We start from the raw sequence: 72,089 nt of genomic DNA on the forward strand, positions 1-72,089 counted from the left end.
CTCTTAAGACAGTGGAGATGGTTGTGGACTTCAGGAGGAACACAGCCCCACTCACCCCCATCACCCTGTGTGACTCCCCAGTCAACACTGTGGAGTCCTTCCGCTTCCTGGGCACTATCCTCTCCCAGGACCTCAAGGGGGAACTGAACATCAGCTCCCTCATCAAGAAAGCACAACAGAGGATGTACTTCCTTCGGCAGCTGAAGAAGTTCAACCTGCCAAAGACAATGATGGTGCACTTCTACTCAGCCATCATTGAGTCCATCCTCACCTCCTCCATCACCGTCTGGTACGCTGCTGCCACTGCCAAGGACAAGAGCAGACTGCAGCGTATCATCCGTACTGCTGAGAAGGTGATTGGCTGCAATCTGCCTACCCTCGAGGACCTGCACACCTCGAGGACCCTGAGGCGAGCGAGGAAGATTGTGGCCGACTCCTCCCACCCTGGACACTCCCTGTTTCAGTCACTCCCCTCCGGCAGAAGGCTGCGGTCTATCAGGACCAATACCTCACGCCACAAAAACAGTTTCTTCCCCTCTGCTGTTGGCTTCTTCAACAAGGCCAAGGGACCACACTGACTCAAATGACTTATTGCTTAAAACACTCTGCTTTTGCACTGCACCACAACATGGTATCTTGTACATTTGTATTTTTTGTAATATTTGTATTTTTATATTGTAATTTACGGCAACTTATATTTATTCCACTTAGTACTGCTAGTCTATGTACCCTTAGTATAGTTAGTCCACATATTTAAATTTTAGGTATATGTTTATTGTATGCACCTTCCTGCCAAAGCAAATTCCTTGTCTGTGCAAACTTTCATGGCGAATAAATCCCATTCTGATTCTGAAATGACATCTATGCTAAGCTTAAATAAGTAAACCTCCTAAATATACAGATAAATATAAAAATACAATATACTAAACCTTAAATACACATAATAACCTATTGCTAACCCTATAAACCTATTCTAAACTAAGTGAAGTACAATAGTGCAATATTACTGATAGTGCAACCAGTAGCTGAAGTGACAGTGTGTAAAGTGACTAGTATGAAGTGAATCAATGTCCATTCAGAAGCCTGATGGCCCTTGGATAGAAACTGTTGTCCAGTCTGCGTGTGCGCGACCGAATGCTGCGGTAACGCCTGCCAGAAGGAAACGGGGTAAAGCGACTGAAGTATGGGTGGTAACAGTCTCTTAGAATCCTGCCAGCTTTCCTGAGGCAATGTGTGTGGTAGGTGTCCTGTAGGGCTGGGAGCTTCCTGCCGATGATGAACTCAGCAGAACGGACCACACTACATAGGACCTTGCGGTCCCTGTCTGTGCAGCATACCACACTGTAATCAACCAGTCAGGATGCTCTCTATCGTGCATCTGTAAAAGTTAGTGAGGATGACTGAGTCCATGCCGAACTTCTTCAGTCTCCTCAGGAAGAATAGGCATTTACGGGCCGCTTTGACCACCTTGTCCATGTGAACAGACCAGGGGAGATCATTGCTGGTGTTCACCTCGAGGAACTTTAAGCAGCTGACCTTCTCCACTTCAGATCCGTTGATGTGTAGGGGTGCATGCTCCTCCTCCTGCCGCCTCCTATAATCCACAGTCATCTCCTTGGTCTTGCTGACGTTGAGAGAGAGGTTATTGTCCTGACACCATGATGAACTACTTTGCAAATATGTGTGCCACCTGTATGGCCACTCATCTGCCAAAACCGTGAATGATGCAAGATACAAAGTATTCTGCGTGGCATCGTCAGCTTTGCCAGAACTATCCATGCCCCCGACAAGTGACGCCCTGTATCAACACTGCAAAAGGGCAAACTATCAAGCAGCCATGATGAGACATTCTCTGATGGGTATAATGTGTGCCCCTTCACCAATTGGCAATGGATGGCACCTTGAGGATGGGGAGTTAGCAGTCACCTGGTGGACTCAAGAAAGCTGTCAGGATTCTAAGAGACTGTTACCACCAATCATTCAGTCTTTTTACCCTGTTGCCTTCTGGCAGGCGATACCGTAGCATTTGGTCTCACACACGTAGACTGGACAACAGTCTTTCCAAGGGCCATCAGGCTTCTGAATGAACATTGATATGGAGACCGATATACTTCTCATTAGTCACTTTACACACTGCCACTTTCAGCTACTGGTTGCACTATCAGCAATATTGCACTATTGTACTTCACTTGTCTTAGGTTAGTTTAGGTTTATAAAGTTAGTATAGGTTATTATGTGTATTGTGTATTTAGAGGTGTACTATACTGTATTGAATATTGTATATTAGGTTTATTATATTTTTGCTTATCATAGATGTAATCTATGTTCTGTGTACTTATATGTTATGTTATGCCAGGTGGCTTTGCGTTGTCTTGTCCTAAGAATTTCAGTGACCAGTCTGACCTTGTGTTGTTCTGTGCATCTGACAATAAAATACTTTAAAAAAAACTTGACTCGAAATCGTGCCCCTGAAAGTGTGTTGCAGGTAGTCCAATGCAGTTGCAAGCAAGGCAAATGTGAGTCTGCAAGACTTTCTTGTACTGATTTGTCAGTGCCAAAATTGTGCAAATGTTACCCAGGAAACAGAGGAAAGGGCTACATGGGATGACAGCTCTGACTATAGGGATGATACTGATGCTTAGGGATGATACTGATGAGTAAAGATGTTACTGATGATTAGGAATGATACTGATGAGGAAAGATGATACTGATGAGTAGGGATGATACTGATGAGTAAAGATGTTACTGATGATTAGGAATGATACTGATGAGTAAAGATGTTACTGATGATTAGGGATGATACTGATGAGTAGGGATGATACTGATGATTAGGGATGATGCTGATGAGTAGGGATGATACTGATGAGTAGGGATGATACTGATGAGTAGGGATGATACTGATGATTAGGGATGATGCTGATGAGTAAGGATGATGCTAATGATACTGATGAGTAAAGATGTTACTGATGATTAGGGATGATTCTGATGAATAGGGATGATACTGATGAGTAAAGGTGATTCTGATGAGTAAAGGTGATTCTGATGAGTAAAGGTGATTCTGATGAGTAGGGATGATACTGATGAGTAGGGATGATACTGACGAGTAGGGATAATACTGATGAGTAAAGATGCGCTGTGTTGTATTTTAGGTTGATTTTTAGCTGTAATAAATCTATTGTAGAATTGTCAAATTTTTGGCATTATTCAGAATTAAGAGGGACGGGGTAGCATTTTGAGTCATTTCAGCCAACTTGGGCCAGTGTGCTTCTTTCTTTTTATCTTTCTGTGATTACACTGTGCCTATTGAACATTTTGATGTATAAAACATCACATTTTTGCTAAATTTACAATGTGTATGTTTAATTTTGCTTAGTGCCAATCCGTAAAGTATAAGCATATTTTCTACAGATTTACCATATTTCATGGTCTACATTCACACTTGAGTATACTAATGCACCAATACCTGTCTCAAATGTTTAGGTACATGTATAAATGTTTGAGAGCTATTTTGTGTTGCTAAAATGAATAAAAATAAAGTTACAAGCAAAACCAGCAGCATAAGAATTTCGTTTTTTGAAATTTACAATTATTTACATCTACATTTATGCATTTAGCAGACGCTTTTATCCAAAGCGACTTCCAAGAGAGAGCTTTACAAAAGAGCATAGGTCACTGATCATAACAACGAGATAGCCCCAAACATTGCGAGCAGCCAAAACATGAAGCATATATTGTGGAAAACCAAATAAGTGCCAAAAGGAAGAACCATAAGAGCATGCAGTTAAACAAGTTACAATTCAAATCAAATTTATTTGTATAGCCCTTTTTACACGCAAGCATGTCACAGAGGGATTCACATATGCCCATTGAACAACATGAAACTCCCCACAAGAGTGCAAGAGTGTCCCTGTAGAAAAAACTATCAACAGTAAAATATTTCACAGCGAGTACAAGAATTTGAAACCGTTACAACTAACCAACAAGAGCAACAAGTCTCTCAATACGAGTCATTGTGATCCTGGAGGAAACTAACATCAGGTCTAGCCAAGCATTCCTAAGTGCCGTTCTACTCCCGGAACAAGTGCGTCTTGAGCCTTTTCTTGAAAGTGGGGAGACAGTCAGTGTCCCTGATGGAGGTGGGGAGTTTATTCCACCATTGGGGGGCCAGACAGGAGAAGAGCTTGTGTTGGGACCGGGCGCTCTTGAGCGGTGGGACCACCAGACGGTTTTCAGAAGAAGACCGTAGGTGGCGGGTGCAGTCCCATTCACCGCTCGGAAGGTCAGTACCAGAGTTTTGAATCTGATACGGGCCGTGATGGGAAGCCAGTGGAGGGAGATGAGGAGCGGGGTAACATGGGAGCGTCTGGGAAGATTGAAGACCAGACGGGCCGCCGCGTTCTGAATCCTCTGGAGAGGGCGGGTTGCTGGCAGAGGATGAAGGGGTCACCGTCGCCGATCCCAGGGTGATTGAGAGATCGTGGGAGATGGAGGGTTTGGCCGGGATGATGAGGAGTTCTGTTTTGGCAAGGTTCATTTGGAGGTTGTGCTCGGTCATCCAGGCGGAGATGTCTGTGAGGCAGGTCTCGATCCTAGCTGAGAAGCCATGGGAGATGATGATTGGTCCAAGCGAGGTGGTGTAAAGGGAGAAGAGGAGGGGTCCAAGGACGGCGCCCTGTGGGACCCCAGTGGAGAGCTGGCGGGGGCCTGACACTTTGCCTCCCCAGGAGACCTGGTAGGATCTTCCCGACAGGTAGGATGAGATCCACTGAAGTGCAGTGCCAGTGATGCCCATCTCAGAAAGTCTGGCCTGCAGGATTTGATGGTTAACCGTATCAAACGCTGCAGAAAGGTCCAGCAGAATGATGACGGATGACCTCAAAGCCGCTCTGGCAGACTGGAGGGCAGTGGTGACTGACAGGAGGGCAGTTTTTGTGGAGTGGCCAGTCTTGAAGCCCGATTGGTTGGGGTCAAGCAGGTTGTTCTGAGAGAGGAAGTTTGACAGTTGGTTAGATACAGCGCATTCAATGGTTTTAGAAAAGAAGGGTAGTAGTGATACCGGTCTGTAGTTCTGGAGGACGGCTGGAGGGCTCAATTATATACATTTATGGCTCGTGACAAAAAACTGCAGGATATTTTGCGGAGAACTTTTAACATAAAGTCCATAAGGGTGTTGTCTATGCAAAAATGCATTTAAAAAGTAGTGCCCAGGTGTGGGAACGAAAATCACTTTCTAGCCACTTTTTCCTAGTTCACCTTATGGCCTATTGCGCCCTCGACACGAAAGTAGATAAACTGCTTCTTTTTAGTAAAAAGTAATATTGCAAATCAGCAATATTGGTATTGGCAGGGGCACCGTATGGCCCTATATTTACTCCTTGGTATGGGATCAATGCCACATTTTGCAGTATCGCACACCCCTAGCAGCTGCAGTGAGGCGATAGAGGATCCCTCTAGAGCTTGATCGACTGGTTGAGCCTGCCTGGTGTGTAATACTGTTCATTCACCAATCAGAGGCTTAAACCCGCCCCCTGACTTGGTGACGCAGATGACGGATTTATTTTGCTGCAGCAAGTTACACCGTGGATAAATGTAAGGATAAATAAATAAATGTAAGTATAAATAAATGTGAACACATTAAAACATATATATATATATTTACTTTGTCATTTATAGATTTTGTATGTCAATTAGGCATTTCATTATATAATTAGTCATTTAAGCTTTGTGTTATATAATTATTTATTTATCCAAGTATTTATTTATTTAGTTTTGGCCCCTATAATCCTCCATAGTTTAAGGAGAGCCTGCCCACTCCCTATTAAGCCTCATTGTACCGAATTTTGTTGCAGTTCCACAAGAGTTCCACTGGGAGTTATCGCGGTCGAGTGCAAAATGAATGGGAGTCTATGGAGCTAAACGGCTAAATTTGTCTTTCACCTGATTTTCGTTGAGAAATCTCAGATTTCATTGTAGTTTTTGCATGTTCAACATGGATTATAGGTCAAAAGTTGAATGAACGAGTATTTATGTCCTTTCGATTTCTTACAGGGAGTCAGGTGGCTGAGCGGTTATGAAATTGGGCTAGTATTTAGAAGGTTGCCGGTTCGATTCTCCAACAGCAGTCTTATGAGGACTAACTATATTCTTCCACTTAACATTTAACCTTCGACTGTTGAAGTAAATGGGACTTTTTATTCATCAGCCCACTTACAACTTACCACATATACAACACTTTTTTTATTTGTAGTACTTGATGCAAGTTGAATCTAACCATTATCACCAGCAACTGCTCAATTTAAGACAAGAAAGGAGTTTGGTAAATAGAACAGAATAAACAAGGCAACCAACTGCATTCAATACAACATTTTATTGTACCATATGTCCAGTGTTCTTCCACTCCTTTTGTTTGTGGTGATCTTCTGGCTATGATACATGTAGGCCTACAGCTAGCTAGAGTAAAAGTGTTGCTTACGTAGACCTACAGTCTAGCTCCAACTGCATTTAGAATCTAACAAGTTTACGATAAACTTTAACTAAAGCTGGCTATATAAAATACTACTAATAACAATTGATATGTGGTGGTCGAAATATGAAAAAATGCAGGATTTTCGTGAATTTACCAGCTAACTTACTTCGGACCCCTTAATCTGATATTCATTGTTGCTAGCGCTACTAACTAGGCTAATAAGACCTATATATATATATATATATATATAGAAGACTTACTTTGTATGACTTACTTTGCCAACGAACACCAATAATTAGAACTAATTTGACAGACTATAAGCCAACTGACTTCTGGTTATGATACACGTGCTCTCTAGCTAGCTTCAGTAAAAGTGTTACTTATGTTAGATACTAGCTAGACCTACAGTCTAGCTCTAACTCCGTTTCGAATCAAACAAGCTATAATCTTACGATAAACATTATCTAAAGCTAGCTATATGAAATACTAATAATAACAATTTATATGTGGTGGTGAAAAAATGAAGGATTTTCATCAATTTACCAGCTAACTTGCTTCGGAGACACTGAAAATGAATGGGGTTGAACGGTGGAAAATGCAATGTTTGGAACTACAGGTCGCATGTGACACGCTTTACTTCCGCATTCCTCGATAACAATGGGAGTCTATGGAAGTGTCGCAACTCTCTTTTTCTATGGCTCTGGGGGGAATGTCCCTGTACTTACTGTAAGTTACGGTGACCGACGTGTGCAAACGCGCTGCAAATTAAGAAAACACATGCAAATAGACAAAACACGCGCTGCAAATACATAAACGCGTTGCAAAAACGAAAGCACGCAAACCAAAAACGCTGCAAATGCAAAAACGGAGCGAGAGAGAGAACATATGAGATCAGGACATCAGGACATCCAGCCAGCCAACTCCGCTTCACTTAAAGAGCAGGCCCTGGTTGTAGCTTTGTCCCCCGTCACTGGCCTGCTGCTGGATTTGTAAATCATGTCGGTCCGACATCCTTTCTCCTCTTTTTTTCTTCCAGCGAATGTCTTGTGAAAGTTTTTTTTAGTAAATCAATGACAGAATTTGGTTTGACGCACCGCCACTGATTCACAAAACCAAAGTTTCTGCTAGCTATTCAGCTCTCGTAGATGCTTGTTCTGGGTTGCTCGTTGCAACCACTGAAGCAGTTCAGGCACACATCAACCCCAGCTGGCCAGTAGGTCTGTAGACTCCACAACAGTACCAAGCCCTGATCAACCACCCTCAACCAGTTTAGGGACAGATACACAGCAGAGAACCACAACCTCTGAATAGGTGTTACATTGTGATGCTGCTATCGTGTTATTGGTATTGAGGTTTGGTAATAAAAAGTTAAACTGGCAAAAACAAACCTTTTTTTCTTGGGGTGGGGGTGGGCATCATAAAGGAATTTATGCTTAGGGCACCAAAATATCTAGCAGCGGCACTGATCTCAGACACTAGTTTAGCTGCGCGGTGCGCACTGCTGTGTAGCCTACTTCAATGGGAATTACAATCCACCAGTTTTGAAAACCTTGGACAATTTAAAGAAGGATTTGCTAAGCCGCTGTTGCTGAAAAGAGGTGCTGTTCCGACTGTATTCACAACCGCAAGCTGTAAGTATGATTTTGTCGCTAACAGTTATTACGTATCCTGTATCTAGCATAGGTAGGAATGTGTGATGATTTAGTTTATTGGCATGGGGCTTACGTTATTTAATGTTCCTGACTGTTTCATTCGAATAAATAACCTGTGTTTTTATGTAAATCTACAATTCATGATGCATGTTTGTCCAGATCTTTGTCAGGTTGGCAGGTTATTTTCTATTTTATTTTTCAGCAAGATAGCTATAACTAGAGCTAACTGAAGGTGAGTTGAATCACGATAGTTTGTTTTCTAAGCTGTAACGTTACCCACCTAAATCGATCCCGTTTGCTTCGACAACAGAAGTGGAAACAACTATCATTTCAAATGATATCTAGTCAATCTGTTGAAAACAGTGTCGTGTAGACACAATAGATTTATTAGTACGTTTTTATTTCAAGTCTACACCTTCGATGTTTCAGTGAGTGCTGTTGGCCATGTTGCGTCTTTGCGCGTAGCTTCACTTATTGTAAACCAACCAATCAGCGCGCAGCTCATCTACATTACTGTGCAAAAGTCTTAGGCACAATAAAAATAAAAAAGGTTAAGGAAAAATGCTTTAAGAAATAATGATATTAAAAATTTAACAAAAAGTTGAGCAAAATTGCACTTTTATACTGCTGCACAAATAAACAAATTATATTACATATATTTCTTTGATTAAACGTTGCATTAAAATCTGATACACTTAAACGAAAAAATGCAGCACCATTAAATTTAGATTTACTGTAATTCTAATTTATTTTTACTACAAATGGGTACGGTACAAAACTTTCTGCATCACTATTAGTATCCTCATCTTCCTCCTCACCGACGAGACACCAGAGATGTCGCCTACTAATTAATAAACTGCTTTGCGCAATTCCTGTGTTGTTCTTAATTACGAATTTAATAATAATAATAATAAAAGCTGCCCTCATGTACACACTGCCCTCATCGAAACATGTAATTCCAGAAAAGCTGTAGCATTTCATTGAAGAAATACAGTATAAGACATTATTTGTGTAAAAAATCTTGGGTGCCCAAGACTTATGCACAGTACTGTATATATTCATGAGCATACCATAAAAGGGAGAAAACCTATCGTTTTATTCCAGGGCTATTTCACAGGGTGCAGTAGGGCACATAGAACAGCACCAGGGCCATTTTCAGCCCAACCAATGTTACATACCCTATTCGGAGACCTTAAGGAACAGTGTGAAATAGCCTACCCTATAAAATCAGTAAATGACCCCTTTAACGTTTGCATTTTTTCATTTGTGCTATTCAATGCTGTAAAATAGTCTTGTGTTTTCTGTATTGCATTCGCAAAAACACAACAACTGACCGAGGAGAATAAATTCACACGAACATTGTTCCTGTTGTATGCCCGTATGTGGATCCATGCCTCAAGAAAACGACCAAGGACGGAGGCTAAAGTGATAGGAATGCCCATGTCTGTGATGCAGCTGGTGATTATTATGTCGTAGCAGATTTGAAGTTCTGACATACAGTGGCGGGCCATGCATTTAACGCCTAGGCCTTAAGTGACGTCATACTTAGGCCTACCTAAATGAATACACCTCATAATACCATCAATATGACACCACGGCTCGAGAATCCATACAGAATCACTCTTACACATTACATCACCTTAATATAGGCTAGTCGAGCAACACTTAATTTCCGGAGCATTTAAAATCAATAAGCTTGCATTCACAATTAAGAGTAGGAAACTAAGATCTCAGACACTGTCAAAACTCAAAAATAAAAGGCAATTTTAAGAGATGAGTTAACAAAGTTTGTTCACCAAAAGCACGCTATGTGAGCTTAAACAAGTTTTTCCAATAAACTGTGCATTGTCGCCATTTCATATAAGTCACCAACGAGACGATAACGAAACAAACTATTAATTGAAAATTTAAGTAAACTGATTATTTGAAAAATAAATTGAGAATATGCGACAGCAAAACAATTGTACATGTTGGTGCAGCTGACTGCGCCACGTTATTTACATTATAAATTGCAGATGATCCGAATTTATCTGAATCTCTCGCTAACGGATTGCACTCTTTCAGGCTCTCACGAGTGCTTATCCAATCACAGGATGCGTACATGTCAAGTTCAGCGTAAGGCCTTCTAGCTGGCCTTGATGTCGCAGACTCGAGATATGATTGGCTATCGCAATTGACCGTCTCCATTCACTTACAGCGCACGGGAGCCTGCTCTGTTGATTCTGAAGGCCTCAGGCATATTTCATAGAACCTGACAACACAAGCTAGCTGAATTATGATTGGTTAAAAAGTAGACGAACTACGAAGGAGAAGCCTTGAGTAAAATTACGTTACTAGAACGTGTGAGATAAGCTAAAATCAGTGATGTCTGAATTTGATGGGGAACGAGGTAAAAAGAGCTTCTTCATAAAAATGATTGTTATTAAAAGGACAATGGTGACAGATGAGTGAAAGACGAGCTTTCACAGATACGGATGTCCAAAGGTTTTCTGGATGCGGAAAACCGAGCTGTAAATTTTGCTAGAAACGCTTGAGTTATGTGTAAGGAGTTGTGTAGATGTATGTAAAAACGGAGAGAAATGTGTCTCTTGAGAGAAGCCGTTGCCATAGGTATCGTAAAAGTTTTCTGTCCTGAGAGGAGGCGCCGTCTCTCAGTCTCTTAAAGGAGCTGGAGAGAGCGTGTGTCTCTTGCAGGAGAGTTTGGATAGACAGGAAGTTAGGAAAGAAGCTACGGTGAGGGTGATGTACTGTTGTTTTGTGTGTCCCGCCTCATTTGCGCCTAGACGTAGGCGCCCCCCTTGTGTTGTTTCCGTCTTCGCTTCCTGGTATTAAGGCTAAGCAGAGCTTAGCAGCATTTAGCTTGAAGATAATGTGAAGATAATATGTTTTTAAGAAGAACTGGTGGAAATAATGTTCCGAAACAACGACAGCTGAAGCATTCTATTTGTTGAACACACTCACACACACTTACATAGATCGACCGGCTCCTGTTCTTTTTCACACACACACACACACACATCCCTTTTTTCTCGGTTTTTCCTTTTTCCTTTTTGTCGGAACTGAGAGAGGTTTCATGGAAGTCTGGTCCAAAACACATTCTGGTTCAGATGAGACGTGACTTTGTCAAAGGGGGGTTTGACCATTCGGTAACCCAACCGATGGCAGACACCTTCCGGCTTGGTCAGTCTCTGTATGGACCTAGGATGCTGGCGGACTGGTACCTTTAATGAAAGAGTTTTGCACCATGAGGGCTGGGCTGCTACTTGCGGGTCAGGGGTCTGGGCAGGTGCGGATGGTGGTAAGGTGGTTCGGTGGGAGGCGACGGGACAATACCTCTCGGGTCATCATGTATCCCTATGGTGCAGCTACTATCGGACTGGTCTAGATTCCCCGAACAAACCCACCTGAGGTGGCCCAGTATGAGGAGGCGCTGACTCGGTGCGTAGCGCCGGAGAGCCAACTCTAAACCACATGGGCAATTCTCCCTGACCAGAGCTCTTCTGCTGCTGGTTTAAAAGATGGGCCAAGCAGGAGAAAAACATGCTGAGTTTTTTCTTTTGATTTACACTCTTAAGTTCAACTCACATTCTGGCTCTGAGGGAGCATTCATTACAAAAGGCTGGCTGTCATGTTGTCTTGGAACATTCCGATCCACAGGAATTTGAGAGAAGTGAGTTGCTAAAAAGTTAGGAAAAGCGTTGAGGCTTCAGGTTTAACTGACTAAACCTCATTATAAATAAATCATCAGAATGACCATGGCTCATGACCATGGCTGAGGAAAGATTGAAAATTATGAACAGATTTACAGTCTGAAAGGGGCTGAAAGAAGAGTATTTTTCCAGTAGCAAGGGATGGCCGGAAAGCACCCTCGATTTGCCAGTACATGTGTTTTGTTGTAATCGTGTCCCTGGGGAGGGAGGACCCATGAAGGGGGAGTAACGGAGATGTTGTCTGAATGAAATAACAGTCTCTGAATTCTCGGTCACCAGGGTGGTCTATAAATAGACCCCTGATACAGGACCAAGGAGGGAGGTCAAGGCCTCATAGTAATACTCATGTGGTCGTCTCTTAGCAACGCAGGCCTGGTAGGGGTGCGTATCTGAGGAGAAAAGGGGGGGAATCCCCTCGCTCGGTTTTAAAGATGCTGGGAAAGTCTAGAAGGTGGTGGGAGTCACTGGAGGCAGCTGGACTGTTTACAGTAGAGACACACCATCTGATAGAAAGTGAGTGATATCTCCCTAGTGTGGCATGAGGTGTGACTAACATAACCGAGAAATGGATGGATGAGTGCTAGCATGATAACCGGACTGAAATGGGTGTGTGAGTAGCCCAGTCTAACTCATGAACTAATGCATGAACGCATGATACTAACGAGACAAGTGACAAAATTGCATGGGGGTCTGTTCTTAAGTATGAAGTGGTTAAGAGTTTGTTTAAACCATTGCCTAGGTAATACTAAAAAGAGACCTGAGTGCCTAACTTGCATGAGGAGGAATGAGATGTGAATGGAGACCCATGCACAATACTGAACAGAATACTGCATGAGGAAAAGTCCTACTGTTTTACATTTACATTTACATTTAGTCATTTAGCAGACGCTCTTATCCAGAGCGAATTACAGTAAGTACAGCGACATTCCCCCCGAGGCAAGTAGGGTGAAGTGCCTTGCCCAAGGACACAACGTCAGTTGGCATGACCGGGAATCGAACAGGCAACCTTCGGATTACTAGTCTGACTCCCTCACCGCTCAGCCACCTGACTCCCCTTTAACAGGGAGGATAAGGTAGAGGTGTAAATTAATAGAATATACGAAGAATGTCAAACACACTAAAGCCAATTAAAGAACATGGGGCTGTCACTGAGAAGACTGAACTAGGCCTGGGGAGGTATTCGACAGGACAGGGAACATGCGACTTTAAGTGGAGTGTGTTGATGTTAAGAATAGGCTAGCTCGGAGTTTGGTAAAACAAACTGATTAAAGTGCCCAGCTAGTAAGTAATAAAATTAGGGGTTATAAAAGAAGGGGTATATTGCATGTGCTAAAAGAGCATTTTAGGATGAGTGACTAGGAATTGTGTAGTCGGGGACGTGCCAGAGAGGTTCTGGTCGGATCCCACACACAAGCTCATGTTTTGTTCAAGCATATTTCTCTTATGCGCTCATCCCTGCAGGTCGCAAGGAACTCCGAGGAGAGGGCTGGCTATCGCATGAATTGTCAGTTGGACATTCCTGAGGGAGGAGTCGGGCCTTCTTCGGAAGTTATAACCTCAGAGGGATGAGAGAAGAGTCGTTTCATAAAAAAGAATCTCAGGAACTTCCATTTGGTAGCACTGGAAGTATTTTCTATTTGAAGGTGGGGTTTTGTTTTGGGTCCATGAGACTGTGAGACAACCCACAGAGTAAGCTCAGTAATGAGCACTGCCTAAATACTGATATCTTTAGTCGGGCAGTCTAACTCAACAGTAGCTCAAATCAACCAGTCACGTGGTCCTTTCCTGGAGTCTGACACCAGTGATGGGTTGATTGTTGACAGTAGCCACAGCTTGAGCTATGGGCTACGTTCCGCCCTGTTTCATCACGTCCGATGAGCAGGCTATTGGTTTGAGAAAGAGGTAGCTTCAAGTTGCGATCCCAAGGGAACCTGGAGGCCAAGGCCTGTTGAGAAGTTTCCTGGCGGCCCACACTCAGAGCTAGTGTGTGTGCCTTAGGAGAGGGGGGAGGGTTCCCTTCCCTTTTAGTTTAACAGAATGAGATGCCAAGAAGTTCTTGGGTGTTGTGGGAGATACTGAAGACAGTTGTACTGTCAATGGTTAGGAGAAATTGAGTGGCACTGCCAAGATTGACATTAAGTGTCATAGCTAACATCGGCTATATGAATAAATGAGTAATCGCATGATGAATGACTAATAGACTGTTTGAACAATAGGAAGTTGTCTGCTACTGCATGGATGCACGATGCTATTGATGTAAGTGTATATTTGTGTTTTTTTTTTTGTTATTGTAGTAATAACCAAGTAAACTGTAAAATGTTGTGATTGTTTAAATTGCCTGAGGAAGTAAGAACTGAAAAAATTAAGTTGAAAAGAAACCCATGTATACTACTGACTGTGCATGAGGAATGATTTGAGAAAACCTTAGCAACAGGTATAGCATTAAGGCTGTAAAGTAGTGATATAGATTAGATAAGGGGTAATTTTAAGGAAATTGTCAGGTGGGACTAATAAATAAAAGTAACATTGTCTTGGCTTTAAGACCTAATGAAGGTGCCCCGGTGAATGAACGTCATTAGATATATTGGTATGAATGAATATGGGTTTGAAGATAAATCTGCATGTTTGCCTAAGAGCAAAGAATAGTATCCTTTCTGTTTGTTGAAAGGTCCCCAGAGAGCAAAAAAGAAAATGGAGGCAAATCACGAGTGTTTAAGATAAAAACCAGCCTGATTGTTGCATCCAGCATATGCTCCTCTGAAATAAAATTGGTGAGTCACCGAACAGAGAATCAGGGCATATTCGGTACGGTTGCAGTACCCCGATGTAACAATAGCTGCATGTACCACTGTGAACTTAGCCGATAGCACATCTCTTCCGCATGAGGGAGAGCCTCATGATTGTGAGATGCAGGTGGCGGAGTTTGTAAAGTTAAGATCTGTGCTGAGATAAGTGCGGAGCCGCTCACCTGTCTGGAAGTAACCTTGTTTATGGATGGTTCTTGTAATAGAGAGGTGGACAGGCTAAGAGCTGGGTATGCATTGGTACAGATGCAGGAAGGTATGGAAGCCACCCCGTTGAAGGCGGGCCCCTGTAGCCAACTGTGCTCAGCTCAATTGGGAGTTGATTGCACTTACGGAGGCATGTGAGCTAGCAGAGGATAAAACTGTTAGATAAAATGAATGTTTGAGCATTTAATAATAATAAAAATTTCTGTTTGTCAGGGATGGCCCACCGATCACGAATTAAGGAAATGAGGCATGACTGGGCGCTCCGCAGGAAGTGGAGTGCATCCTGGCTTCTCTCTCTCTTTCTCTCTCTCTCGTTCTTTCCGAGTTGTAGGTGGAGAGTGGGAGAAACGGAGAGTACAGGTGGTTTTAATGAATTTAAATTGTTCAATCAATATTGTTACTAAAGATGGTTTAGCTTAAATAATAAGGAAAGTAATAAAGATTGAAATGTGTTCAAATGGTTTTGTTTCCCTTTTATTCTTGATCGGACTGTGCCAACTGAGGGGGACTGATATACACTGCACGCAAACTGATAAATTGAGCAATCAGTCCAAGCCTGTAGATAAAGATGAGATCACTCAACTGAAGTGATCAGATAGGATACCAAGATAGATAAAGAAGTTACCTACATGAGGTGACTAGATAGATCCCCTGAGAAACAGGTATGATGAAAGGTATGGTGATAAACCTTTTAGCATATGAACATAAAGCATTTCCCCCACCACATCACGTGATAAAGTAGGGAGACTGAACAATCACCATGTAAGGAGATACTAGGTGAGAGTTTTAGATAATCATGTTATCTCTGTCTAAACCTAGATCACCACGCCCAGGGGAGGTCTGCGGGTGCCCACCTGAACCATGCCATTCCACGCCCGAGCCAAGAAGGGTCTGCCCACAGTGCCAGCCACAGCCAAGGCCAAAGCCACTGCTGACCAGGTGCTCAAGGCCAAAAATCCACTGCTGAAGAAGCGAATCTCCGTCCAGAGCCAGAAATGGAGAAAGAGGACCCGTGACATGGCCCTTTCCTGGCCTGACGTTGGCACTTTCGACGTGAGTCTCTGCGAGGACCTGAAGGTCCTCATTGAGAACTGCCCTGGGAAAGGAGGAGCGGTGACATGACGGAGAAAGAAGGAGGAGGAGCTAGGTGTTCTTGCTCTTTACCTCAACGAAGGAATGAACTACAGAGCCGTCGCCAAGGCCTGTCGAGAGAGTCTCCAGGACCCTAAGACATTACCTACTCCCATACCCCCAAAGAAGCTGCCACCGTGCGGGCCGCAGATGGTCGTACGGGGGGTAGAGACAAAAGTTGTCAAGTTCAGTGGTAAGGTCAGAGAAATTGCTGTCTCTGACCTACAAGATGCCACGCCCAGTGACTTTGATAATGATGACAAACCAGTGAGGGTTAGTAAGGGAACTTATGCTCATGTCAGAGCTGAGCTGAAAGAAGCTGAACGCCCCAGCACTAAAAAGACTGTCATGCGGGAGGGGGGCGCAAGGGAAAGACAGGGAATGAGTTAGGAAGTGACCATACAGAAGACTCCAGTACTGATGAAGAGGAAACCAATCATCAGAGGCCATGGAGAAATGTCAGACCACCAGCCCAGTATCAAGTGCCAATCCTGGTCAGAGGCATGACCCTGAGCTACATTCCCTGGGCAGCCATGGACATGATTGGATTGATGGACCGGATTCCTGACCTCCGGGAGGGAGCAGGGAGGTGGATCCATGCGTTCGAGGAAGAGACTGTGGGCCACCTACTGGCCATTGGTGACATCAAGGCCATCCTGAGCAAGAGCTTAGGAGTGGGGGAGATGAGGGAGATGCTCGAGGGGAGCCCACTCCACCAGCTGACCCTCACACAGTCACAGGGCAACATCTTAGGAACAAGTTCCCCACTCAGGTGAAACTTGAGCTCCTCACAGGAGAGCTCCTGGGAGACTCTGAAACTCCCTTAGCTCACATTGCTAAAACCCTGAAGATATGGAGGACTGAGCTGGGAGACAGCCCGGAGAAGGATGCACTCCAGAGAGCCATGTTCAGGCGGAGTGTGATCAACAAGCTCCCAGCCCAGGTGAAAGGGCGACTGGATGATGTAGTGGGTCTGACATCAATGACTTTTGCTGAATTCTCTGATCATGTGGTCCATGCAATAGAAAAGTTCAGAGAGCATGATGCAGAGATGTTGGAAAAGGACAGAAGTGAAGTGAGAAAGCTCACTCAGATGCACTTAAGACAGTAGTATCCAACCCACGCACCTAGTTTGCTAATGTACCGCGATGACCAAAGTACTTTGTCCAACACCATTCTTATGTATATTGACATGCTTATTGTGGGCTCAGTCATGATAGGACAGGGCCCCGAAGATCTGTAGTCTGAGTTTATAAATAAACACGAAACCTCCCTAAAGAAAGTGCAATACTGACAAAAACCGAAGGAGCACCTGGCAAGAAGACTTAGAACTGGCACCAGAGCATGGTAGCACCACTATGGGGCATGATCATGGAAGCCGGCATTATCCTGCTGACGGCCAAGCAGACCTGGACTGGCGAGGGCGAGGAGGCATTCGTACACCAGGCACCTGCAGTGACCGTACCCGACTACACCCAACCCTACCATTTGTATGTATTAAACCGCCGTCACTATGCCACTGCTATGTTCACCCAGGTATCAGGGGAGGGGGGTAGGAAACAACCCGTAGCTCACTAATCTGTAGTATTGTCAGAGTAGAGAGGAGGTTCCCACTATGATATCAGGGGTGGGTAGCAGTTGAAGGCTTTCTCAATTAAATGTCTGAGAGAGCCATTGTCATCATTATGGGGCATGGGATAATGATGCATACACATCAATTGGCAGGCCTGATCGAGAGGGGTGAAACTTGTACTAACTGAACTGAGTATTAAAGCATACTTCGTTATGTTGAGGTATTCTGATGTAGTGATAAGAGCATGCACCACTGAAAATCCAGCAGACAGCATACCATGTCCGCATGAGGATGAGCCTCATGATTGTGGAACACAGGTCACAGAGTATGCTAAATGAAGATCCGACATGAGCGTAGAACCGCTCGCCTGTGTTGATTAAATTTTGTTTATAAATGGTTCCTGTTACAGAGAATCGGAGAGGCTGGAAGCTGGCTATGCAGTGGTGCAGATGCATGAAAATAGGGTACCGATCGCGATATTGTTTGAACCATGTTCTAAACAGTGGTCAGTTCAGTCGGCGGAGCGGCGACCACTAACTGAAACATGGAAATTGGCCCAAGGTAAAATAGGAGCTATATTTACAGATTCTGCCATACCTATGGGGTGTGTCAGATGTTTGGATCCTTCTGGGAAACCCGGGATTTATATAAACTAGTGGATCCCCCATACAACGCCATGCCTAGGATATTTCTCTAATCTCGGCCATGATGTTACCTCAAAATAGCTATGGTGAGGTGCAAGGCACACAAAAAGTTAACGTTTTAGAGACTATTGGTAACAGGATGGCAGAGGAGAGGGCAAATTAGGCAGCGAGGGCCACCCCCACTGCTGTCATGATGACAGGTGTACAGTTGACGGCTGAGGTTACTCTGTTGGGAGTCATGAATCATCTACCATAGCTGAGAAACAGTTATGGGGTGAGAGGGGGGCGGTCTGAGGACCTGACAACGTTTGGAGAGTTTATGAGGGATTAATTGTTAGGGATTAATTGTTGATTTATTGTCTCTTATAATCCTCAATGCGCATTGCTAGGCCAGGGCGCAATGGGGGAGGTATATTATAAGAAGGTATATTATAAGGGAAATACAATTAGGATTTGTTAAGTAAAAAATGAATTTAAACAATAATAAGTCAAAAGAAGTCACTATTGGGGAAAGGAAAAACAATATGTCTGTTTATTCCAAGTGTTTAAAAAAAAAATCCCAGACTTATAAATTGATAGGAGGACCAAGTTTGAGGAACCAGATCTGCACTGATTCTGGAAAATCTCTGTGCTGGAGGACCGAGGCACAGTTAAGGTCAGAGACACCATCAGTCTCTGCCAGCAGACCTGGCAATGCAACTGCTGGAAGCCATGCAGGCTAAAGAAACAACTGCCTGATGACTAGTGACTAGTCCCCCTTCAAGGTCAACGAATGGCTCACTCGAGCTAGTGCCCGGAGGAACTACCAGGCCAGCCGGGAGAGCATTCCTATCTTCTGTTCCGTTGTGGCCTCCAAGCTCGCCTCCAGCATGGCTGTGGTTCACGCCCTGCATTACACATCTAACCCTGACTCTTTCCCCAAATTGAACTCTGCCCTGGACGAGAAATATGTTAACCCGTATCCCACCTTGAATGGGGTAATGACAGTGCAAAGTGAAGTACAGGCTGAAGACGGATATCGGGCCCCTGAGGGGGGTGAAGTTTGAAAGATAAAGAGGCCTCATCCACGGTCCACCGAACTGCGAGACTCAGGTTATGCATGACGACCCGTTTTGATTGTTTTATTATTTCTTTGATTTCTATATGCACCACACAATAATTCAGTTGATTGCTATTGTGATATTATGCACAGTTGTATTGTATTTGGCACATGTGAGAGGGATTGGCCCTCTCATTGCCTAGGACAGGATTTCACGGTTTTACCCTATGAAGGTGGTTTGAATCCACAGGGTTTTAGTCCAGAAATCTTGTGCACAATCAAATTTTGGTTTTGACCAAGGTTCTGTTAAGTAACACACGACTGAACCACCTGTCAGTTGGTTGGTCTACATCTGGAGAGATATTAATCTGCTTTTATTCTGCTTGAAACCATATATCCCTCACGAGGGCTTTTTAGTTAGTGCCTGAGCATTGTTCCGAACAACGATGTTCTGTTACATTACACCTATTCGGACCAACTGAGTTAGGGTTGTTCACACAAGCAATATTTTATTTGTTAATGAGCACGGCACAGTATATTTAAGTGTCTAGATACTGGTTATATTTCAGTATTATTGTTTTGTATCCATTGTTTTTTTGTGTGTTTTATATATTTTCTATATTCTCATATTTTATTCTGTTGTATTAAGTTCATGGTAGGCCATAATCATTCCTTGTGTTTATGTGGGGGTTGGGTAACCCCCAGAGGGGGGTATGTTGTGGGAGATTGATTATGGGTTGGCAAGGCAAACTAGAGAAGGTGACCCCAGGCTAGGTTCTGGGGCCTAAAATGGCTGACTCCTAACTGCGTAGGTGAAAATCACTGCGCAGTTGATAAACTCCGTTTGAAACTGGTTTTCTCCAAACAGATGAGAATGTCTGGTGGGGGACTTGATTTGGCAAACTAAGTGTGGGAAAGGAAATGGTATTCCTGGGAAAATAGGCTGTTATTGCACTTATTGCACAACAGCCTATGGTGAGGTCATCAGGCTCAAGTGGGCCTGTCAGAAAGGAAGGAGGGAGTGAGACAGGGTGCAGCAGGTGGGAGCAAATCATCTTTGAACTTAGTCTTAAGGGACTACAGTCATGCTACAGTCATGCATCCAAAAGTGGTAGATTCGGCCAGAACAGAGAGAGATGGAAGATGTAGGAACGGGTTAAGCATGTTAGGGTGAACTGGGGTTGAGATGAAGCGGGGACATGGGAAGTGAAGTAGAGGGGGCTTTTCCAGTAAGAGAGAAGTTGATCAACATGTTAAGAGACAGAGGATGCGCACGCAGTTGTGGGGTGGTTAGGAACTGGTTAAAGAACCTTCTAGAACCTTCTAGAAGGTTGTGTCATATTATGCAGGGCGGGGGATTATTCTCATTTAGCCTATAAAACATGAGTTTTGGGGCATTGGTCTTTGTCTTTTCCTGTATGTCTTGTGAATGCGCTATTGCCTTTCCGAAATAAACCATCAAGCTGCCCTGAGCTGTTGAAAGATATTTTGTCTCCTGACTCCTTTTTCTACTACCTTCTACGGACGTCTTGATTTCCCCAACAGTATTTACATATTTTTGGGGTATGTTTAGGCCAGCAGAGAAGGCCTTGCAGGCCCTGACAACTCACCACTGCATAAATAATATTGTTCATGTCTTATGCCTGTTTTCAGCTTGCTATATTCATATCATTTCGGCTCGCGAAGGCTAGCTTAGTGCAGTTTAGTCAACTCAAGATGGCTGAGTCGAGAGCGAAGAGAGGAAGCTAAACTGGCAGCAAATTCTTTTTAGGAAATGTTGAACTGCTTATCCATCGTCAATCGTGGCACTGCACTCTGTTGGATTATAAAGAGGACACCTGCAAAATATGAACGTTGCAGAGTGCCTGGTTCTTGAGATGATCGTGGGAGACTAAACCCATTCTACACAGACAGATACACACACAGTCACACACACACAGATCCTGGCATTATTAGTAGGTAGACTGAAATAAGCTCTCTGCATTACGTTATCTCTTGTGCCTAATGAAACTCCTATCTACAAACAGAAACATGCAGACAGTTTAATTTGATATATCCAAATAAAGTGCATTTGTCTAAAACATTTGCAAAAAAGGGGAACAAGAATTAACTTATCAAACACACTTTTTACTAAACAGTACAGAATACAAAAATAAGATAACATGAAAACATTCATATCAAATTTAACTTGAGGATTGATTTAGAATTGCTCCATACACTGGCCTAGGCTATACCACATCTCATCCGGTCTCACTGACAGTGTATAAATATAGTATGTGGATAAATATTTAGCTACAATTCTGTCTCCTTGGCATGGGATTCAGGAGCCTCTTCTGTTTCGCTGTCTCTTGTTGCTGTTGTAGTTACAGGTGAGGCTGCAGCCACATCAATGGGTTCGACTGAATATTTTGTGAATCCAATGTTAAAAAGTCCTAGAAATAAACAGCATACTGTTGATTACATAATATGCCATGTTTGTATTTTTTCTCCTGTATAGTGTTTGGTTTACGTAACTTTTATTGACGTGATTTGATTCATTGTCTCAAAATTGTTACCTCTGTGTCTTCGGTTTTGGGTATGCTTTTCTTCATGGCTTGATTTTGATTTGGTGCTATTTACTGATTGATCTGAGTCTTCATTTTCTGTAATAATGAAAAAGCTGTGAAATAATCCTAGACATGCTCATTGTTATAAATATTAGAACTCAATACAGTGAAATGAAAAATTAAGAGATATCTGTGAACTTATTATTAGTTGTAACTTATCATTATCGTGTGATAAGTATATACCTTTCTTCCAGATAATGTGTGCTCTTCTAAGTCTGATACCAAAGAAAGTAACGACCACCAACAAACCGAAGATTAGACATGTCACAAGCAAGACAAGCAATGGCGTACTCCCTTCTTTTCCTGTCTGCCGATTCACGCCATCAAACCCTCCTGTGGAGAACAGAATTGCATTTAAACTTCTTTTTCTGTACATTTATCAGCATTAGCATTCAACTTTGTCAAATACTTAGTCACAGATAAGTTAAACAGGTCATGTTCTAATTTCCAAAAACTGTAGTCTTCATCAATCTCCTCCCTAAAGTCATCACGTATCTGATGACAATATAACAAACAGTGAACACAGAAATCCAGTCATAGAATAATTAATTAATTTCTGATATTCTTTGATGGTTTGAGTCAATCTACATCCCTGGAAGACATGTATGCTGTAGTATTAGAAACCAGACTACCCTTTCCAAACACACAGACAGATAGATAGTTTTTATTTTGATGATCATTTTGCTAGCCTTACTTTCAATGGAGGTGTTCCCCCCTGTTCCATTAGGAAATGTGTTTTGCGTTGTCTCTGACGCTGGAAGGAAACGTGTGAGGAATCATCATATAAATAATGTTATTTTTGCAGATGTTGCTGCTAAAGTAAAGTATTCCACCACCACAACAGCAACTATTAAGTGGTTCAGTCATTGCATGGACTCAGTTCAAGCTCTAGTGGTTATTTCAATACAATCTTATCCATTTACCTAGTTGTAATGTTTTTGAGTTGCCACTAGATGGAGAAGCTGAGCAGTATTTGCAGGCTTAACAATAACCAATGCGGCTGTTATTAAGCCTGTGGGTTGTAATATGGATGTCAGAGAGTTGTTTGATATATAATAAGGAAGTTGTCTATTCTGACCTGAAGTAACCAGTTTTACCTTTCATATTTGCAGAGTAGCTGCTGGTATCATTTTGAGATGTAAACTCTGATTCAGACTGTGTGGTATCTGGATGGCAGAGACAACAATGAACGGTGAAATTGACTTTCTCTGTCTGTAAGCAGTTATTACAGTGCATTGATAATACTTTGATATTGAGGTAGTTTGACACATATTTAAGACATCTGATAATGTCTGGCTAACATTCTGGACAACGTTCACTTTACTCTACTCTGTGCTAATTTGACCTACTTCCGTTTGAGGACACAGATCTGTGATATGAGAAAAGAGTGCTGTGGTTAAGCACATGAGCAGCTGACAGAAAGTTCTGTCTCTGTACTCACAATGGCAGCATGCTCTCGAACAGTCAGATGCTATCAAGACATTCAACTTCTTTTCCCACAGCAATAACAGCTCTTTGCGAATCTTGTTTTGCTCCATAGAGTCCATGCAGTGTTTTCTATCACTCAGTCCTCAACTTACTATGTGTGGAAACATATGATCCTGTAGATGCTTAGTCTGGTGTAGGCCAGTCAGTAACTATTGGTATTTTTGTTGAATATGTTGATTTGTCTGATGGTGTCTCTGTTGATCCTTCTGTTACGGGCCAGTATAAAGTTGTTTTCTCAGTTAATTTCTCTACTGATGTGTTTGCCACCCCTTCTGTACTAGGTCTCATGGTGTGTGGGACTTCATTGGCTGTAAAGAAGAGAGACATTTTTATTTATCTATCATCATCTATCTAGCAAGGTTCAAATATTTTGCCCCACTAATTATGCACTACATTTATGCAACTTTAAATGTCAAATTTTGAATCAAATCACTATTTAATTTTCAATAAAAAATATTTGAAAATGATGTCGCAAAGAACAAACATTGACTTATTGGCCTCTTTCAGATTACTTTGGGAAGTCTGTTTTTTTCTCAGCATAAAAAAAGGAAGAAGTGATGTGTTTGTGGTCAAGAAACCGTGACACTTTACAAGTCATTTTAAGGAACAATTGAGACCAGTGGGAAAATAACCTAGGGTTTATATGGACTTCCCCTAGTCACTGACGCCATCAAATTATACTTTCTCCTGATGACCACTGTTTCTGAAAATACAGCCTGACTCATTGTTATTATTTATTTGGTGGATATACCTCTTTTTAGTGAGAACGTACTTTATGTATGAGGAGTGACAATTCATATCTTGTGAATTGTAATTTAGGCATCAACAATGCAACCCTGCATCAAAGAACAAGATGATTTAAATTGTACTCACTGTCCAACTTGATCTCAACCGAGTCTATCAGATTTGGGCCACGCAACGTTGGGTGACGGACAAGGCATTTCACTGTGACGCTATTCGTCCAAGACTTAATGTGAAGACTGCCTTCTGAGGAGTGTTTACGTGTTTTGTGGTCGAACACAGAATTAGACTGAGCTGAAAAAAAAAAATCAAGTGACTGAAAAAGAGCAAAATAAAACAACAGTCATTATAATTACTGTCATTATCTCCACTGACCTTTTCTCAGAAAACACGAGATATTAGTTCTCTTTTGAGACTATAAAAGCATGGGAGTCTTTAGGGAAGTTGAGCAAAAGCTTTCACAGGCCTCTCCATTGTCTTTGGCTCAGTGTTTGCGTTTTTACATTCACATTCCTTTGTCAATTAGTAAGCCTATCATGGACATCTAAATATTTCTCAACTCATAAACAATTGATGATGGAGTGTTATATTAGGATCAAAAATATATGTTTGAAGCTTCATATAGCTGGTTTTTCTGTCCAATAAAGATCCAGATCCTAAATTCTGAAACCACATTGATTTAAGGTGTAATTTAACTTACCTAGGATTTCTAATCCATTTCCAAACTGCCATGATAGTTTGGGTGGATGGGCGTTTCCCTCTGCAGAACATTTAATGGTAGTTTCTTTTCTATTTTTTGTTACTTCTAGTTTTGGAGTCCCTGGAAAAAAATATCACAAATATGACAATGTCATTAGAAAACTAAGCATGACACTGTATTGCCATAAAATGAACTGTTTAGGGATCTTAGAAATGTCTCAAACCTGGATTAGTTGGGGAGCAAGCGCAATACCAGCAAGTAATTTACCGAAAAATTATCTAATTTTGTATGCCATTACTTGGCAAAAATATGATCTTATATTACAAATGTAATTGCATGGCAAAATAACTAAACTAACTAACTAACCCACAAGACTAAAATCATAAAGCCATTATAGAACAATGTTGTGCACAACGTTTGCACTTACCTAAAACTATTACGTTCACCCTCTTAGTTGCAACATTCTTGTGCTTGTGATGATAATGTAAACATGTGTAAACACCTCCATCTTTGAAGTTGACATCAGACACGGCTACTTTAAATTCTTTTTTGGAAAAGTTGACTATGCTGTATCGACTGTCTTTTAAGGCTGCAAATGAAGATGAAGGAGAGGAGATGGAGCAAATCACACACAAATACAAAGTAATAAACTATTTAAGTTTGCTAGAATAATCAAAACCAATCATGTTCCTAAAAGTAACTAAATTCAAATGTCATGGGCATCCCAGTGAAACACTGATTCAAACATTGACCATGTAACATCTTGGTATTGTACAGTATGGTACTGTATGTAAGTATTCACTGCACAAATACTTCCATAAACATAATTAAACCTTTGTTGACCTTTATTGTGATTGAAGAACATAACAAATCCACTGGGATTTTTCCACTCCACGTTGCTTGTATCTCCAGCATTTATTGCACATGTCAAGGTCAGTGTTTCTCCCACCATCACGGTCTTCACACTCATGGACTCTACAATGTCAAACAACAATGATTCTTGACAAGATATTCATCATCAGAGTATATCAAACAAAGACTGTTTTATGAATACAAATGTGTACGTCTAGATTGTATAATTCATGACAGAAAATACTTTTGAAAGATTAGAGTATTAGTTAAAAAAAAATTATGTACCATAACATTTTGTGCTAAACAAGAATGACAGATAGATGAACTTAAGAGGCTAGAATGGTCACTGATTGTAATAAGTGAAACCTAATATACTCCCCACGTTTGCAAACTTCCCCTTTTCTCACACCCACTGCTGTCTTCCTACTCCTTTTTTGCTCATGATTTAGGGGCTACAGAGGAAACTTAAGGTGGGCAGTTACCATTTTGGGGTCTGAGGTGAGAATAAGAGGGTGGCTGTGGTACAAAGAGAAGAGGGGGATGTCATGTATTTGCCTTTGAGCTTTGTAGATTGCTTTCACCTCCTAAGCATTTCACACACTCTACAGTACTGCACAGAGCTGACAGGAAATAAAATTATGTGGTCAGTGCTTGATCACATGCTAGTAGTGAAAGAGAAAACAAGCGGGAGGCTTTACAAACTGAGTTCTACTTGCATTTTATGTAGGTTGGTTCGAGAAGACAATGTCTGGAAAGTTGGGGGGGCTAAAATGTTACCATTAGTGGTGGGCTTGAAAGACCAACATATTCTGTGGAATACTTTCTTCCGTTATGCAGCATTTAGAATTGACTGTAACTAAAACAAAAACGGGGGTGAAGTGGCTAATTTTAATTTAAAGTGTTTACCTACAAATGATATAAATTCCTTCCTTATATAAATAGATTTTAAATAAAGCCTTAAAGATCTCTACACACTTTTCATAACTTTCCCATCACCATCAAACTCCATTTACATTGTTGTCATTTTTTTTTTACAAATCAAGAACATTGTTCGTTATCAGATATCTTTTTAAACAATTGGCTCACTGTTTTTGACACACTCTACATTCTTTTATGTCAATAGCATATGTCAGAATTCTGCCAGAATGACTGTCCACTGCTTCTGCCATCTCTATGGATTTGAAAAAGAACCCACCAACCAATCAATAAGATAGATACTCTAAAGGATACATTTAAATTTAATGACATGGCATACTGACATACATTGTTGCTGTGATATATGTTAATATGTTTCCATAGTGTGGAATATCATCGACCATCTTCAAGTCATTTCTTAAATCAGACAATCTTTGATGATTGTCCAGTATGTGCCCTGTATCTCACATCCTTTAAATTAAAGAAAATAAGTGCTGTACTCACCATGTACAAACAAGACAAGAAAGCAAAACTGCAGCTTTAATGCCATATCGACTCTTGTTAATTGAATAGAATGTATGAACAGCACTTCCTCTCAGTCTTTCTTTATGTACTGCAGCAAGGGGCCTTCCATGACATCACTACAAAACTTGTGTAATTTCCATGTCACGGTTTGTTTCAAGGGGAGCCTGTTGATCACACACACACAAATTATTTGTAGGGAAACATATAATTTGACAAATCTAAGTAATTACTTTTAAAAGAGAGGTTTGGTGTCTGAACTTTTCATAATAATTCTAGTTCAACCACCAAGGTGATGGATGACAAGACAACCTGGCATTTCAGTATTTTCTTAAGATATATTTGATGGCATTTCTGCTTTATTTTTTGATAGTGACCGTATGTAAAGACAGGAAAGGCAGGGGAGAGAGAGAGGGAATGAAGTGCACTAAATGGCCCGGGCTGGAATTGAGCCTGGGCCTCTGCAGTGAGGACTGCGTTCTACCAGGTGAGCCATCGAGAGGCCAATTTTATTCACAAAGAAATGTCCATGGTCTACAAACTTGTTGACAAAATATGGAATATGTGTAAATTCTGTACTCTACATACAATCTATTGGTATTCTTAATGATGCCATCTAGTGGAATAGTTTAGGGACTGTAAATTATCTTTCAACAACCTTCATCACTTACAAAGACAGTTTAGCAGTGGCGGCGCCAGATAATTTTTCATGCAGGTGCTGAGGGGGTCCTAGATCATTGACAGGGGGAGCTGCGCAATTACATATATATTATATATATTATATAAATACTATCAGAGCCAGAGTGGGACCCATTTTCAGCCCGCGAGTGTAATGTCCAAAACCAGCCCATCCCCACCAGGGGCCGAGGCATACGTTTAACATTCGGGGCATAACCCAAATTTAGGACCTAGTCAAGGTTTTGATGTGAGCTGAAATCGGAACTTCACATTAATGCGAGCACGCAAGCAAGATATTTTGCATTAATTTCAGTGCAAAATAGGTTTTTGAGCTTTATGTAAAATAAACATTACGTTGGACTATGTTATATTTTCTCGAAATTACAACCCAAATTTTTACCTGAAAGATTTGGGGCTTTTGAGAAAACATATTTTTCCCACACTTGCAGGAACCTAGATTTCTGAAGTGACAGATCTTTCTTTTTTTACCTGTCTTTTTCAGTTCCTCCTGGCATCTTTTTCCCATCCATTTTATTATTTTGACATCATCTTAATCTTGCAAACTCCCTCCACAACAATAAATGATGGTTTAGGGTCTTGGTACATGCACCCGTGTTTGAGAAAGAGAGCATGCGTGACAACTGAAAACGGCACTTTTTAATGCACGGTCTGATCATGCGTTTATTTAGATTAAAACCTAGTGTAGCGTATTAGCTTACTTATCAGTCACACAGTAACAAACTTAACACAAATCGTTTTATTCGGTGTGTGAAAAAACAAAGACAAAGCAGGCGATCTGCTGGCACAATTTATGAGCGGCAGAGCGGCAGAGCGGGCAGACCGGGAATTCTCCCGATTTTCCCGATGGCCACTCCGGGCCTGAATACTATTACTAAATGAGCAATATTTTAAGGGGGGGTATCGGGGTGCTTTTGTCTTTCTTGGGGGTGCTGAAGCACCTGCTAGGCCCCTCCCTAGCGCCGCCCATGCAGTTTAGTAACAGTTCAGCTTAATCTATTTGCCAAATAATATTTAGGACATTTGCATAGATGTATGACCTGAATGCTCACCCTAATCCTGCTTGTTTAATGGGTGTTTTCACAGGAAACTCTCTTATCACATTTAAACATCATGACCCAGTTTCCCTGACATGGATTACACCTAGACCTAGACTAAAAAGGTTTTCAATGGAGATCTTCACTGAATCTTTCTGTTACTTTAGAGCTAGGCTCAATCCATGCCTGGAAAAGTGGGCCTACATTTTAGGGAGCCCCAATATCAATCAGTGGCCTGGTTTACAGGTGTTTAAATGCAAATTGCCAACAATGTCAAGTAATCTACATTTCTCTATAAAGTGTAACCTATATACACTAGAACCATGAAGCATCTGAAACTACTGAGGGAAATCCTTGAATTTTCCCAATGTTTTTTCTCACATCTCAGCCTTCCAAGGATTTTATGAGCACGAATTTACACTTATCAACCAATCAGCGTTCAATGCGTTTCCTGACGTGAAGAAACCAAACAGATCTGGTGTCTGCTGCCAATGAGTTTGAAATGGCAAATGCCGTGCACTGAGTGACGTACGATCTGGATGTAGATCGGTTTCACATAGCCTAGATCGAATGTGCACGAACTGTACAATTACACCCTCGTTCCCGTTATAATTCCACGGGCAGATTTAACAGCTGATTGGTTTAGAAGAATTCAGGAAGCCACATTACGAGATCTCTCGCCGGCATATCTTATTCTGAGCAGCGGCTGGCAGTGACTATACGGACAGATCGACAGGCCTATGTTAAATAGACCATTCCAACCTCGATCCTGAAACGCATCTAGGTAATTAAAAGTAATCTTATAATATGTAGTGTGATGTATATTTTAGAAATAAATTGTTTCGGCTAGATAGCCTACCTTTTATCACATTTAATATTAGCCTATCTTTATATTGCTGTGAATGTTTAAAAGACCCCTTTTGTCTCTCTTTATCTCTCTCCATATAGGCCTAGAGGCAGTTAGATGTAGGCTACGTTTTGGCATAGGCTACATGAGAGATACCAGAACGCGGAGAGAGGAATGTTATGGCAGCAACTTTGTACCAGATGGATACTGCAGTAGGCATGCCCTTTTAAAATCTGTTTGGGGTGGGGGTGCACGCATATGTCTACCGCCAGATGGCAAGGGATCATCCCAGATAAATCGGACAAGCAAGTTATTTCCCAAAGCTTAGATATTTATATTGCACCCATGACACTAGCCGTCGGTTAAACGTTGGTTCATGGAAAGACTAGCATCTGAAATGTTTAGTTATGTGTTTGATTGTTTAGTATTTAAAATTTAAGTTGTGACAATATCAGTAGACATATGTTATTATATGTTCACACTTATGCCGGTATTTAGTCTCGGCAACGCCCACCATAATTTGTATTAAGGATCGTACTATAATACCAACCTTGTCTCCACAATGACCGTATTTAGAGGTGAAAGTAAGCTACTACAACCCAGGTTGACTGCAGTGTTCCCTAAAGCAGCAAGGTAGTTCAGTGGGCATTTTTTCCACTGCATCTTAAGATGGCTGCCTAGCCTCACTCAGCAGAATGGACATCCCGTAATATGACTTGGAATGACAATGGAAAATAAACTAATCTAATTAAAGATACAAATATTATTTGATAATCAAATGGGAAATGTTTGCTTGTATTAAAATGATTGTATTAATAGTCTAGTCCAATCTTTTTGATCTTGATATAAAAAATCATATAAAAAAGGCCAGTGGTCTTTCATCACAATTTAATAGTGTTGTTCAATCAGTGGAAATAATTGGACAGTTTATGCTTTTGGATGGTTATTTTCTTCTCCGTGAATTTTTGTGATTTTATGTGTTTTATGTTATGTATAACATAATATTGTTAGACCATATTATTTCGAATTAAATTATTTTCAACCGAATGAGTTGGAACAGTTGAAATGTACATTATATTGCATTCCAGCCTACATTTAAGGAAAAATACTGCCCTTTAAATTATGCCTCTTGTTGAATCCTGATAATGACTACTACCTTATAAACCACATGCCAAACAAACTGACAAACTAAATGCCAATGTTTTTGTCTCACAGCCATCATGTCTAAGGGCACAGCAGTTGGCATCGACCTGGGTACAACCTACTCTTGTGTAGGAGTGTTCCAACATGGCAAAGTTGAAATCATTGCCAATGACCAGGGCAACAGGACCACTCCAAGCTATGTTGCTTTCACTGATTCTGAAAGGCTCATTGGAGATGCTGCAAAGAATCAGGTGGCAATGAACCCAACCAACACTGTATTTGGTAAGTGGATGTTGGTAAGAAGATTGACATGTAAATAATGTCAGCCTTTGATACGTGAGACAGGATTCAGGTTTCAAGGACATATTTTCATAAGGTCTGTTCTTTGTGGACAGCCAATACTAAAACTAGTATTGTTGACTTTTTTTTCTGTTACAGATGCTAAGCGTTTGATTGGAAGACGATTTGAGGACACTGTGGTCCAATCAGACATGAAACACTGGCCTTTCAACGTAATAAGCGACAGTGGGCGACCCAAAGTAGAGGTGGAATATAAGGGCGAAACCAAAAGCTTCTACCCAGAGGAGATTTCTTCCATGGTTCTGGTCAAAATGAAAGAGATTGCTGAGGCATACCTTGGCAAGGTGATGCTTTTTGGGGGGTTTATACATGTCTGATTGGAACTCATATTTAGATTACCCAGCTAACAATAATTTCCTTCTCCATGCAGTCTGTGTCAAATGCTGTTGTAACAGTACCTGCATATTTCAACGACTCACAACGACAAGCAACCAAGGATGCTGGAACAATCTCCGGTCTCAATGTCTTGCGAATCATCAATGAGCCAACTGCTGCCGCTATTGCTTATGGATTGGACAAGAAGGTGAGACTACACATGAATCATAAAAACAGTACTTTGACCAAAATCCACAAAATGAGGGATTGTTTTCTTTATGATCAATACTTCAAATATGTGTTATCCACTGTCATTCTTAGTGGTTAACAGAAATTATATTAGTTTTTTTTCTATGTCCCATAACTTGGGTGAAAAGGAAACTTTACCCTCTTGACAGGTTGGAGCTGAAAGGAATGTCCTCATCTTCGACCTTGGCGGTGGTACTTTTGATGTCTCTATCCTGACCATTGAGGATGGAATCTTCGAAGTCAAGTCCACTGCTGGAGACACCCATCTGGGTGGAGAAGATTTCGATAACCGCATGGTCAACCACTTCATCGCAGAGTTCAAGCGCAAGTACAAAAAGGACATCAGCGACAACAAGAGAGCTGTCCGCCGTCTGCGCACCGCTTGTGAGAGGGCAAAGCGCACCCTGTCTTCCAGCACTCAGGCCAGCATCGAGATTGACTCCCTGTATGAGGGCGTCGACTTTTACACATCCATCACTAGGGCCCGCTTTGAGGAACTCAATGCTGACCTCTTCCGTGGAACCCTGGACCCAGTTGAGAAATCACTCCGAGATGCCAAAATGGACAAAGCTCAAGTCCATGACATTGTACTCGTCGGTGGCTCTACTCGTATCCCCAAGATTCAGAAGCTGCTGCAAGACTTCTTCAACGGCAAAGAGCTCAACAAGAGCATCAACCCTGATGAGGCTGTGGCTTATGGAGCAGGTGAGGCAGTCACTGAACTTCAGCTCCTTTAAGTTCGCTGTGATGACATTTATTCCTGCCATTCGTAGTTTCCACCAGAGGTTGAAAGACCAAAGATGGCCCAACACCTTCCTTGGATGTCTGAGCGACAATAACCAAGTTATAATGTTGATCCTGTAGCTGGTGAGGATTTTGACTTAATTTGAATTGTTTTCAGCTGTCCAGGCTGCCATCCTGTCTGGTGACAAGTCTGAGAATGTCCAGGACTTGCTTCTGCTGGACGTCACCCCCCTGTCCCTGGGTATCGAGACCGCTGGAGGGGTCATGACTGTCCTGATCAAGCGTAACACCACCATTCCAACCAAACAGACCCAGACCTTCACCACTTACTCTGACAACCAGCCTGGTGTTCTCATTCAGGTAAAAGGACTGGATAGAATCAATCTGGAGTCAGCCCCCAGTCCCCCTCCCCTAGCCATTTGCTGTTATAAAGTGTACTCCTGCCAGTCAGAGTTTCCAGCAGAGGTTGGCAGTAAGAAAATGTCCATCCCTCGATGTATGAGACAAATTTGGTTCCACACACTGGTCTTTCAGAAGAGACATGCATTCTTTGCTAATTTTAACACTGTCCTACAGGTTTACGAGGGTGAGAGAGCCATGACCAAGGACAACAACCTGCTGGGCAAGTTTGAGCTGACTGGCATCCCCCCAGCTCCTCGTGGTGTTCCTCAGATTGAGGTCACCTTTGACATTGATGCCAATGGCATCCTGAATGTCTCTGCTGTTGACAAGAGCACTGGCAAGGAGAACAAGATCACAATCACAAACGACAAAGGTAAACATAAATTTACAGTACTTTAAAGTACATTTAAAGTAATATATGTATGCCAATGGAAGAGGTGGGATTAACTCACAAGCAGTCAACAGTGTCCCAAATGTTTCATTTTTATCCTTTAATTTGCTTGTACTGAATAGTGTTGTATGCTTTGTACAGGTCAATGTCAAATGTTCTTTTCTGCTAAGAACATTCAGAAAGTGCCTGACTTGAGTCATACAGTTAGGTCCATAAGTATTTGGACATTGACACAATTTTCATCATTTTGGCTCTGCATATCACCACAATGGATTTGAAATGAAACAATCAAAATGTGCTTTAAGTGCAGACTTTCAGCTTTAATTTCAGGGTATTTACATCCAAATCAGGTGAACGGTGTAGGAATTACAATACATTTTATATGTGGCCCCCCCCTTTTTAAGGGACTAAAAGTAATTGGACAATTGGCTGCTCAGCTGTTCCATGGCAAGGTGTATGTTATTCCCTCATAAAGGGAGTTCGTTATTTAATTGACAAGGAGCAGATAAAAGGTCTAGAGTTCATTTCAAGTATGGTATTTGTGTTTGGAATCTGTTGCTGTCAACTCTCAATATGAAGTCCAAAGAGCTGTCACCATCAGTGAAGCAAGCCATCGTTAGGCTGAAAAATCAAAACAAACCTATCAGAGCGATAGCAAAAACATTAGGTGTGGCCAAATCAACTGTTTGGTACATTCTTAAAAAGAAAGAACGCACTGGTGAGCTCAGCAACACCAAAAGACCCGGAAGACCACGGAAAACAACTGTGGTGGATGACAGAAGATTTCTTTCCCTGGTGAAGAAAAACCCCTTCACAACAGTTGGCCAGATCAAGAACACTCTCCAGGAGGTAGGCGTATCTGTGTCAAAGTCAACAATTAAGAGAAGACTTCACCAGAGTAAATACAGAGGGTTCACCACAATATGTAAACCATTGGTGAGTCTCAAAAACAGGAAGACCAGATTAGAGTTTGCCAAAAAACATCTAAAAGAGCCTGTACAGTTCTGGAACAACATCCTATGGACAGATGAGACCAAGATAAACTTGTACCAGAATGATGGGAAGAGAAGAGTATGGAGAAGGGAAGGAACTGCTCATGATCCAAAGCATACCACCTCATCAGTGAAGCAGGGTGGAGGTAGTGTTATGGCATGGGCATGTATAGCTGCCAATGGAACTGGTTCCCTTGTATTTATCGATGATGTGACTGCTGACAAAAGCAGTAGGATGAATTCTGAAGTGTTTCGGGCAATATTATCTGCTCAGATTCAGCCAAATGCTTCAGAACTCATAGGACGGCGCTTCACAGTGCAGATGGACAATGACCCGAAGCATATTGCGAAAGCAACCAAAGAGTTTTTTAAGGCAAAGAAGTGGAATTTTCTGCAATGGCCAAGTCAATCACCTGACCTAAATCCAATTGAGCATGCATTTCACTTGCTAAAGACAAAACTCAAGGGAAAATGCCCCAAGAACAAGCAGGAACTGAAGACAGTTGCAGTAGAGGCCTGGCAGAGCATCACCAGGGACGAAACCCAGCATCTGGTGATGTCTATGGGTTCCAGACTTCAGGCTGTCATTGACTGCAAAGGATTTGCAACCAAGTATTAAAAGTGACAATTACATTTATGATTATGTTAGTTTGTCCAATTATTTTTGCTCCCTTAAAAAAGGGGGGGCCACATATAAAATGTGTTGTAATTCCTACACCGTTCACCTGATTTGGATGTAAATACCCTGAAATTAAAGCTGAAAGTCTGCACTTAAAGCACATCTTGATTGTTTCATTTCAAATCCATTGTGGTGGTATACAGAGCCAAAATGATGAAAATTGTGTCAATGTCCAAATACTTATGGACCTAACTGTAATTCATGTGACTTGAGAACATGTGGTTCATTCAACATAATTCTATTCTTGTAATAATTATACTTATGTCATTATTCATAGTAATGTTTTCTGTGTTATCTCTGCCTTTGCAGGTCGTCTCTCCAAGGAGGACATTGAGCGTATGGTCCAGGAGGCCGAGAAGTACAAGTCAGAAGACGACGTCCAGCGTGACAAGGTCTCAACCAAGAACTCCCTGGAGTCCTATGCATTCAACATGAAGTCCACCGTGGAGGATGAGAAGCTGACCGGCAAGATCAGTGAGGAGGACAAGACCAAAATTCTCGACAAGTGCAACGAGATTATTGCTTGGCTAGACAAGAACCAGGTAAACTAATGCCCCTAATATTTGTCCTACCAGGTGTAGCCTGCCAGTTATGCCTATGACAAATGTTAACATGTTCTTTTCAGACTGCGGAAAGGGAAGAATATGAGCATCAGCAACAGGAGCTAGAGAAGGTGTGCAACCCCATCATCACCAAACTGTACCAGAGTGCTGGAGGCATGCCTGGTGGTATGCCAGGAGGAATGCCAGGGGGCTTTCCGGGGGCTGGAGGGGCCCCAACTGGAGGTGGGTCCTCTGGCCCCACTATTGAGGAGGTTGATTAGACACACACACAATAGACAAGACTTTATTCCTCTTTACATGGGGAAAATAATCCACCCTCCCAAAATAACAAAGCATGTATAACCCGAGATGTGTCATATCTTTAAACCAAGGCTGGTCATTGGCTGATAATATAAACAAGTATTAGATGCTTTACATGTTTGCAATCCCTAATGATTAACACTGTCTAGCAAGAAAGCAAGAAGGGAAAGCAAGTAGAAAACAAAGGATTCTGTACATTTTGAGTAATTTGTGAATAAAGTATTCATAATATTATGATATGCGTCAAGAGTGGTTTGACTTTGCCCACACATCACTTCACTTATTATAGCTAATAGAAATCATACAATATAGCTTCATTTAATTTGGCAAGAAGTAAAACAATTTCTTTACCATTTAAATCGTTACAATTAATTGAACTAGTGCACAGTGCCTGTGATGCACTTGGTGATTAAGATGTCAGTGAAACATACAAATACGGACTACTTGAACTATAGATGGTGCACAGTGCCTGTGATCAAATTGGTGGCACATACACACACCAGGGCTCTCAAGTGGTCTTTTGTCACGCACTCCCGCCACACATTGTATTTCTCACGCAGAAAAACAATTTATAATATATTTAATATGCCGCAGCGCCCAACCGAAATTTCTCTGGCCGCGCCTCTCTCACTATGGAACCGGCAGGAATCAAGCGCGTCTCCCCTGGAGTTCTTAGTCGAGCCTGCCACTTTATCACCCAATCCAAAAAAAGAAAAGGTCTACACAACAGATAATCAGAAAATAGCACTATTGTATCTGGGTAACATTTAACGCAACAACCAATGGAAGAAAAGCATATCCTGGAATTGTTCACGTGATTCTGCTACAACAGGTGCGTTCGACTTCATGAAGCGCTGGCGGTGCCAGCCGGCTGCCTTGAAGCTGAGACTGCCATTGGCTGCTTCATGTCAGCCGGGCTGCAGGCGGCTGCAGGCGACACCGGCGCTGCATGAAGTTGAAGGCACCTAATGTCTAACGAAACACCTAACAAAAGTTTCGTTCACCTAGGAAACCACTGGAGCTCGAGCATCACTTTGAGCACAGAGTAAGTCATGATCTCATGTTTTAATGTTACAACTAATTCACAACTTGTTTGACACAAACAATGACAACTTAGAAAATGTTAGAACATGTTTCCCAGATAATTAGCATCAGTTTTTCATGAGCCAACAGTTTTACAGCCTGTTCACTGACAACACCTGCTCAGAACAAGTAGTCTAGGCAGTGGCGATTTTAGACCCTATTTTCTAAAAATAATAATATTTAAAAGTTCATGAAGAAAGGGACATCCTTAGTTTTTTCATTCATTCAATATTTTGCATAATAATACATAAATGTATGAATTGTTATCCAGTGAAATTAGGGATTTATTTACAGGCATGCAAACTCCTCAACTTTTTGAAACCAAAATGGGTAACCTACGTGATTCGTGGCCGTGGCCAACACAACATTTTACCCGTGCTTCCCAACTTTACAACTGGCTCTGGAACCAATGCTATACAAAAAATGTCTTTATGGTTAAAAGAACTTGACATTGTTTACAAGAGCACAGATTCTACATAGATCTAGCCTCTTAATTTTGCTCTCAAAGTGCACCAGATTCATGCATTTAACTTTAAAATGTAATACATTTTCTTCCGGGGGACCATGCCCCCGGACCCCCCTAGAGGGTCGGGGGTTCGCCGTATCCGTCTCACCTTTTTCACTCTTGACCTGTTTGCATGCCTGTTATTAGCAAGGGGGTTTTGCACTTTTGCAAGGCACTGTATTCATGTCACATTGTCATTGAGGGCTGAGCACCCCTAAAGGTCTGATCCTAGAATCGCCCCTGAGTCTAGGCCTAGTCATATTTTCGTTATCACACAATGACTGACATATTGTCACGTTATAAACATATTTTCCAAATAGGCTTAATAATTTTATTAGCACTAAATACATTTAAGTGTTTTGCATAGTCGATGTTATAGGTAACTTTTAAAATCATGTCATACTTTATCATTATATCCTGGTCATGGATGCATTAATCATTGCTGCTTTTCAAAGATGTCAGGTAAAAAGCAAGGAGGAAGGGGGGGGAATGTCACTCTTGACTGTCTTCAAAACTTGAGAGCCCTGACACAGAGATTGTTTGAATTATATTATTATTTTATTATTATTATTATTATTATAGACATTTACAACCAATATTCAGATTTTACAACCAATATTCAGCTGCTTTCAAAGGGGCTGGCTAGCCAACAGAACGACAATATAAAGTGGATATACTTTCAGAAAAGATCAGTGAATTTTGTTTCATAAATGTACGTGTTTACTGATGTCAAAACTGGCAGCACATTGCAAATGTACAAGCGCTGTATTATGAATTAGGCCTACAATTGTGACAACTGGCTCAACCATTGTGCATGTAATGACTTCTGTTATGAACTAAATGTCTAGATGTTTGTGGTAAGACAATTTAACAGAGAACCAATATAATAAATGCTGATAAACATAAGCAATTTATAATGTAGGAAACAGCAGACGAATGAAGGCTACCTAATCATTTGCGTAATCATTGTAGGCTACCAATCATTAGCAATTTGACTAGAATAGACGATGTGGAGGTTGAAGAAGTAGGCTACTTCAGACATGAAAGAGAATTTCAATTGTGATCTGATAAATATAGGTACCAAAACCCCTGAGAAGAACTGTCATCACCAGCTGCATCACAAGCACTGCACTATCTATTTATAATTCCGGAAGTCTGTGTGTGTCATGTAGGGCTGCAACTAACGATTATTTTAATAATCGATTAATCTGTCGATTCTTTTTTCGATTAATCGATGAATCGGATAAAAAAAAAAAAAAAAAAAAAAGCATTAACTTCCAACCCTTTATTCAAAAACAGAACTGACAGTGCAAATTGACAGTGCAAAACATCTTCAGAATGTGCACAAACAAGCACACAATTTTCATAATTAATATTAGTGTGGATGTAATGCTATTTTCCAAGATGAGCAATTTATTTGAGTTTTGTTTAAAACTTTATTGAAAATTGAAAGATTGTGGTATGCCAGACTTTATTAGAATAATCTGGTGTATATTTAAGATTTGTTGACACAATTTTGAAAAAAGTTAAGATTTGCTAGGATTAAGCTATTTTCAAAGATTTGTGATTTTCTATCATTTTATTTGAAACTTAATTGAAAAAGTAAAGGCTGTGGAAGTATACCAGACATTGTTAAGATACTCTGGTGTCTGTTTGAGGTTTTATATTCCAAAAAATATTATAAAAGTCTAAATTTTTCAAAATGGTATGGGTTGTTTACACCCGGTCCCTAACGTGATGCTGCAAAGTAGCGTCTTCCGAATGTGAGACGAATGTCAAATATGAAACTTACTTTACCTCGGTCAATTAACACACTGTTTCGATGTATATCGTGTGAAATGCTCCCACACCTTGGGTCGTACTGATTTCTCTGCCTCCGCCATGTCTTTCAGAACAACGTTACTCAACAACGTCTCTCCGATGGCCTTTCCTACGGTGGGCCTGAAGTGCAAATCACACCCACTAACGTGAGTGTATCCCCCAAATGAAAACACTCCCCCCAAATAGGATGACTTTCTCACCTCCCCCCAATACAAGGACACGCTCCCCCAAATGGGAAACGACATTACATTAACTCAAACACATTGCATTAACTCAAAACGGAAAGGGTTGGTACTACACTTCGTTGCTGAATGGATGCAGTAACTAACAAGAAATTGATCGACAGAAGTACAAAATGCAATAGCCTGAGTTACGTGCACCAGGACATTTGTTTGGCTATCGAAGCAGCAAGTAGTAGGCTACTTAAACGTTAAACGTAAAATTCGATAGCCAAACAATTATCCTGGTCCACGTAACTCTGTCATTGTGGCATTTCGTTCTTCTGTTGTGGACTATAATTTTTTTTTACGCCACCGTACTTTCCTCTACCTCAGCTCCGCGCTCAACTAAACTTTTTTTTTTATACTCAAACATCTCCGCGACATATTGAGTGGCGTAATAATCGCGCGACACAACGAATCGATAATGAAATTAGTTGCCAACGCTTTTAATAATCAATTTTAATCGATTCGTTGTTGCAGCCCTAGTGTCATGAACATCATCGTGGGCACGGTGCTCTATCTTTAATCCAAGAATCTCTCTTGTGTGTGTATGTGCCAGTTTTATCACAGGCACTGCACCATCTATAGTTCAAGAAGTCTGTATTTGTGTGTTTCACTAGCATCTTAATCACCGACTGCATTGAATGCCTTTGTTAATCGCATTATTTCAATTGCGGTACTGCACTCCGTTGGATTCTAAAAAGGACACCTGCAAAATAATAACTTGCAGAGTTCCTGGTTCTCAAGATATTCGTAGGAAACTCGCTGCAGACCAGAGGACCAGAGTGAAGGGGCCAAGACGCAAGAGAGCAAGCCAAATTACCTTTCATTTTTGTATATTTGGGTGTTCTCAAGTCTTCGGCGAGCACAACCTTTGTTCTCTCTCATATATATTTATTTCTTTATTCTTTCTTTTCCCACCCCTAAGGATCCGTCAATATTTGGACTACATTGACATCGTCTTGATAGCGATTGCGTTGCTGGTATTTTTATTTACGTTCTGTTGCATGGTTTAGGAGCTTACAACGTTTTTGTGGCAAAAAGTGCCTTGTGTGGCAGAAGTATGGAAGGCTGTTTGTGCCGAAACCTCAAACTTAATTTTTGTGTACAGGCGGCATATTTAACCGTGTACAGACGTCAATTAATGTTGTCTGTACACAGCCGTTTTTAACATCTATACAAGTGGTAGTACCCAGAAAACCTGTCCCCACTGTAGGGGGTTAAATATTGTCCAAACAACCAAAACGAATTCCCCTATGGTTTAAAGGAAGATGGGAAACTGAACAGTGTATTAGCATGAACCAAATAATGCCAATACAAATAGAATTCCAGGTGTTTGACTCTATGGGTTAAATCAGATCAAGAATGGTCAAAGTACGGTTAAATGAAATACGCATTTAATAACATTGCAAATGAATGAAATCAATTACAAGGCAAACATGTTACAATATGAAAGCTTTAAATCTTACCTACTCTACCATGATCATTGTAAATCAGAGAGAAAGCAAGAGATGAGCAAGAAGTAGGACAGTAGGACAAGGGAGAACTGAGGAGAAAGTCTCAGCAGATGAAGAATCCACAGAACAATGCATTACAATTCCCTTTATACACAAGACCAACCAATCAGACCAAATCTTGAATGGGGTGTGAGGGCCATCAAGTTGAGACCGTCCAGAAACTCCAGACTTTAGCATATGAGAGGTGGGGGCAGGTTTGACACCCAGCCTTACAATCCTCCCTCTTGATCACAAAAGCACAGGCAAAAGCTGCAGTGTTCATTGTGTGATAACCTGCACCCATAGGAAAAAGGAACTTGATTGCAGACAGGTTAGCATTGAGATTCTAATGGTCATGGCTGTTTGCTCAGAGGATCACTTTTGGATCATGGCTATTGCTCAGAGGACCACTTTTGGATCATGGCTATTGCTCAGAGGATCACTTGGAAGAACCTTTGTATTGGCATGCAGACGTGCCCTTGGTTAGCATATTCCTGCTACTTAAGTTCTTGTCCTGTTACAGCAGAACACAATTGGAGCACAGCACTTGGTTAACAATGAAAATTGTAAAGTTTGGAGTGACGTTTGGAGTGGTCTGGGGTCTGAGAGAGTCGGATGGGATACAAATGGAAATTAGTGAGACAGTGTCCTAAAACTCAAATGGAAAAAAATTGGTGAACAGTCCTCCCTTTTGATAGATGAGAGGTACACAAACATATCATCTAGCATAGATGAAAATGGCAATTAAAGCAAAACAGTGTTCTTGGGTCCAAAATAAACAAAACATAAATTACACAGCAATAATAAAATTAAATACAAGTTATACCAATCTACATTTACAGGTCAGGAACCATTGTGAGGTTAGCTAATACCTAGAACATTTACCACCAACTCTATAAAACACACAAAGGTACATACTGATCCACAATACCCAATACTCATCCACACAAAACTCATGGATGGACAAACCATATGCACTATGCATATGCAGCTAAAGGAACTGGAGCAGCAACAAATAAACTGTCCCCAACGAATCTTTGAACTACAACAAAGACTAAACACAGGAGTAATACAGTAGGAATGAAGCAATATCACAATTTGGACCTGAATTAAGTAAATGTAAAAGATAGTTGGAATTGCATGTAATCACGTAAAAAAGTTCAAGGTTTGTTTGTCTTGATAAAGGCTCAGCTTATGCTGCATGAACAATGGGGGAGGCCTACCCTTTCCCAGATCCCAACATTTGGACTCAGTGTGACCACTTCTTAGACAAGCATGACAAAATCTAACTTTGTTGTTAGCATAAAACAAGCGTGTGGGTTGAATAGGCATATTTCTACCAAGATCCCAACATCGCATTTCGGTGTGTCCTTGTCTTTTACAGAAGTTACACTGTATATGAGGGGGCTGCTGGGGCTTGGGTTTTACCTCTGTCGCCATTTTTATGGCAGCAATGCGTGGCGGATCAGGAGCACGACGGTTCTTTGTAGAACGCAGTTTGGGGATTTGCGCAACAATTCCACTGTCTGTGTCTGAACACTCAGTAGAATGTGAGCCAGCATGGCTGGTCTCTTCACTGTACATTTAGTCATTTAGCAGACGCTCTTATCCAGAGCGACTTACAGTAAGTACAGGGACATTCCCCCGAGGCAAGTAGGGTGAAGTGCCTTGCCCAAGGACACAACGTCAGTTGGCATGACCGGGAATCGAACTGGCAACCTTCGGATTACTAGCCCGATTCCCTCACCACTCAGCCACCTGACTCCCTTTGTTCCCACTGTTCCCTTTGTTCCCACTGTCTTTGTTAGCGGTGTATTGCCTTGTGGCACAAAAAGGGGTCGCTGCTTTGAGGACAGAGTTGAGAAGACATTTGCCAATTAAATGTACACAAATTTTCAATGTTTGTTTCTTTTCTGCTTTCTTTTTATGGACTCCTACAGTTCGCCAATGTTCAATTATTTCTGCTAGCGTAAAATCAGTTTTAAGACCGTTCTTGTCTTTCTTGCTCAATTCAGATAACGTTCGGTTAACGCTAACTTCTTCCCATAGGTTAAGTAATTTGTTAACTTCAGTTTCCCATTCAATTTTTTGTTCTTTTCATGCAGGAGCTAATATCAGAAACTAGTAATAGGCTTCTACCAACAGAACCAGGCGGAACACAATTAATGTACATTTGTAAATGCTTACTCACCGCACCATGGTTTGAAACGCCGGTATACCAAACTGTAACTGAATTGCTCGAAACATATCACGTAGTCGGGGTCACCAAAACTGTAGGGGGTTAAATATTGTCCAAACAACCAAAACGAATTCCCCTATGGTTTAAAGGAAGATGGGAAACTGAATAGTGTATTAGCATGAACCAAATCATGCCAATACCAATAGAATTCCAGGTATTTGACTCTATGGGTTAAATCAGAGCAAGAATGGTCAAAGTACGGTTAAATGAAATACGCATTTAATAACATTGCAAATGAATGAAATCAATTACAAGGCAAACATGTTACAATATGAAAGCTTTAAATCTTACCTACTCTACCATGATCATTGTAAATCAGAGAGAAAGCAAGAGGTGAGCAAGGAGTAGGACAGTAGGACAAGGGAGAACTGAGGAGAAAGTCTCAGGAGATGAAGAATCCACAGAACAATGCAATCTTGAATGGGGTGTGAGGGCCATCAAGTTGAGACCGTCCAGAAACAGAAAGGTGGGGGCAGGTTTGACACCCAGCCTTACACCACTCAACCAATTTTAATTGACTTAAAGAAGACATGACATGCTGTTTTTGGATGCTTTTATATAGGCCTTAGTGGTCCCCTAATACTGTATCAGAAGTCTCTTTCCCGAAATTCAGCCTTGGTGCAGAATTACAGCCACTACTATCAGTCCCACAAGGAGCTTTCCTCAGAACGCGCTGTTTTGGTGTCTGTAGCTTTAAATGCTAATGAGGAGCGGAGGGGCGGCACCATGCGCTAATGTTTACAATGAATGTATCGCAATGGCTGTAGCCCCGTTGCTGTAAGATGCTTCGAATTTGCCCATTCTCATCTGATAACCCTGGTTTGCAGAGGTACACAGTCAGTCATTTCAATGAGGGGAAAGGCGGATATCACGCGCGCCATAACACCAACAGCAGAACGGTTATCCAAATAACAAAGAAGTGTACAACACTCACGTTACAGCATGTGTATTCACACACATACTCGATGCTATATACCTTTCCATTAGCGACAGTAACTCAGATGTTAGCTGCAGAGCTAATGTTACAGCCACATTCTAAGGGTAGCAAGCTAGGTAACCATATACAGTAAAGCTACAAAATGATATAGCGTTAGTTAACTTACTTGTCCGAGGTTAGTAGCTGGACGAAGGAGAGTTAGTACTGATCCAGAATTTAATTTTAGCAAGGCCAATTTTGTATTAGCTCAAGTTGAGGAAACAATCGTGGCTGAAGTGTTTGGCGCAGACATACAAAACAAATGCCTACAACAGAAGTTGTGTAGGCGCATTTCCAGAGAAAATAAAATTAAGATACTGGGTCTTCGGAGGCTCGGATGAAGGAACTGTAAAAAGATTTTTGTTTTCCTTTGTACATCCAAACTCAGCAAATGTAATGCTTCGTTCGTTTGCAAGCCATGATGTCTCTCTAGGATAAAAACACTTGCACGGTCGTAGCTCAGTTTCTTATTGGCGGGCCAGATTCTCTGGGCGGGCAAAGCAGAGAGAGGGGAGGTAACCTTCCTCCTTGTGACGTAACAAAGAGGAGATTTTCAAACAGGGCAATTGAGCTTTCATTTTCTGAAAGGCGGAGAAGAACACCCAGGGCTTGAAAATTCTAGCCACTGGGGGACCAAAGGCAGGCTAGGGGAACTCATATTAATGTTAAATAAACTCCTAAAGTGAAGTTTTCATGTCATGTCACCTTTAAGGTTAACAAATATAAATTGGCAGTGACATTATCAACAACTGTAGGCTATTTTGTAAGCTACTGGTTAATTACTGAGAAAATAATTAAGCTTGTATACTATATCACATTCATATTTCAAAAAAGGTATACATTGAAGATCGCTAAACTTCCCACTGTGAGAGCACAAATTGTAAGGGCAGAGCCTCTGGCCTCTGTGATGGGATACCCAAGGATAAATTGTGGCGCAACAGCAAGCAAAACTAGAGAGGGTACAATTTCTGGGGAAATTGTAGGGTGTGCTTGCTTGCGTCGGTTGTACAGGGATTTTAATGCCATTTACAACTGATATTCCTGTATATTTTATATAAAAATGCATAGGGCCTACTTATTATGCATAAATATTACATAGATTTAAAAGCATCTTCTTTTTGCTGCTCATTTACAACTCAAAATACGAGTGAAGTGTAGAATGAAATATGATGTCTTCTCATTTCCCCTGCAAGAGGCAGCCTCATAGCTGAATCAAAACGAATACATTTGGCAGACCGGTGTAAAAATGGACCTAATCTCTTTGACTTAAACGTCCTTTTAAGTTTTCCCTTGTCGTGATATTTTCAGGCATTTAGCCTACTCATATTGCATTCATTCATTAATAAAGAACCCCCTTTGAAGATTATTCTACGACGTTACCGGCAGAAGATAGAATCGCGATTCAAACAGTACCATCTGCTAACTGAAAATATGCCCCCAAAAACGTAAATAAGCTTGACATTTATTTAGTGGAAAATCGCTCATTCATAAAAAGCTCACTGGTAGCGATCATTGTCAGTAACAACGCAAAATGCGATATAGCCCTGTGTGGAGAAGCTGCCCCGGTAAATTCTACTACTACAGTACAGTACTAGACTACTGCTGTGTTCGTCTTGGTAGCGATTGCGTTGGTTGAATTCGATTAAACGTTCCGTTGTACGGTTTAGGCTGAAATTAATTATTTTCATGAACAGATTGACAAAGTTTAGGCTGTGGCAATGAAGTTCAGGTTAGTAGTCAGATAGTTTCCCTATTGAAAGACTTTTGAGTAAGGGGAGTGCCGAACATGTTCTGTCGGCGTTTGACTTAAACAGCTGAGGAGTTTTTGTTAGCTACTCACACTAGAGTCTCGGGTAGGCTACAGCGTTGCAGTGAGCTACACTGGTTTGAAACCACAGGTAATGGTAATTTCACCAACAAATCGTTTACTAATGTCAGAATAAATCATACAACGAAAATGTATATGTGAGGAATGTTTATTTTAACGATTGAAAACAGATAACGCTACATCATAGACCACTGTAGTATGTGTTGCCCGGGCAACACAGGCTAATGTCATGATGCTAATACTTCAGTGAAATAGTAGACTACTGTTTCTGAAAGTAGATGTACTTCCTTAATAATATCAGCTTATATTGTACATTACACATCACAATTGTGTGTCATATCACAAAGTAAAATGAGTAAATAGTTACCACCCTGGCCTCTTTTCTTGTGGCGTTTCTGCAGCTGCCTTGCAGTAAAGCTATAGTTAGCCTAGCTATCCCCCAAGTTAACAGATGCGAAACGAATGTTCTGCCAAAGGTAGTCACGCGTGTTTTCGTGACGTTAGTGACGCAGTGACGTTAGTAACGTCAGTGACTGTGGCTAGCAAATTAGCCACCGTTAGCTTCACTTTTCGCCACAAAAACTTAACTTAAGCCTAAACCATGCAACGGAACGTAAATTCCAATAGAAGCAACTCAATCGCTACCAAGACGAAACTTTTGACACCTACGTTGTCTATGTAGGCCAAATATTGACTGAGTTTTAGGGGGTCAAAAAGAAATAAAAATAATAATAATAATATATATGTGAGAGAACAAAGGTTGTGCCCTTGCTGAAGGCAAAGCACACCCAATAACATTACAAATATAGCTGCAAGCAGCAATGATGGATTCCTCCTCAAATAAACACTCATTGCTATGTTTTACAACCGGAGGATTGAGCAGAAGACTAGAAACCGTTCTGTCAGAATAAAAAAATAAATACAAAATATATGCCTGTGACTGGTTTTCAACCTATAACCATTCACATGTCAGCACAACATCTCATCCAATTAAGCCATTCCCAGATGAGGAAATGTCTTGTTCAGTGACTGGATAATAAAATAAGACATTTCTACAATGGCAAGCATTGTCAGATTTGGTCCAAGCTCAAACAGCTGTAATTCAGTCATATTTTCACATATGGTGAAACTTTGCACGGTACTTCAGGGGGGTGTCACCTTAAAGCCTATTAGGTTTGAAAAACCATCATTCTAAATGACATTTGATTTAGTGACACAAACATATTGAGGCAATGTGGACATTTACATAAATACACCCCTTTCAGCCATGTTGTATTTGATTCAATTGTCCCAAGTAACGTTTTGAAATACATCAATTATACATATCTGTACAAGATGTCAAGTCAATTGGAACTTTGGTTCAAAAGGTTTTGAAGGTTTTCCCAAATTATCACTATACAGGAAAATCCATCATGGCGGGCCTTATGGGCAGGGCTGGACTGGGACACAAAAATGGCCCTGGCATTCTTGCTCAGACCGGCCCACGGTACACCCACCAGTACACCACCCACCAGTACACCAAAATAGTTAAGAGATGTGATTGGGCCAGCCCAGTGTTATTAAGGAAAATGAACTAATGGTCTGCTGTCCTGCTTCATGGGACGGCCGTTGGCCAATTTTAAGTTTATAAAAAAAAAAATATATTAAGATTTATATATTAAATATCATAACGGCCCCAAGAGCGTCGGCCAGATTACCAGTCCAGGCCTGCTTATGGGTCATTGAGGCTTTTTTGTTCCTCATAAAAAATTAGCCATGTACACCAAGTTTCAGAAGAATTGGAGCAATGGGGTTGCAATGCCATCACTTTGAAAAGTGGACATTTGGGCCATTCTTGGTGTGGGTTACTCAGTGGGCTTTAGTTTTATCTACCGGAGGAACCCAAATAATACCAACAATTCCAATAGGTTTCTTCCTGACGGAGGAATCCTAATAAAAAAGGTTAGGAATACACAGGTTTGAAGACAGCTGGACAGTACACAGAGTAGCCTTATTCAAGAAATAAAACACAGGTAATACCCATGGCAATATACAAGTAATATCCAACACAAGGAATGTACAAAATACTTTTAATGTAATTGAAACTAAATGAAAATGTACAGGGTCTGTTTCCCCCCCCTGGATAGGGATGGGAACCTACAAGGATAGAGACCTGTGTTAGTCAGAGGATGTTTGAATGGAGTTGCAAATTAGTGGAGCAAGGAACAGAGTGCCATTAATTAAACCCAAACAAGGAGCGCACATTATTAATGTCCCAGTTTCCCAGACATGGATTAAACCTGTAGAAGGAAGATTGGAGCAAAATAGTTTTTTGACCTCTCACTCGTACTCTCACTCGTACTCTCACTCGCTCTTAGATATACTTGAATATTTTATGTACTTTATGGATAATTTCGTTTGTTTGTAATGTTGCTTCAATAGTTTCAAGTAAACATTTAAATACAAGTGGACTCGTGGAATCTTTTCAAGTGACATGTGGTATGAGAGACAAAGTCGAACGTCAAGCTAAAGCTTCAAATTTGAACCTAGGAAACTACATTTAGTAAAAAAAACTGGCTATTCACGGATTATTGGATTCCGAATTGGACTGGCTGGGTAAAGACGATACAATTTCATGGACTTTGTGGCCTTTCATAGACTATTGTTTGAACGAAAAACGACGACAGTAAGTTGAATATTGCTATGGATTGGTCTTCTACTGATATCTAAAAGGACGTCTTTCTGTCGACTGGCGACGTGGGACTAGTGGAAAGCTAAACGCTAAAGGCCGATATATGCTTCTGCGTTTAAAAGTGCTTGAAAGTTTGTGCAAGGCCATATCGCAACAAGCCAATGTGACAGAGTATCTAGTGAAGAATCACAAGGCATCTTTACTTCCTGATCTCACTATTAAAACATTCAAGGGTGAACCACTGGAATATAAATCCTTCATCAGATCCATTGAACATGGAATAGAAAGTCGCACTGAGGATGACCGTGATCATTTACAGTTTTTGCTGCAGTACACAAGTGGACAGCCACATGAGCTGGTAAAGAGTTGCATTCATATGCCACCTTCGACAGGCTATGCCAAAGCAAAACAAATATTAAAACAATATTTTGGTGATGAATACAAGATTGCAGAGGCATACATATGTATGCCACATTTTCTACAACATTTCCCCCTGTGGGACTGACAAAGTCCCAACACAACCCATACTGGAAACACTACGGTAATTATTCAATAGAAACAACACTGGAAGAACATAAATGCTGATTGAATACAAAACTTTCAAAAACACCTTAGGCAACTAAATCATACACTTCCCAAGTATGCATTGTAACAATAGAACCATCACAAATACGGAACAGGGTATTATTAATTTCAATCTTATACATAAATGTCATCATGTGCGAAGCTCAACAGTGGCGACCTGGTGGACTTTCCTTCTTTCCAACACTTGATTAAGCTATCAGCTTTTTGCAACGCATAGCGGGGTGTTAAGTAATAGGGTTTGGGGTGACGATCCATCCACCATCCACAATGAGTAGCTCAGCACTGAGGTTCTAATCCTTATATTAAAATTGGTCCGTTTCATTAGCATAAGTGTTTGTTACGTTTCATCATGACAGCTAATATCTCTCACACAAGGTCTGTTGGTCCTATGATGGGCTTGTGATCAACATGGTCTTGTGTCGCTACTGTACCCTGCAGAAGTAAGTTGCAGTTAACACTAACACCTTTACACATCCCACATAATCTTGCATCCTTCTGCTGAGGGCCTAAACTTTAAGGGCATCTCTGAACAGTATACACAACAAACAAACAAACAATGACATTAATACAAAAAATGCTGCAATGACAACAAAACAAAACAATACAATATGGTGAAAATAAAACAACAGGGGAACAAGAACATGGAGATGACATATTTGAATTTGAATGAATTGAGACAGTGGGGCAGCGCTCCATGCAATTCATAATAACGGTGCGTGACTGTGAAACATCCTCTGCTTCAACTTCCATGGTCTGGACTCCTGGCGGTGGTGGTTAGTCATTGGATCGTAGTCTGGTGGTTCCTGGGTCATCGAGCCGCTGGATTCGGTGTGATGGTCCTGGTGTGCTGAATGATGGTGGCCACACCGGGCTTGAACCAGTAGGGCTGGTGGAGATGGGTCTCTGCCGGCGGTCTGGGTTGTTGGTCATTCAGCCGTAGACCCAATCTCCAGGTGCAACCGTCAGCAGGTTCTCTGGAATTTCTGCTTCCTTTTCCTTTGTGGCACCTTTCGCCTGTTGAAACACTACCTCCCTCCACATCCATTGAGGGGAGGACCCTCAAGGGGTCCTCTTAAATAAGGAACTGGAAAAAGCCTTCCAGTAGCGTCTCATGCAGTGTTAGAAATGTCAGGTGGTTAGTACTCTGGTGGTTAGTATTCAGGCACATTACCATTAGTGTCGGCGGTAAGGTCTGTAGGCCTACCCAGTTTAACTTACCATCAGCCATGATCTTTGTTACCTTTGATTTTCAAGGTACCGTTGCTCTCTCGACTGTCCCTTGTGACTGTGGATGATAAACACAGCCAGACCTTTGTCTGATTGTTAACAGTTTGAATGCCAATTTAAATGTTTCGGCCACAAAATGCGGTCCATTGCGATCCCAAGTCTCGGAAAAACCTCTACACAGAAAATGTTGCTACTGATCGGGAATCTGGATCTGCAGTTGGCACTGCCTCTCTACCCATCTACTGAACCGACAGATCACTTAGTACCAAGATGTATCTAAGTCTTCCTATACGTTGTTGCGTCTTGTCTACACAGTCTATAACAGTGATTCTCAAATGGGGGTTCTGCAAGGGGTACGTGAGATTTATATAAACAAGTTTATTTAAAAATAGATACAAAATCATCCATGATGGCTAAAATTATACTACAATGTTTGAACAAGAAGACTAGCTAGTTAGCCATTTCATTGTCCCCAAAGCAAGATTTTTACTAACAAAATAATCGGCATGTTGTGCAGCAGCCTATCTGAAGTAGATTGACTAGCGCAGTGAATAGTGAAGGGGATGTGAGATAAGCGGTTACGTGACACTGACACCGTAAATTCAGAAAAGGTTAAAAGAAATATTGAAGTCACTCATTGTTGTAATTACCTTTTGACTTGTTAAAGTCTTTTAAAATTGTAAATGGAGGCTTTGTGGCCCTGTTGTTGTGGTTACTTATTTCAGACACTTAACAGGCTCATACTATGTAGTCAGCGCACTAATTTGGAACGGTGAACAGTTTCTCTGGAGCTACTTAGGTGTGCACCACCCCTGCAGCCAATCAGAATTGAGTATTCACCCTGACCTTGATATACATATGTATATATATTATTTATATAGTTTTTATCAACCATTTTTGGGGCCAGTCAAGGGGTACTTGGCTGAGAAAAAATGTATAGGGGGTACATTATTGAAAAAAGATTGAGAAGCACTAGTCTATAAGATGCCTAAATGGTCCGTCTGGTGTTGGACTGTGTGAAATGGGAGCAGAAACTGAACTAAGAAACATCATAATGTGCAAAGTACACTATCGACTGCAGCTTCAAATATGGTGTCGCCCATACGACCTAAAGATGACATATTATCCCCCTGTCGCAATGGTGACCACCATGCGCATTCCTACTAGCAAATACATCAGTTACATGAACTCAGGTGTGTGGTAGTTGCCAGGTTCACCGTGCCACACCCTTGAATGGTTAGTTCTGGTTCAGACAGTACGACCTCGTAATCAAGTCTTCCGGCCTGTGTTAAGACAAAATGTGGGTTTGTGAGTAAGGCGTATAGTTGATGGGATGTGTAGAAAGTTACTGGGTGTCCCATCGTCAGTGATGATGCTTGTTTGAAAATAAAAGCAGCGGCTGCCAGTCCCTGATAGCAGGGTGGCAGTCCTGCCTCTATCTAGTTCTGTACTGTAATAGGCTAAGGTTGTTTCCCCATGGACGTGTCCTGTAACAATACAGCAGTAGCATATCCAGATCGTTCTGCAACATATAGATGAAATGGTTTTGAGTACACAGGATTGCCAAGGGTGGAGGCGGAGTGCATGTCACTTTTGAGAGCTAAAAAGCTCCCTCCGCCTCTTCGGTCCACTGCAATATAGCAGCATTGTCTGCCCTGCCGCCCTAGTAAGGGCTCGCAAAGGTGCTGATTTGAGGGCATAATCACAAATCCATGGTTTGCTGTATCCCGCCATTCCCACCAAGGTAAGCATCTACCCTATCGTCTGAGGTTTCGGAGCCTTGGCTATGGCTTCTATCTGTAACAAGGCTATCTGTCTCCTATCCCCACTATGCCACCTGCCTAGATAATCAACTGTCGTCTGACAAAATTGTAACTTGTCTCTACTTAATTTATGTAGCCTACTGGATAACGGTACTGGTAACCTGCAGATTCTGCAGGTCCTGGGCCAACCTTGATCAAAATCAGCTGGGCTGTCCAGGAATCCCTGGGGTAATAGGGTTTAAGTACTGTGTTTACCTTCAAAGGTGAAAGCAAACAGGTATCGTGAGTCTGGATGTACTGAAACATAAAAATGCAGAGCACAGGTCAACAACTGTTTATCATTTTGTGCCTGACGGAATGTTGTAAAGTAATATGTGTGGATCAAAGACAATCGCCTTTGGAAAGTCTCCAGTGAAGTTAATAACCCGCAGATCAATTGATAATCATTAGTGTGGCTTCTTTATTGGAAAGATGGGTGAATCACAGGAGCTTTTGTTTCTATCGGTGCTCCTGCAGTCACTAGACCCTTAATAGTGGGTCTAATCCTGTTTATAGCGTGGTGTCGGAGAGGGTGTTGTCTCTGGTAGGGTACCATAACGTTGGGGATACCTGTATTAACAAATATTGACAACAAAAAGACATAACATTATATTTTTAGATTTTACATTTACATAGTTCTGTTGGTGTTTTTATATTCACTACCACTGTCTCAGCTGTCCCTACACTGTAACTTGTCTTGAAGTTCTAGAATAACATGCGTCAAGGGATGTGTGTATTATTTGTGGGCCTCCATTCTAATACCTCTAAAGCTACTTTTATTATTGGTCCTAATTCACGAGATCTATGGCCTTCAGTTGTCATTAATGTAACGTAGGAGTAGAATCCTGTACTTGGTACCATTCTTGTAATTTTGGTGAGAGTGTTATAGCTGTGGCAGCTCCTTTGGGGCCTACACAGATATCCTGGTTGATAGAGTACTTTTTTTTTAATTCTTTTTTTTTTTTTTATCAATTCTATCCAACATTCTGCATAGTCCATGTGGCTTTGATGTTCGTCGTACAGAAGAGTACAGTGAAGCGGCATTTGTTGCGATTTAGGTGTCCCTACTAACGCTTGGACCCACACCTCCCATTCTCCCCATAATTGGATTAGTGAAGATTCGTGTGGGTCCAATTGTATCCAGTACGCCAGCGGTGGCGTCTGGTGATGATTGTCTCCTGCTGTTGCATTGGTTTGGGGATTTAGGGCATTCTGTAGCGTACTTTCTACCATTACTGGCATTATCTGGTTTGCTGTGGGGCTTTCTTGGAACTCCACCCGCAAGCCATGTTGGGTACATTCGATATGGGCTTGTAACATACAAAGAATGTCTCTTCCCAGCAGATTGATTGGAGTGTGTGCTGAATACAGTAGCGGTGCCACAATGGTTTTTCCTTCGATTTGTATTGTGAGTGGCTCCGTTAATGGTGTTACTTGAGGTTTCCCAGAAAAGCCAATAGTTCGGATGGATGAACTTGAGGGGGAGGTTGAAGCCATTTTTGCCAATGCATGAATATGTCGCTCCCGTGTCCACCATGAAGGCAAGTTCTCGGCCATGCACTGTAACATATGGTGGGTTTGTCTCGTGGTTGTAACGAGATTACGGGTGACATTGTTTCCCCCTCAGGCTTTTCTGGGCCCCTCTATTGCCAGCCTTCAGCTGGCGTCGCATATGGGTTCTGTGGACATTCTCTCTGGTAGGGCTGGGCGGTATGACGGTATATACCGTGCGACGGTAGAAATGTGTCTACCGGGAGAGATTTGGCAATACCGTTTCAACCGCGGTATACTTTTATACTATATTTTTGTATTACACGTGTCAATTAAATGTCTGGTTGTTGTATTGTATATAAGCCATCGTATAAATCGCACTCTTGCGACATTTAGAAATGTAGTTTAACTTTTATTTGATTTGCTATTTTCGTTTGACCTTGAAGCACATTTGCGTTGGTCTGACGGAACTGACGGAGTGTATTTTGTCTATGCGGACCACATTCATGCCGATGCTAATTAATTATATATTTGATGACCCATTCTGCAGGTAACCAATTCGATTTGTTGTTCAAGTTTTATGTATCCTGCTGTAAAATTATTGTTGTAAAATTACACTGGCGTTGCTAGCATTCTTGATCATGACTAGTGAAGGCCAACTAGGCTACTTACTAACTGAGAGTGAGGACATGCCGGGAAATATCAAACTGAGGCTTTAACATATCGACCAAGCTTTAACGAGGTTGATATGCTGAAACCAAAGTTAGATATGGATAGTAAAACTCTGATCGCTTTTGCTCATTTTGAAACTTTCGTCGGAGGCCATTACGGATCCGTATTGAGCTGTGAGTAGGTCACCATGCGGATGGCATGACTGCGCATCAGCCAATCGGAACGCTCGTACTCTTAACTTTTTTGAGTCTTTTGTTTTTAACTGGAGTGTTGTCTCATGTGAGACAGTTGTTTTTATTTGTAATAAATAATCGAGTGTGATGATGAAGTATGGCATGGTTATTTTGTACCATTTCTTAATTGAATTTACAGAACAATTACTATACCGTGATATATACCGTAACCGTGATATAAAATGAGAGAGAGAGAGAGAGAGAGAGAGAGAGAGAGTGAGAGTGTGAGAGAGAGAGTGTGAGAGAGAGAGAGTGAGAGAGAGAGAGAGAGAGAGAGAGTGAGAGTGTGAGAGAGAGAGTGTGAGAGAGAGAGTGAGAGTGTGAGAGAGAGAGTGTGAGAGAGAGAGAGTGAGAGTGTGAGAGAGAGAGAGAGAGAGAGTGTGTGCGTGAGAGAGAGAGAGAGTGTGTGTGCGTGAGAGAGAGAGAGAGAGAGAGAGAGAGAGAGAGAGAGAGAGAGAGAGAGAGAGAGAGTGCGTGAGAGAGAGAGAGAGCGTGAGAGAGAGAGAGAGTGCGTGAGAGAGAGAGAGAGAGAGAGAGCGTGCGTGAGAGAGAGAGAGAGAGAGAGAGAGAGCGTGCGTGAGAGAGAGAGAGCGTGAGAGAGAGAGAGAGAGAGAGAGTGCGTGAGAGAGAGAGAGAGAGAGTGGGGGCGAGAGAGGGGGCGAGAGAGGGAGAGAGAGTGGGGGCGAGAGAGAGAGAGTGGGGGCGAGAGAGAGAGAGAGTGGGGGTGAAAGAGAGAGAGAGAGAGAGTGGGTGAGAGCGAGTTGAGGGTTTAGATAGTTTGGATAGAGTTTGGATAGATTTTTAGAGCTTGGTGAGAGTTCAGTGAGAGTTCAGAGAGAGGTGCGAGGGTGGGGGCAACAGGGGAGTGTATCAACTTCAGTTTTGAGACAGCAGCTAGGAGGGAGAGGGAGAGTCCCGAAAAGAGAATGGGTGTTAGAAAGTGTCTTCAGTAATGATGCCACAGACTATCACATTGTTGACACTTCTAGTCGTATCTGACTGCGGGTACGGGACTTCTGGCAACCCACTGCTGTTTCTGGCCATACACTGCTTATGAACAGTTCAGTTGGTACGTTTAATTATAACCCCACGATAACCATGAAGCATTGAAAATCAGCTCTCCTCCTAGTTCTCTCAAATGAGTTATTTTTCACAAAACTCTCGCTTCTCCGATCGCCCCAGGTTTATACGGATTTCACCTAGTTTTACATGTTTTTTCGCTCTAAAACATAATTTCTCAGGTTTTTAAGGGAAACAATTTCTATTTACGGGGCAGCTTGTGATTAAAACTAATATTTTGCGGGTCGGGGGTGTTATTTAAACGTTATTTGTCAGCCTATTTTTCTCCGTTTTGTAGTCAAACCATTCTTATGTTAAGCAACCTGGAAACATTTTGTGTGAAAATAAGAAGACAACGAGTTCAGGGACTCTAACCCTTGGAGAGGACTCTAACCTCCCCTTGGACAAAGACAACGAGTTCAGGGACTCTAACCCTTGGAGAGGATTCTAACCTCCCCTTGGACAAAGACAACGAGTTCAGGGACTCTAACCCTTGGAGAGTAGCACTGCAGAGGCAGCCTCGTCTGGCAGCCTCGGTGCACGAAGACTCGGTCGAACAAAGACAGGGAGTCTACCTGCGGGAGTCCGCCGAGGATGGCCGACGTGGTGGATCACCTCTTCTGATAAGTATCACCCTATTTGTATTCTAATCCACCTAGAACATATTCATAGCTAGCATGTGTTTCTTCAGCATTCCCGTTCATTACACTACTCGTAGACGTAGATATATCACAAAGTATATACGGTCAACTTCTAACCTTCACTACCTATCCAGATCTTCTCCACCTGCCCTCTCTCTTTCTATAGGGCTCTGGAACTGCCAGTCTGCTGTGAACAAGGCAGACTTCATCTCAGCGTTTGCATCTCATGCTTCTCTTCATGCCCTTGCGCTGACAGAGACATGGATCCGCCCTGAGAACACTGCAACTCCAGCTGCTCTCTCCGTCAACCACTCCTTCACTCACTCACCCCGCTCAACCGGGCGGGGTGGTGGGACAGGGTTGCTTCTTTCCCCACATATTAAATACACATCCACACCACTCCCTGTTACTGCCAAATCATTTGAACACCATTATGCGATGCTAACTGATCCTATCAAAGCATGCTTAATTGTTCTTTATCGCCCACCAGGCCCGCTAGCCGACTTTGTGGAGGAGCTGGACATGCTCCTCAGCGTCCTCCCGGATGATGGAACCCCCCTGATAGTCCTTGTGGACTTCAACATCCACCTCCAAGGAACTCAGACCGTCGACTTCTTGTCTCTCCTGACCTCTTTCGACCTGACGCTGCTGAGCACACCGGCGACCCACAAGGCAGGCAAACAGCTAGACCTCATCCTGACACGTAACTGTATCACTGACTTAACCTCTGTAACCCCACTGCATATTTCTGATCACTACTTTATCCAATTCTCTATCTCTCTCCCTCCAACTCCTTCTACCTCCCCTCCCCTTGTAACTTTCCGGCGCAACCTCCGCTCCCTATCCCCCTCCCATTTCTCCTCTATTGTAACATCCTCCCTCCCCCCCATTGACGAGTTCTCGTCCCACCCCACTAACACTGCCACCGACACCTTGTTAACCACTTTAACTGCATCACTTGACTCTCTCTGTCCCCTGTCAACCAGGCCTGCACGATCTTCTCCCTCCTGCCCGTGGCTTACGGATGTTATTCGTGAAGAACGGTCCACCCTTCGGGCAGCCGAGAGGAGATGGCGCAAGTCCAAAGGCGGTCTGGACCTTGATAAGTATCACTCCCTCCTCAAATCCTTCTCTTCTCACATAACTGGTGCTAAAACCCTCTACTTTCTGAACAAAATTAACTCTGCTTCAAACCCCCACAAACTTTTCTCTACCTTCTCCACCCTTCTTAACCCACCTCCCCCACCCCCTCCCTCCACCCTGACAGCAGACGACTTCTCCTCCTTCTTTGAGAAAAAAGTCGCCGACATTAGCAGTCGGTTCCCTAAACCCACCTTTCCTACCCTCTCACCCTCCATGACTGACCCAACTAAATGTCTAAACTCTTTTTCTCCCCTGTCTGAGGCAGAGATCTCTGACCTCATTCTCTCTCATCGCCCCACCTCCTGTCCCCTTGATCCTATACCCTCCCCTCTCTTTCAAACCATCTCCCCCTCCATCCTAACTTTTCTTCTCCATGTCCTAAACTCCTCTCTCACCTCGGGCACCTTCCCCTCTGCCTTCAAACAGGCTAGAGTTACCCCTCTACTCAAAAAACACTCCCTTAACCCTGCCGTTCTCCAGAACTACAGACCGGTATCACTGTTACCCTTCCTTTCAAAAACAATTGAACGTGCTGTATCTAACCAACTGTCTACCTTTCTCTCTCAGAACAACCTGCTTGACCCCAACCAATCGGGCTTCAAGACTGGCCACTCCACAGAGACTGCCCTCCTTTCAGTCACCACTGCCCTCCAGTCTGCCAGAGCGGCTTCCAGGTCATCCGTCATCATTCTGCTGGACCTTTCTGCAGCGTTTGATACGGTTAACCACCAGATCCTGCTCGCCAGACTTTCTGAGATGGGCATCACTGGCACTGCACTCCAGTGGATCTCATCCTACCTGTCGGGAAGATCCTACCAGGTTTCCTGGGGAGGCAAACTGTCAGGCCCTCGCCAGCTCTCCACTGGTGTCCCACAGGGCTCCGTCCTTGGACCCCTCCTCTTCTCTCTGTACACCACCTCACTTGGACCAATCATCACCTCCCATGGCTTCTCCTACCACTGCTACGCTGACGACACGCAGCTGTACCTGTCGTTCCCCCCGACCGATCCGGGGATCTCAGCTAGGATTGAGGCCTGCCTCACAGACATCTCCGCCTGGATGACCGAGCACCACCTCCAGCTGAACCTCGCCAAAACAGAACTTCTCATCATCCCGGCTAAACCCTCCATCTCCCACGATCTCTCAATCACCCTGGGATCTGCGACGGTGACCCCTTCATCCTCTGCCAGGAACCTTGGGGTTACCATAGACGACGAGCTCTCCCTCACGGCCCACATTGCTGCGGTCTCCCGGTCGTGTAGATTCACCCTCTACAACATCCGGAAGATCAGGAGATACCTGTCTGAGCACTCCACCCAGCTGCTAGTCCAAGCACTCGTCCTCTCCAAGTTGGACTATTGCAACTCGCTGCTCGCTGGTCTCCCAGCATGTGCAACCCGCCCTCTTCAGAGGATTCAGAACGCGGCTGCCCGCCTGGTCTACAATCTACCCAGACGCTCCCATGTTACCCCGCTCCTCATCTCTCTCCACTGGCTACCTATCATGGCCCGTATCAGATTCAAGACCCTGGTATTGACCTTCCGAGCAGTGAACGGGACTGCACCTGTCTACATCAAGTCTCTCCTGCAGCCTTACACCCCCACCCGTCACCTACGGTCTTCTTCAGACAACCGCCTGGTGGTCCCACCGCTCAAGACCGCCTGGTCCCAACACAAGCTCTTCTCCTGTCTGGCCCCCCAGTGGTGGAATCAACTCCCCACCTCCATCAGAGACACTGACTGTCTCTCCACCTTCAAGAAAAGGCTCAAGACGCACTTGTTCCGGGAGTACAACGGTACTTAGGAACGGTTCGCTTGACCCGATGTTAGTTTCCTCAAGGATCACAATGACTCTTGCTTAGAGACTTGTTGCTCTTGTGGTTAGTGGTAACTGACTTAAATTTTTTGTACTCGCTGTGATATATTGTTTTTATTATTGTTGCTTGCTTTTTTTTTTTTTGCACAGGTACACTTGCACTTATAGCGGTTCATGTTGTTTAATTGTAACTTGTTTAACTACATGCTCTTATGGTTCTTCCCTTTGGCACTTATTTTGGTTGGCCACAATGTGTGCTTCATGTTTTGGCTACTCGCAATGTTTTGTGACTATCTTGTTGTTATGATCAGTGACCTATGCACTTTGTAATGCTCTCTCTTGGAAGTCGCTTTGGATAAAAGCGTCTGCTAAATGAATAAATGTAAATGTAAATTAATCATTCAATCTCTGTTTCTTAACAGGCAGGACACACAGAGTAAATATAGACAGAAAAAAGTTTGCATCGTACTTTGACCTCCGTGCTCTATGAATGTATCAATCTTATCTGAAGAAAATAGGTTCTTTTGAAAAAAGGGATCAGTTTTGCCTGGGCGGATTCACACCTCGGACACGCACATAATTGAGCAGATATAAAAAAATCATAGTCCGTCACCTGGTCTGGTCTCAGGTCCCGAACAGCACTCAGCGATTCCCCCGTTAGGAAGGGGGCTAACAGTCCTACCCACTGTTCCCTGGGCCAGGCTTCTCTAGTGGCCGTGGGTTCAAAAGCATGCAGGTATGCCTCAACGTCATCCGTGGCCCCCATCTTGGAGATAAAGTCACTCGCCTTTATTGGTCGGACGTTCCGGGCGGCCATCTGTCTCTGCAGCTGTAAGTCCTCTTCCTTCAGAAGGTTGGCTTTCTTTTGCTCCTCCACGAGAGCCGAATTCACTTGCATCTGGGCTTACTGGGCAGCAACAAGGGCTCTCAAAATGGCCTCCATTGTGTTGGGGGGCATAGGGCCAATTGGGAAAAACAGTGAATCAAATTTTCAGTGTCCTCCTCCGACATGCACTAATACCGCTTGAGCAATGCCTGCATTCTCCACCATATGTGACGCCACGAGAGGCTACACAGCCCTCAGCGGGACAGCTCAAAATAGTGCGAGGACACCGGGGTCGAACAAAACAAGGGTTTATTGAAGATCCTCAGAATTAACAAAAAAACTTCACCAAACCCCCCTCTGCCCACCTAACTGTGGCTCTCCCTCTTTAACCCAACCCTTTAGGTCATCAGGGTCTGATCAGTTTCAGGTGTGTGGGAATGCCCCGTTTTTAGGGAGGGATGGAGCTCCCGGCTCCCCCAGCAGAGGGAGCCACAGCTGCTCAGGGCTGCAGCCACCTCCGGGGAATGTAGCACCCCTCCAATGTATTTCACGCCTGGTTGGTCAATGGTCACAAAATTTACATTGCCCGTACTTTCCCCCTACTTTCTCTTTCCAAGGCCCACGTGGGGCCATGCCGCCCAGCTGCACAGGGACACTGAGTCTAAGGACATAAATCTGTCCCCTGACATCAGGCGGTTGTAGTTCTCAATATCTGGGCTATGTAGTCCTTCATGGGAGAGGCCTACACACATTATTTTCTCTCTGGCACTCAAACCCCATGTATCTGGACTTCCACATTTGGCCATGTTTTAGTGGCAATTCTAATCCATCAACAGCTTTGCATCTGGTTTTCAATAATATAGCATATAAACGTAAAAAAGGTGATTAAGTGGTTCTATATCCATCATATAAACCATGATCATTTCTCCATCGTCATAATTACAGCAGTGTGATGTTTTTTCTACAACACACTACAGTCCTTCTCATTGTTTCTAACGGGTTGCTCCAACACAATGTTAGATATTACCTACATGGAAAGTTCGCCTGCGACCTGCAAGAAAAGACAAAGAATCAAATCAAATGTATTTGTATAGCCCTTTTTACACGCAAGCATGTCACAGAGGGCTTCACATATGCCCATAGAACTGCCCCTCAACCAACCTAAACCCTCAAGGAAGACAAGGACAAACTCCCAGAAAAACTCCCAACAGGAGAAAAAATGGAAGAAACCTTGGGAGGAGCAATTCAGAGAGGGATCCCCTCCTCCAGAGACGGTTGGTGAGGGAGAGGAGCAGAACACAGGCTAAACATAGTCATACAGTGTCAATGGGTTTTGAAACACCAAAATCCATTGTTCAACTTTATAGATGTAGGACAGGACCGGGAGACTCGCGACCAGGTCCAGCGTTGGCCGACCGACGACCAGGCAGGTGCTGACAGCTCAAACCCCCCACACCACAAGGGATGTGTGTGTGTGTGGGGGGGGGGGGGGCAGAGAGAAGAGAGCAGGGATTAGAGAATGCCAGGAGCAGCTAACAGTTACAGTCATAATAGAATGAGATCCCCACCAGTCAAGTGTGGACTGGCGCAGCAATTTAACAGAGCAAAAAAGAAAAGAGTAGGGTTTAATGACTTTGTTGAATTTGTTAACAAGCAAGTCAAGTACGTATTGCACCCTCTGTACAGAAACATAAAAGAAAACGTCTCTAACACAAAGGATTCAGTCCGACAGAGGGCAAAGGGACAACATACGGAAAGGCCTACAGCCAAAAGGGTTTTCACAACATCCATTGCCTCATCAACGGAAAATAAAGATAAGAAGAAAAATGAGAACTCAACATCAGACAAAACAAAGGCTGTGTCAGTGGATGTCAATAGCAAACCCTGTCTTAACTGCAATGGAGAACATCATAGCCTCATAGCCTGTAGAGGATTCAAGAGCAAGCCACATAAGGAAAAACTTGAGTTTTTGAGAAGAAAAGGACTGTGCTTTGCATGCTTGAAACATGACCATATGAGTAGCATTTACATTACATTTAGTCATTTAGCAGACGCTCTTATCCAGAGCGACTTACAGTAAGTGCAGGGACATTCCCCCGAGGCAAGTAGGGTGAAGTGCCTTGCCCAAGGACACAACATCAGTTTGCATGACCAGGAATCGAACTGGCAACCTTCGGATTACTAGCCCGATTCCCTCACCGCTCAGCCAACTGACTCCCTGTAGCAGCTGTCAAGAGGAAGCTCAATGTCAAGAATGTTCTCGTTCGCATCCCACCTTGTTGCACATTGCATTCAAAGACTCAAAGGGAGAAGCAGAGAAGGAAATGAATGATCAGCAAGCCGTAAATAACACTCAAGCTCAGAAGTCAGAAACGTGGTGTCACCGGGGCCGGTAAAGAATATTGTTATCTTTCAATCATTCCAGTACAGGTCAAGGCACAAAAATGGACCAAGATAGTGACAACGTATGCGTTTTTGGATTCAGGAAGCTCTGCTACCTTTGCTACAGAGTCACTAATAAATCAGTTGAACATGAATGGATGCCACACAAGCATCTCATTGCGAACCATGGGAAATGAGTCGGTGGTGAACACACGCATTGTGACAGGACTTGAAATCAGTAGCCTGGACGGTGACAAGTGTATTGAGCTTTCAGAAGTGTTCACTCAGAAGGCCATTCCTGTGACTAAGGATAATATCCCATGCCAAGAGGATGTCATCAGTTGGCCTCACCTGAAGAATGTGAAACTTCCCGCCGTTGAAGCAGAAGTTGGACTATTGATAGGAGCTAATGTTCCCAAAGCAATAGAGCCACTTCAAGTGGTGAGTAGTGTGGATGATAGACCGTATGCCGTAAGGACAGCATTAGGCTGGACAGTTAATGGACCTCTTAAAGGAGGAAATGATGGACTGAGGTCTGATAGACCGGCAGCGGTTACAGCAAACCGAATCTCAGTAACTAGGCCAGAAGAGCTTTGGCAGCGGCAGAGCAACGTGCACTGAACTTAAAGAAGAGATTTTCTAAGGATGCAGATTATTGTGCAGAGTATGTTGCATTCATGGAAGATGTTGTCAAGAAAGGCTTTGCAGTCAAAAGGGACAAACTGTTGAAGAAGGAGCTTGAATTGGAACTTCACAAGTCAATATATTGGACAGATAGCACAGTTGTGCTGAAATACTTGAATAGTGAAAGTACCAGATTCAAGACTTTCGTTGCTAATAGAGTGTCAGCCATTCTGGAGCACTCGGAAGCTTCACAATGGAGGTATGTCAATACCAGCCTGAATCCAGCGGATCACGTCTCCCGGGGTCAGTCTGTAGAAGCATTCTTGAAATGTGAGAACTGGCTTTCAGGACCGAGTTTCTTGCTCTGCGGTGAAGACCAGTGGCCGAAGAATCCAGATGCGGAAATGATAAAGGTGGATGATCCAGAGGTCAAAAGAGTACAATCACATGCCATTCAGATGCAAGAGCACCAAGATCCTTTGGGCCAGCTGATGATGTATTACTCATCCTGGACAAAACAAAAACGTGCAGTAGCTTGGTTTTTGAAATTGAAAAATATGCTGAAAGAATTGAAAGCAAAGAAAAAGACAGAACCAAGTTCATCTAGCAGTGAAAGAAGGAATCAGTTCAAGAAAAAATATAAAGAAACACGACTTACCTGTGAGGATTTGAACAAGGCAGAGACAGAAATTGTGAAATACGCCCAAAAGCAAGGATTCCAAGAAGATCTAAAAATGCTACAAGAACAGCAAAAGGTAAAGAAAAGTAGTTCGCTTCATAAACTGAATCCAGTACTACAAAATGGGATTATGAGAGTGGGCGGCAGATTGAGCCGAGCGGCAATGCCAGATGACTCAAAGCAGCAATCCATCCTGCCCAAGAACTTGCACATTACAGAGCTTGTTCTTAGACACACATGATGTTACAGCGCATGCAGGAAGAAATCATAAGCTGGCAAGCAACTCATGGCAGATCTACCAAAATGCAGAGTTCTGCCTGATGATCCTCCATTTACGAGAGTTGGCATCGACTACTTCGGCCCATTTCTGGTAAAAAGGGGAAGAGGACACGTAAAAAGGTACGGTGTAATTTTTACCTGTCTTGCCATTCGAGCGGTGTATTTGGAAGTAGCGTCTTCTCTTGACACTGATGCATGCCTGAATGCAATTAGAAGATTCCTAGCCAGAAGAGGACAGGTCAGAGAGATGTATTCAGATAATGGGACATATTTGAGAGCAGCTGACAATGAGATGAAGAAAATTATAAGTGAGTGGAACACCAGTAGGATTGAAAAACACTTGCAACAGAGGGGTATACAGTGGCACTTCAACCCTCCAACAGGTTCTCACCACGGAGGAACCTAGGAGCGGCTTATCCGCTCCGTAAGAAAAATCCTGAATTTCACAGTAAAGGAACAGCTTATTGATGAAGAGAGTCTTCACACCCTTTTGTGTGAGGCTGAGGCCATCATAAACAGTAGGCCCATAACTAAAGAATCTTCTGACATGAATGACTTAGAGGCCTTAACCCCTAATCATCTTTTGTTACTGAAAGTAAAACCTGAGCGGCCTCCAGGAGTGTTCAATAAGGATAATCAATACGCAAACCGAAGATGGAAACAAGTCCAGTACCTCACAGACATATTCTGGAAGCGCTGGTGCAGAGAGTACCTCACACAGCTCCAAGAACGTCAACGATGGACAACACCTCAGAGGAACTTCTGCGTCGGTGACGTAGTGCTGATTGTGGATGACACGTCGCCAAGAAAGTCCTGGCCACTTGGAAAGATCTTAGAGACTTTTCCTGACCGGAAAGGATTAGTTCGGCAAGTGAAGGTCAAGACCCGAGCCAATGAACCTTTGCGCCCAGTAACAAAGCTGTGCCTGCTGCAAGAGTCTGAAGAGGATTAATTGACTTTTCTGTGAATATAGTTAGTTCGTTATCTACCGCTTGTCCGGGGGTCGGGTCGCGGGGGCAGCAACCTAAGCAGGGAGGCCCAGACTTCCCTCTCCCCGGCCACTTCCACCAGCTCTTCCTGGGGGACCCCGAGGCATTCCCAGGCCAGCCGCGAGACATAGTCCCTCCAGCGTGTCCTGGGTCTTCCCCGGGGCCTCTTCCCAGTGGGACGTGCCCAGAACACCTCACCAGGGAGGCGTCCATGAGGCATCCTGATCAGATGCCCGAGCCACCTCAGCTGGCTCCTCTCGACGCGGAGGAGCAGCGGTTCTACTCTGAGCCCCTCGAGCCACCTCAGCTGGCTCCTCTCGACGCGGAGGAGCAGCGGTTCTACTCTGAGCCCCTCCCGGATAACCGAGCTTCTCACCCTATCTCTAAGGGAGAGCCCGGACACCCTGCGGAGAAAGCTCATTTTGGCCGCTTGTATTCGCGATCTCGTTCTTTCGGTCACTACCCACAGTTCGTGACCATAGGTGAGGGTAGGAACGTAGATCGACTGGTAAATACAGAGCTTCGCCTTTTGACTCAGCTCCTTCTTCACCACAACGGACCGATGCAGAGCCTGCATCACTGCGGACGCCGCACCGATCCGCCTGTCGATCTCGCGCTCCATTCTTCCCTTGTGAACAAGACCTCGAGATACTTGAACTCCTCTGCTTGGGTCAAGATATTCTCCCCGACCCGGAGATTGCACTCCACCCTTTTCCAGTCGACAACCATGGCCTCAGATTTGGAGGTGCTGATTCGCATCCCAGCCGCTTCGCATTCGGCTGCGAACCGCTCCAGTGAGAGCTGAAGGTCGCGGCCCGATGAAGCCAACAGGGCCACATCATCTGCAAAAAGCAGCAAACCAATCCTGAGGTCACCAAACCGGACCCCCTCAACGCCCTGGCTGCGCCTAGAAATTCTGTCCATATAAGTTATGAACAGAATCGGTGACATAAGGCAGCCCTGGCAGAGTCCAACCCTCACCGGGAACAAGTTCGACTTACTACAATGCAGACCAAACTCTGGCACCGGTCGTAAAGGGACCGGACAGCCCCGATCAGGGAATCTGGTACCCCGTACTCTCGGAGCACCCCCCACATGAGCCACCGAGGGACACGGTCGAACGCCTTTTCCAAATCCACAAAACGTGTATACTGGTTGGGCGAACTCCCATGTACCCTCCAGGACTCTGCCGAGGGTATAGAGCTGGTCCACTGTTCCACGGCCAGGACGAAAACCACATTGCTCCTCCTGAATCCAAGGTTCGAAAATCCGACGGACCCTCCTCTCCAGGACCCCTGAATAGACTTTCCCAGGGAGGCTGAGGAGTGTGATCCCCCTAAAGTTGGAGCACACCCTCTGGTCCCCCTTTTTAAAGAGGGGAGCCACCACCCCGGTCTGCCAGTCCAGAGGCACTGTCCCCGATGTCCACGTGATGTTGCAGAGTCGTGTCAACCAAGACAGCCCTACAACATCCAGAGCCTTAAGGAACTCCGGGCGGACCTCATCCACCCCAGGGGCCCTGCCACCGCGGAGCTTTTCAACCACCTCGGCGACCTCAGCCCCAGAGATAGAAGGTGATGAAGAAAGTGTTTTGTCCGTCTCTTCATAAACGGCGTGACTAAGTTCAGTTGAGTTCTGGATTTTAATACGTATTTATCAATCTGCAGATTGGGAGAGAAAACCAGACCTCTGACAATAAATGACAACACAACACCAGGCTTAGGTCTCAATCATGTCTCTCCCCCTTGGGAAAGCCGGAGGACCATCTTTTATAGGGCACAAGAATGTAAACATAGATAGTGACAGTCAGGCAGTAATGACGTTACAACAGTCTCAGAGAAAGAGATTTACTGCTCCCAACACATGACAACTCTCAGACTAGAGAGTTCATAGTTGTAGCTCTCCTTGTAGTCATGACAAGGGACGTTTAGCCAGTACTTTCTCCTGACCCCGAACATCTATTAACCTGACACATAGACACAATATACTCTTATTATTAGCAAGCTTACATGAGAACGTACTAACTAGTATCCAATGACTAGTTCTATTGATTAGTGAATAATGTAAGCACACAGGAAATCCCAATTTCTTCCAAAAAGGCCCCCCCCCCCCGATGTCCCCAGACTCTGCCTCCACGTCGGAAAGCGTGTTGGTGGAATTAAGGAGGTCTTCGAAGTATTCCTTCCACTGATCCAGGACGAGCCCCGTTGAGGTCAGCAGCGCACCATCCCCAACATATACACCAGGGTTACTCAATTAGAAATCCAAAAGGTCCACTAACCAAATTTCCATTCAGTCCAGGGTCCGGAACAATTATGGTTTATTTTTCTGGTCCTTACCTCAGAGTTCTGGGGGTAATTTTGTTCAAAGTGTCCATGCTTTGTGTCATAGTGACCACAGCCGCGGGAACATAGGATATTTTATCAGGGGGGTGCTGCTGGGGTGGGTGGGGGGGGTTTGAGCTTTATGTAAAATGAACATAGCCGTTTTTCAATTGGTAAAACCTTGTCTAGTGAAGGTGATGTCTTTTTGTCTCAATGTTTCAGCCCCACCCTTACGTTTCTTAGCCTGGTTTTCCATTGTTATTCTTCTCCCGGTGCTCCCAATGGCCAGTCCTCTACTGCGGGGCTGGGCTGTGCCGCGTTGGTGAATTTTAAAGTCATATCATTGGAAATTCTCGTGCTGTCAGGGGGTGCTACAGCACTCTTAGTTCCCACGGCCATGATAGTGACGTTTCACATTAGCTACCATGACAAGGGCAACCGTCTCATTAAACACATCGGTTTTGTGCGCCCCACCGGCAGCACAAATGCATACTTGTCTGAAATTAGGTATTTTTGGATTTGAATTTTCGCCGGGTTTAGAGCACGCCATGTTTTTCGCTAAGGAAGAAAAGGGTACTGTTACGATTAGCCTGCGTTGTTGCGAATGACACACACAACTTGACCCACAGAAGTTGCAACCAACTTTCAGTGAGTGAGTTGTCATGGTGATTACAGTTATTAAAGCTCCTGATTGGACCTTTGTATTGGAGAAGTAAAATAGAAACCACATTTAGCTGGAACAAAAAGATGTGCCGGTTAAAATGGAAACGTTCCGTCAAAATGAATTAATTCCATAATAATATATCGGTTATAGGTCCGGGTCCGGATAGGGAACCGCCTGGGTCCGGACCCGGACCGCGGTCCGCCAATTAGTGACCCCTGTCCTAGTGGAAGCACTTCCCTGTCTCTCGGTACCAACATTACTGCTGCTGTGTGTGAAGGCGAGCATGGTTTGAATGACAGCAATCCAATGCAGCCTGTTCTGCAAACGTACCCCATGCGCATTTTCAGCCAAGGTCCTAGGCATCGCTCTCAAACTTGGTTAGAAAACTCAGCCAAGCTACATGCATGTTTCTGCTTCCCCTGTCGACAATTTGGAGCCAGAAATGATAAAGACATCACCTTCATAGACAAGGTTTTTACCAATTGGAAAACGGCGGCGGTTTATTTTACATAGAGCTCAAAAAAAATTTTGCGCTCAAATGAATGCCCAAACATTTCGCCACAGTGGCAATGAAGATTAGGTTAGTAGTCAGATAGTTTCACCTATTGAAAGACTTTTGATTTAAGTAAGGGGAGTGCCGAACATGTTCTGTCGCCGTTTGACTTCCTAAACAGCTGTGTATAGATGTTTTTGTAGTGTGTCTCGCGTAGGCTACAGCATTGCAGTGAGCAACACTGGTTTGACACCACAGGTAATGATAATTTCACCAACAAATCGTTTACTTGTAATGTAATGTCATAATAAATCCTACAACGAAAATGTATTTGTGAGGAATGTTTATTTTAACGATTGAAAACAGATGCATCATAGACCACTGTAGTATGTGTTGCCCGGGCAACAGAGGCTAATGTAATGCTAATGCTTCAGTGAAATAGTAGACTACCGTTTCCGAAAGTAGATGTGGGCCTACTTCCTCAACAATATCAGCTAATATTGTACATTACATTTCACAATTGTGTTTCACATCACAAAGTAAAATGAGTAAATAGTTATCACCCTGGCCTCTTTGCTTGTGGCGTTTCTGCAGCTGCCTTGCAGTAAAGCAAGTTAGCCTAGCTATCCCCAAAGTTAACAGATGTGAAACAAATGTTCTGCTACAGGTAGTCACGTGTGTTTTCATGACGTTAGTGACGTTAGTAACGTCAGTGACTGTGGCTAGCAAATTAGCCACCGTTAGCTTCACTTTTCACCACAAAAACAACATGAGCCTAAACCATGCAACAGAACGTAAATACAAATACAAGCAACTCAATCGCTACCAAGACTAAACTTTTGACACCTAGGTTGTCTATTTAGTCCAAATATTGATGAAGATTTAGGGGTGGGAAAATAAATAATAATAATATATATGTGAGAGAACAAAGGTTGTGCCCTTGCCGAAGGCAAAGCACACCCAACTAGAGAGGATAGAATTTCTGGGGAAATTGTAGGGTGTGTTTGCTTGCGTCAATTGCAGATGGGTCCATTTAGTAAACAAGCTGAACCCCCTTTGAAACAAGCTATTCTAACCACATTGTCACCGGCAACAGTGGCACCTTAATGCACGGGCTTACCTGGGCTTAAGCCTGGGGCCTCGACCAATCAGGGGCCTCTTAATAATAATACAAAATAATAATGATGATAAACGTCCGTATTCGCGGTGTCATTACTCTGCTCTACAGTGGCATCTGGTGGTGTATGTGCAGGGAGGGGAGCCCCCCCCCCCCCCCTCCCCCTTATCTAAACAAAATGTAACAAAATGTAACAAAAACTAGAGAGGGTACAATTTGTAGGGTGTGCTTGCTTGCGTCGGTTGCAGATGGGTCCATTTAATACGAAACAAGCTGAACCCCCTTTGAGACAAGCTATTCTAGCAACGTTGTCACCGGCAGTATTTTTCAGATGGAATCGCGATTCAAACGGTACCATCTGCTAACTGAAAATATGCCCTCAAACGCGACTTTTTGGTCTCAGTCTAGAGCCCTGTGAGGAGAAGTTGAATTGTGCTACGAGCAAGCTAGCCTAGCTGCTGTTGCTAGCCAAACTTCACTGAGGGGATTGTTTGAATGCGTCAGAAATTAAAAACGTTTCTTTTGACATAAAGTTTAGGCTGTGGCATTGAATACAGGGACGCACCACACAAGCTTGAGTTTAAATACATAATTTATTGTGACATTACTTACTGTACATGCAAGTCTTGAATTGCTTAAATGTATAATGCTGCTAGTACACCACGGCACGATATGATACTTGCTGTGCAACAGCAATGCACGTTGTATCCATGCGTCGTTGCTAACGTGTGCTGACGTTGTGACGTAGGCTAGCACTGAGTTCCCTTCGTTGACACAAGGCACTTTTTGCCACAAAAACTGAATTTCAGCCTAAACCGTGAAACGGAATGTAAATAACAATACAAGCAACTTGTGCGATTGTGCGATTAGCGTGTGGGGGGCCTCAAAAAATTGAGAAAAAAAAAGTCCATAGCCCTGGGGCCTCAAGTGCTATTAAGACGCCCCTGACTGGCAGTATTTTTCAGATGGAATTGCGATTCAAACAGTACTAGTACCATCTGCTGACTGAAAATATGCCCCGAAACATGTAAATAAGCTTGATATTTATTTAGGGGGAATGGCTAATTCAAAAAAAGTTTGCTGGAAGCGATCATTGTCAGTAACAAAGCCAAAAGCGACTTTTTGGTCTCAGTCTAGAGCCCTGCCTGGAGAAGCTGAATTGTGCTACGAGCAAGCTACTGTAGCCTAGTGCTAGCTGCTGTTGCTAGCCAAACTACACTGAGGGGATTGTTTGAATGCGACGGAAATTAAAAGCTTTCTTTTGACATAAAGGTTAGGCTGTGGCATTGAAGACAGCGACGCACCACACAAGCTTGAGTTTAAATACATTCTTTAATGTGACATTACTTACTGTACATGCAAGTCTTGAATTGCTTAAATGTATAATGCTGCTAGTACACCCCGGCACGATACGATACTTGCTGTGCAACAGTCTCTATGCACGTCGTATCTAATGCGTTGTTGCTAACGTGTGCCGACGTTGTGACGTAGGCCAGCACTGAGTACCCTTCGTTGACATAAGGGACTTTTTTGCCACAAAAACGTAATTTAAACTTAAACCATGCAATGGAACGTAAATACAAATACAAGCAACTCAATCGCTACAAAGACGAAACTTTTGACACCTACGCTGTCTATGTAGCCCAAATATTGACTGAGGCTTAGGGGTGGGAAAAGAAAGAATAAGAATATATATGTGAGAGAACAAAGGTTGTGCCCTTGCCGAAGGCAAAGCACACCCAATGAGTAAATAGTTATCACCCTGGCCTCTTTGCTTGTGGCGTTTCTGCAGCTGCCTTGCAGTAAAGCCATAGTTAGCCTAGCCATCTCCCAGAAGTTAATGAGCTGCTAAACTAATGTTCTGTGAGAGGTAGTCACGCGTGTTTTCGTGACGTTAGCAACACCAGTGACTGTGGCTAGCAAGTTAGCCACCGTTAGCTTCACCTTTCGACACAAAAACGTAATTTCTACTTAACCCTTGTGCTGCCTTCGGGTCACATGACCCAAAAGTTCATAACGAACAATCGTTATGTTTACCCAATTTTACCCAATACAACATTTAAAAAATATATATATTTTAACCTTCGCAATGTGGGGGGTCTGAGACAGCCCAACGGTTAAAAGAAAATGCTTCACTTTGTTTTTGTATGCGGTAAAGTTGTCGCAATACGACGGTGGGTCACAATGACTGATGGGACCCGAAGATAACACAAGGGTTAAACCATGCAACGGAACGTAAATAAAAATACAAGCAACTCAATCGCTACCAAGACGAATCTTTTGACAGCGACGTTGTCTATTTAGCCCAAATATTGACTGATGCTTAGGGGGGCAAAAATAAATAATAATAATAATATATATGTGAGAGAACAATGGTTGTGCTCGCCGAAGGCGTGAGCACAACCACCTTTTTTGGGGGTTTTTACTTCAACTTAA

The 72,089-nt window shown here is 42.8% G+C and overlaps 2 protein-coding genes and 1 non-coding gene across 3 annotated transcripts; 2 read left to right on the forward strand and 1 right to left on the reverse strand.

Annotated features, from left to right (window-relative positions):
- Positions 1–21,262: 21,262 nt before the first annotated feature.
- On the reverse strand, positions 21,263–25,913 carry LOC136962965 (cytotoxic and regulatory T-cell molecule). Its single transcript, XM_067256901.1, is given in 10 exon segments — positions 21,263–21,658; positions 21,782–21,868; positions 22,016–22,165; positions 22,527–22,586; positions 22,930–22,998; positions 23,413–23,628; positions 24,194–24,355; positions 24,762–24,881; positions 25,189–25,350; positions 25,605–25,913. Coding segments are annotated over 10 exon segments (1,293 nt in total). The 5' UTR covers positions 25,732–25,913; the 3' UTR covers positions 21,263–21,518.
- A 4,932-nt stretch (positions 25,914–30,845) lies between these two features.
- LOC136962964 (heat shock cognate 70 kDa protein-like) lies at positions 30,846–35,923 on the forward strand. The gene is made up of 8 exons (XM_067256900.1): positions 30,846–31,055; positions 31,212–31,417; positions 31,504–31,656; positions 31,847–32,402; positions 32,599–32,801; positions 33,018–33,216; positions 35,215–35,447; positions 35,531–35,923. The coding sequence occupies exons 1-8, from the start codon at positions 30,851–30,853 to the stop codon at positions 35,726–35,728; spliced, it is 1,953 nt and encodes a 650-aa protein (XP_067113001.1). The 5' UTR covers positions 30,846–30,850; the 3' UTR covers positions 35,729–35,923.
- Positions 32,437–32,530, forward strand: LOC136963684 (small nucleolar RNA SNORD14). The gene has a single exon (XR_010879030.1). It is a non-coding gene; the product is annotated as a small nucleolar RNA SNORD14 (small nucleolar RNA).
- Positions 35,924–72,089: the final 36,166 nt, after the last annotated feature.

This window comes from Osmerus mordax, chromosome 19, assembly GCF_038355195.1.
Source record: "Osmerus mordax isolate fOsmMor3 chromosome 19, fOsmMor3.pri, whole genome shotgun sequence".
Taxonomy (NCBI): domain Eukaryota; kingdom Metazoa; phylum Chordata; class Actinopteri; order Osmeriformes; family Osmeridae; genus Osmerus; species Osmerus mordax.

Bases quoted from the DNA above. Each gene is read 5' to 3' on its own strand.
- LOC136962964 (XM_067256900.1), top strand. From the start codon at position 30,851: ATGTCTAAGGGCACAGCAGTTGGCATCGACCTGGGTACAACCTACTCT. The intron at 32,802-33,017 runs GTAAAAGGACTG...ACTGTCCTACAG, and splicing joins AGCCTGGTGTTCTCATTCAG to GTTTACGAGGGTGAGAGAGC. The intron at 35,448-35,530 runs GTAAACTAATGC...TGTTCTTTTCAG, and splicing joins CTTGGCTAGACAAGAACCAG to ACTGCGGAAAGGGAAGAATA.